The following is a 55876-nucleotide window of genomic DNA, read 5'->3' as shown; positions in this document are numbered from 1 at the left end:
ATGAGATGGTACCCAACACAACTTCACTTCCAGTCTCTCAGTCTTAATAAAACTCAATTTCTTCATAACTGATGCAAGTAAGTAGTGCACCGATCTTCCTGGTCTAAAGTTTCTAAGTGCCTGTAGCGTACTAAAGGAATCAGTAAATACAATAGTCTTCTCAAGCTTTTGACGTATTATTATATTAAGAATTTCACCAATGGCCAGTATTTTAGCTGCAAAAATGGACATGCGAGCTGGTAGTCCTATCGATAATTGTGTATCATGGATGGGAGTGTAAACACCACATCCGAACGCTCTGGGTTCGTGTACAAGGGAACCGTCTGTAAAGAAAAATGCGAAGGCCTTCCATCTGTCTCTCACATATTCCATAAAAATGTTATCAGCTCGGAATATCAAAGATCAATCAAAATGCCTCGAAAGATATTTCATATGAGACTGTAAAACTGCTATGTCTTACGTCTTGCTTAAGATTGAATTTGTCTTTCTTAAGTTCTCTGAGAATTTGAAAGGGGGAATTTGTCGAGTTTCCATTTATAAATTTAGTCTCTTAAGCAGCATTATTATTGGACTATTTGTCTGTTGTAAGTTTTTGATAATAAATTTTTTTGTCCTTAATTTTGCTGTTAACTTCAGTGGACGTTCATTAGCCTCCATTTCCAACATATTTGTAGGAGTCGTAATTGGCAAGCCCAAAATGCAACGAAGACCCCGGTATGCCGTTCTTTCCAAGAGGGCAAACGATGTCTGAGGAACTGGCATCATGCTGTGTAACATAAATTCTAACCTAGATCTAACTAGTGCGCAGTACAGTATTTTCAGAATTACAGGTCTCCACCCCATTTTGTCGATGAAATTGCCTATAAGATATCCATTGCCTTCGTGGCAGCGCCAATCGATACTCGAATTTGTTCTTTCCAACTCAGTTTTGTGGTAAACCGTACCCCGAGATACCTTATAGAATTTGTGTAATTTATCACATCACCTCCTATGTATATATTTGGCTAGTTTAATTTTCTCTTAGTGCTAAAGATTATGGCCTTCGTCTTTGGAATTGATACGTCCAAAACCCTCCTTTCCAAAAATGTAAAAACAATCTCCATAGCCTCATTGAGCGCATTCGCGCATCTCTCTATGCTGCAGTCCGACGTAAATATAACGATGTCATCTGCATACGACACTGCAGTGCATCCAGTTCCCATTATTTCTTTATTTAACCCATTAATATACAAGTTGAACAGGTCTGCCTTGTGGAAGTCCACGGTAGCTTATCCTAGATCCTACTCCATCAGGGTCATCTTTGAGTTTCATCTTCTTCCATTAAAATAATGGAAATATAACACTCCTTGTTGCGACAAAATTTCTACTAGTATCAGAATCGAGACGTTGTCATATGCTGAATTTAGATCGAGAAGTACAGGGTGTCCAAATTTCGATGGGTTTGCAGGGTATCTCAGTTATTATGAAAGATAGAAAGCTGCGGCTTTCGCGAACCTGAGCTACTTTTTTGTGAAACTTACAATGGCGCAAACCAAATTTTCATAGCCCTCTTCGTTTTTGATATACAGGGAGTGTTTGAAATTTACGATTTTCAGACACCTCCTGTATCTCGGCTATCCGCAAACTTAGTAAAAAAGTAAGAACGGGTTCTTATAGATTTTTTCACGTAGAATCCAATGGTGCACGTAGAATTTTTCTAGTCATCACGGTTTAAACACAACTCAAATACTGAATACTCAACTTCTAAAATACTTAACTCTTTATAACTGAAAAACCGTGATGACTAGAAAAATTCTACGTGCACCATTGGATTCTACGTGAAAAAATCTATTAGAACCCGTTTTTACGTTTCCCGATAGTCGAGATACAGGAGGTGTTTGAAATTCGTAAATTTTGAAACACACCCTGTATATCAAAAACAAAGAGGGCTATGAAAATTTGGTTTGCGCCATTGTAAATTTTACAAAAAAGTAGCTCAGGTTCGCGAAAGCCGCAACTTTCTATCTTTCATAATAACTGAGATACCCTGCAAACCCATCGAAATTTGGACACCCTGTACAGTTATTAATGGTATTCTTTTGGTCATTGCCATCTGCATCGAGGACGTCAAATATGATATACAGTGAGCAATTCCCTTTCTTAAGCCAAACAGAAAATGATCAAACAGCATACCATTTTTTCTTTCGTGTGTTTGACGAAATTATTCTTTTTAATTTTCAAAATACATATTTATTATTTTTTTTTATTGAGATTTGTAAAAAGAGTCATCTGTTGAAATAAACATTAGTTTCGTAATTCTAAGTTTGACCCACAGATGGGTGTACTAATTTATTAGACTAAAAAACATAAATAAGTTTAAAATCAAAATTAATAATATGCCTTAACAATTAAACGAATAATTACTATAAATTGAAGAAGAAACATTGAGACTGCTTTTAGAAAGATATCCTTTTCAATTTAAAATAATCAACAACATTAACATAACCTAACCTAACCTAACCTAAAGAAAGGTTAATTTATAAGAAATAATGTCAGAATTTAGTCAAATTAATACAGTTTTAGCAAATTGCCTAAATTGGGCGATGTGTCATTACATCAACGATAATTACGGAAGGGCTTTTGCTCATTTGATGACATTATTCGAAATAGAACCAAGTTTTTGTAGCACTTACAGAGCGGAGTTTGTGTATTCATTGAAACAATGGGGTTTAAAATTAGAACGAGATAAACGTCTCGACGATGTTCGAATGTGTTACATGGATGCTTTAAAGTATTACCCAACCGATACAGAAATCATAAAAAATTATGTTGTTCATTTAATGAGAATGGATAATTTGGATAATGGTATTCGGGTGACTAGATATATATCAGAAATTTCTTCAAAAGGATTAATTTACAAAAGAATTGTTGATTTAGTGAAACTTGAGATGGTTTCAAGGTGGCATTTCCGTATGGTTAATGATTATGAAAGAAATATGGGTTATTACAAAGCTTTATTATCCCATAGTAATGAAAAAACTAATAAATTAAAAGTAATTGATCTTGGGGCTGGATCAGGACTTTTATCATTATTTGCATCAAATAGTCCAGATGTGGGTGAGATTTATGCTATCGAAGCTGAAGATGCATTAGCTGAAATTGCTAAAAGTAATATTAGAGGGAATTATTTAAATAATGTATCTGTGATAAATAAATTATCAAGTGATTTAAACGAAAATGATATAAATGGAAGAGCTGATTTGGTTGTTACTGAAATTTTTGATGGGGCCCTTTTTGGGGAAAGATGCTTAACAACTTTAACACACGCTTGGAAAGAACTTTTAAAAGAAAATGCTAAAATAATTCCAAATTCCTCGAATCTTTTTATTATGGGGGTTAAAAGCCATGACTTAAATAAAAGAATTCGAGTTTTAAAAAATATACCTTTGTTAAAAAACTCTATCATAATAGGAAAAAATAATGATCCTTACGAAGTTGATAATTTAAAAATGATTCAACACAAACAAATAACTGAAATAAAACAGTTTTTAAGTGTTAATTTTTGTTGCCCAACTCAATTAGAGAGTTTATTACACGGCGAAATTTGCGAATTTAATTTAAAATGCATTGGTGAGGGCGAAATAAACGCTTTTGTGATTTGGTTTGATCTTAATTTGGATGATCACATTAAAATTACGACGAATCCGTACGTTGAAAATGTTAAGTGTTGGGAACAAGGTTTGTTTTATATTGATTTTCCAAAGGTTTATCAAAAAGATGATGAAATAAATTTGAAATTTTCTTGTTTTGATAATCGATCAACTTTAAATATTACCGACCAACAATTAATTCCTGAACATTTCCAAGTTAACTTAGAAATGATTACGTTTTTAAATGATCCAATCATGACTGAGACAATCACAAATTTAGCTAAAATGTTTTATGGCTCGTTTCATTCCGTTTTGGATTATTTTAATTTTCCATTGTTTGGGTTATTACTTGCCAAAAATGGTTGTAATAGTCACATTTTATCACCAAATGAAAACGAACAAATTTTAATCGATCATTTAATTAAAATCAATAATATTTCTAACATTCAATATTTAAGTGATGATAAAAAAAATGATTTTGACGATTTCGACACGATTTTATTCGACGTAATAAACGTAAATGGTACTTTAGATAGCGATATTTATAATTTATTATGGAAAAATCATTCAAATCAAAAACAAATTTTTCCAAATCGTATTAAATTAATTTTTCAATTAATCGAATCTGATTATTTAAATTATTGTAGTCGTGCTAACGACGATAATTCGTTCGCTTTTAAAATAGCCAATCAATTAAATACATTTGCTGTGAGTATTCTTTAATAAACCTGATTCAAACTAAAAATTTATTCTTAATTTTTTTTGTTAGATCGATGAACATTGGATGTTTGATATGAAAACATCCCACGAGAAATTAACGAAAAAGTTTGAATTGGATATATTGCGAGACGATGAAGAGCCATTAATTAGTGAACATTTGATTCAAGTTATTCAAAAAGGAAGAACTCACGGCGTTTTGTATTGGTTTGAATTATATTTTGGGGATGATTTGAAAATTAATACTCTTCAAAGTGAATATTATAATAAAGCATGTTTTTTATTAGACAAAAATGACATTGTGTATGAGAATAATTACGTTAAAGTATCGGTAAGACAACATAGAGGCAATTTGAAGATTTCTTTAAATACTTTTGGTGATTTTGAAAATAATATTAAAACCGATTATTTAGTTCTTTTATAAATTTATATAAATAAACTTAAATTTTGTATATGTAGGTTTTTTTATATATTTTTTTTGACCACTTACATTTGATCTACTACCGTCTTTTACCGAAAATAAGACATCCTCCGAAAATAAGCCCTATCGTGATTTTCGGAACTTTTTGTAAAATAAGACATCCTCTGAAAATAAGCACTAGTTAAAATAATGTGACAAAAAGAATTCGTTAAAAAATGCTGTTGATTTATTAAGTATAAGTAATGTGATGAACGTGTATTTTACATCAAAACACAATTTTTAAATATATAACAGTTTTTTTTGGGAGCAGGTTCAAACAGAAATTCGTTAATTCAAAAAGCCGACTTAACACTTTTTCTGTTTATTTACTGCTATCTTTTTTTTTGTTTCCATGACTTTTTATTTTTTTGATATTAACGCCACCTCTTAACGCTATCATAAGTGATATTACAATTGAATTGTTTGGTTTCAAATACCCTTAAGTCCAAATTTTTCGATTTTGAGAAAACGGCAAAAAAGTATTTTGGGATGATTTTGGCGTTAATAATTCAAACATAATTTATTTGTTATTAGAAGACTTACTGAAGTTTCAAAAATTCTATAACCACGTCTTTTGAAATAGATATAAAAATCACAAAGTGGATTTAAAAATGGTGTTTGGTTGCGTTTGCTACCAAACTGTGGATTAAGGCTCATTTGAATCTGAACAAAATGGATTAGGCATGAATTGAAAGTGAATCAAATCTCTTTGTAGCTAATAACAGGAAACTTTATTTTTTGAAAGATATGTTATTTAAAAACTGTACTTAAAAAACTGTTAAACTGTAACATCAGGTATATTTTCGGTTGATTCACATAAACTAGGCTCTTCGTCCCCACTGTCTTCTCGAGAATCGCCAGGAATATTATTGTTCTGAAATTTTCCCAACACATCTCTATAATAAGCCAAATTTTCTACCGCTCTCCAGTTCTTTCCATAATGTTTGCTTAACAAGTTATTTACATCTCTCATTTTCAGATCTTTTGGTTTCACTCCGGTAGGAATTTCTTTTGGCTGGATATTCATGGCGGTTTGGTTTTTTCTAAAAACTCCTTTGAATGTTCCGATGTCTGAACGGTAAGATAACTCACCTCGAATGGTGATGGCGTTTTTTTTGCCACGTCGTATAATATATCTCTTACATTGGTTAAATTTAAAATGCCACTGAGACACTGGCTTAAGGATTTTTTGACCAACACCTTTCCAATCACTATCGGGAACATCTTTTCCAAGTTTAAAAACAGTAGCATGTTCTTGAAAAATATTTATGTACTCTTCTGGCATTACAATTTCTTCTTTCTTTCTTATTTCTTTTTCGATAGTAGCAAAAACCCTGTCAGGTGGAATGTAGGAGTGCCCAACCACTGGGAATACCAGCTCGATTGTTCTAATAGAACTGCTTATACTGCTTAGCCATTTGAACAACATACATATCATAATGGTATTTTTATTTTGGCCGCCGCATCCATCGGCGACCAATCGAAGTGTATCTATTCCCTCTAAGTTACTATTGTTTAAAGTGTAAAAGACGCAGCTTGCGATTTCGTTGGCGCCCTTGGCATGTTCATCTTCAGTCCACGTGAAAATTTTAACATTATCTTTTGTTAACGGAGCATGTGAGTGCCCCACTACAGTAGTGAAGTTGTAAATGTACAGTTGTCTACTATAATAGGTACTTTGATCTGGTATTTTGGGCAATACCAAGTTTTTCTGACAATCAAAAGAAATTGTCAGAAGGCCGTCCCGTTTCTCTTTTAGCTGTTCAAAAAATGCTTTGGCCCTGAGCTTATGTATTCGGTATTCTGTAGTTAGCACTGTTTTAATAGATGCAACCTTTTCATTTTTAATTTTTTCCCGGAGTTCAAGACACTTAGAGCAAACATCGGTGCTAGGAGATCCAAAGCCGATGTTGAAGGAAGTATTAAAAATAAATCGAAAGTAGCTCTCTTTAATATCTAAAGGCTGTCTATTTGATTTGAATTTTTAAGGGATTCGCGCGTTTTTTAATACAAATCATTGAGTATTTTATAGAAAACAACTTTTTCTAACAAATGGCGTATATATCTCATTTTTGCCCAAAAATGGATTTAGGGGATATTGAAACCAGACAACTCAATTTCCCCATAATCAAAATTGGAAAATTTACAAACTTAGATGACGGAAATTTTACAATTCAACGTATCTTAAATTATTAATTTAAAATTAACGTTTTACAACAATTACGGTTTAAATTATCTTATAATTAATATCACTTCAAAATTCATGTTTCTATATCAAAATTAAGTTTCATATTTACATAACAGAGATACATGATATGTTCCTATTTCAACTTTTGAATTTTTATCAAATAAATCATAAGTGTCGTTATTTTTATTTATTATTCGGTATGGTCCATTATATGTTTTCATTAATTTTGCTACTATCTTATTTCTTTTATCAGTGACTCTTCTTGTTTTAATTAGTACTAAGTCATTTATGTTGAAATTGATCTTTCTGTTCTTTTTTTCCTGTTGTCTCTTTCGATACTGTGGTTTTTTAATAAGTCTTTCTTTTACTTTTTCTAATCTTATTTCTAAATTTTCTATTTCATCATTTTTCAAAATTCGGGGAGGAAATATTTCAGTCATTAAGAATGATGGAGTCTCTTGATGGGTAGTGTTTGGGGTATTATTTAACAATTTTTCTATTATTAAGACCTTTTTTATCCAAATGTGATGATTTTCACTTAACAATATTCTTAAATACTTGATCACCTCTTTTATAATTCTTTCACATGGGTTTCCCTGTGGATGTCGAATACTGCTGTAATATGTTTTAACTCCCATTCCATTCAAAGTTTGTCGATATCTTTCATTATTGAAATAGGTCGCGTTATCAGATAATATAGCTTTTGGTTTACCATATTTACTGAAAAATGATCACTGGATCACTGAATAGATAATGGCAAGCATCTCCTTTGAAGTAATAGAATATTTAGTTTCGCATGGTTTAAGTACTCTAGCAACAAATTGTATCGGAACTTCTATGTTATTTTGAATTTCACTCAACTCTCCCGCGATTGCATAATTAGAAGCGGCACACTTCAATTTAAATGGCAAGTTAAAATTTGGTCTATATAACAATATTTCTTTAATAAATGATTCTTTTAGGTCTTGGAAAGCCTCTTCTTGTTCTATGCACCATTTCCAAATCGTATCTTTTTTTATTAATTTTATCAATGGTACTGTTTTAACGGCATAGTCTTTTACAAATCTATGATAATAGTTTAATAACCCAAAAAATGCTCTTATATCTCTTATATTCTTTGGTTTAGGAAGATTCTGAATCTGTTCTACCCTCTTTGGATCTATTTTAATCCCTGATCGATTAATAATGTGTCCCAAATAAGTTACTTCTGATTGAAAAAATTTTCTTTTGTTTATATTAATTTTCATTCCGTTATGGGCTAATGTCGAAAACATAGTTTGTAAATGTTCTAGATGTTCTCCTTCAGTGTTAGAGAAAATCAAGATATCATCGAAGTAATGTACACAAAAATCTTCAAGTCTATTTAATATCCGATGTAAAAATCTAATGAAAGCTGAAGGACTACATTTTACTCCAAAAGGTGCTACTTTAAATTGATAAACATTTCCATTTATACTAAAAGCGCAATATTTTTTTGATTCTTCGGAAAGTTTTATTAACCAGAAAGTTGCTTTTAAATCAATTTTAGTAAAATACTTACTTGTTCCACATCTTGACATTAAAATATAGACAGTTTGTGATGTTTCGAAACCTGGTTTCACTCTTTTATTTATCTCTCTTGCATCTAGACAAATTCTTAAACTACCATCAGACTTTTTAACAATTACAATCGGACTTATAAAATAGGAATTTGATCTTTCGATAATTTGTTGATCTATCAATTTATTTATCTCTTCGTTAACTTGTTCTCGGAAATGAAAAGGTATAGGATAATTTTTACAATTTAAAGGTGAATGATCTTCTACTTGAATTTTATGGGTATAATTTTTAGCAACGTTATTTTATCATTAAATGTTATCGAATTATCCAACAAAATTTCCTTCAATCTCTCTTTACTTTCTTCCTTTATCTGAATATTCTTTACCAATTCTTCTATATACCATTCCTTATTTCCCTCATCAATAATTATATTTTCTTTTTTATTTTCATTTATTTTATTATTTTCAATTTCATTATTTATATTTATTTCTACCCCATTCATCATATTTATTTTCTTCATAAATATTTGTATAATAATTTTCCCCTTTATTTATATTATTGATTCTTTTTACATTTTCTTCATTCGTTTTCCTTTCAAAATGTTCATTCTTTTCTTTCTTAACACTTTCTTTATCTTCTATTTTATTTTCAATCATTAAATGACAATATTCATTTGTTTCGAATTTTATACAATTTTTAGCAATTCTTAATTCTTCTTTTTCAAAATCTAAGATCATTTCATGTTTTCGGATGTTGTCAATTCCTATCAAACACTCATAAGTTATGTTCTCAAAAAGATAAAATTCCATTAACTAAGTTTCATTATTAATTTCGGTTACTGAATATAATTTTTTACTCACTTGTCCTATTTTCTTCCGATTGGTTGCAAAAATTTCTAATTTTTTTATGTTTTCAAGATAATTTGCTAAGTTATCGATTGTTTTTGTTATGTTGGTATTAATTATTGATATTTCAGCAGCTGTATCTATTATTGCTTTAATTTCGATATTTTGAACTTTAATTTTAATAATTGGAATATAATTATATTGTATTAAATTAGTTTCTTCATTAAAGTTGAAGAAATTATGAGGGTTATCGTAAAATTTGGTATGAATTTTGAAGTGATTTATTTTACCATTCTTCTTCTGTTGGTACAGTCAGCGTTTTTTTTTTTTACATCATCCACATTTTGGTTATACTGTCGATTCTCATTCCTTCTTGAATTTCCCGTCTCATTGTTAGTTCTATCTTCGGAATAATCCTTATAAGTCACGTGATTCATATATACATTTTCTCGTTCTGGGGGATTTCCTCGATTCTGTGATAAAAAATTAAATCTACGTGGTGGTCCTCTGTTTTGATAGTCATTATTTTGGAATCTTGATTGAGAATTTCTATATCCATAATTATCGTGTCCATTTCCATTTCTATTTCGAGAGTAATTCTTATCATATCTATTATTACTACCGTAGGTATTATCATTATTATCACAGTTCGTATAGTTATTGTTATTGTAATTGTAGTTTCTTTGATTTTGCTCTGTTTTTTTTGTCGTAATTGTAGTTATAGTTTAGTTTTGTATGTCCGTAGTTTATATTTTGATAATTTAAATTCCTTTCTTTTCTTTGGTTTTCCGTAAAATCATATAATCTTCTTAAAATCTCCATTAATTCATTCGTGCTCGAAATATTTTGATAAACGACAGTTCACCACAAAGCTTCTTCGTCAATTTACGTTCCTTCTACCGGTTACGATAGTGCACGTGTTACCTGTATTTTGGCGATTCGTCTAAATGGCAAGAAAGTATCGCCATGTTTAATCACTAAAGGTAAAAAAGACCAGATTCAACGTGTTTCAGGAATTTATGTCATTGAAAGTGAAAAAGCCTGGTGCGCCCAAGCAGTTATAAGAAAGCGGGTTGATTTTATGCTGCTACCACTGTTGAGGGGTCAGAATAGAGGTTTACTAGTTTGGGATTTAGCCAGTACTCAGTCTTTAGCGCGGTTAAAGACATGAAAAACATTCTTGCTGAGAGGAAGATTGATCAAATAATGATTCCAGCATGAATGACTGGTTACCTCCAGTCACTTGACATTGCAATAAACAAGCCAGCCATTCAAGGATCATTTGCGGATGGAAATCAATGAATATATTGAAAACAGAATGGTGAGAAATCATCGAGGTAATTTTGTAAAACCAGGCTTACAAGAAGTTGTGGATTGGGTAAAAAATTCATGGGACAAAATAACTGATAATGATGTTTCCAATGCACTACGAACAGGCTACTTACAATAATTAGACAAGAAGTATTCATTTAACGATAGCTATATCGCAAGACATGAGAGATTCGGACTAATGATTCAACAGGAAATGGATTTGAAAGAAAATCAGAATATAATTCAAAGTTTTATTTATGACGATGTTCCAGAAGAAGAAGACATGACTGTAATTGAATAAATTTAAATTTCTGTATTCTGTGTAAAATAAATATTAAATAAAAATATATAAATATACTTTTATTTTTGTCCTCCCCCGAAAGTAAGCCCTAGCGCGTATTTTAGACCAAAAAAGAAAGTAAGAGAGTGTCTTATTTTCGGAAAAAGACGGTATCCGTGCAAAAAGTCAAGGCCCCTCACTTTAGAGATCGATATCTTCGCAACCGCTCGATAAAAAAAATTGCGACAAAGTTTGTTGTAATCACTACACATTTCTACGTAACATATGTTAATTTGAAAATTTTCGGTCCATGGTTTTCTTTTTATCGCGAGTTAAATGAAAAAAGTACCCGATTTTTTATGGTACCGGTAACTTTGTCAACTTTGCGATTCTTTTTCTCCAAAACTGTCGTACGAAAGAATTTGATTTTTGAACAGGTGGTAGCCTGATATGTTCTTAATGAGTGGCGTATTTTATTTTTTCGATTCCATACAGTTTCGCGGAAAATCGCGATTTAGTAAGACGCTGTTATGTCGAAAAGGGCTGGGTGGATTTCCTCGCGGATTTAACCAAAATATGTTAAATAATATCGGTTGTCAGATTCCGTTATCAGTTTTTCAAAATTATAGCTCCCTATTTTTTTAAGAGCGATTTACTGGAATTACGAATTAAAGGGAAACAGAAATAAGCTCTGCGGGGTGATGGGGGTTATGGGCAATCGGAACAGATGGTGCGTCCCAGACACGACGTCGCGCCTTATTTTTTTATGTAGGTAAGATAAAGGCGCGACGTACTGTCTAGGACACACCATCTGTTCCGTTCATCTGTTCTGTTTCTCTTTAATTTGTAATTCCACTAAATCGCTCGTAAAAAATTAGGGAACCCTAATTTTGAAAAACTGATAACGGAATCCGACAACCGACATTATTTAATATATTTTGGTAAAAACCGCGTTGAAATCCGCCAAGTCGTTTTCGAAATAACCGCATCCTACTAAACCGCGATTTTCCGCGAAACTATATGTAATATCGAAAAAATAAAATATGCCCCACATTAAGAACACATCGGTTTACCACCAGTTTAAATTTGGAATTTCTTCGTCAAATAGTTTTGGAGAAAAAAAAGTCGCAAAGTAGACAAAGTTGCTGGCACTCTCAAAAATCGGGTACTTTTTTCACTTAATTCGCGATAAAAGAAAAACCGTGGACCTGAAAATTTCCAAATTAACATGTCATACGCAGAAATGTTCACTGATTACAATAATTTACCGCAATTTTTTCCATCGAGCGGTTAGGAAGATATCGATCTCTAAAGTGAGAGGCCTCGAGTTTTTGCACGGATAATAGTATCAAAAGCGTTGTCGCAAGCGGCCTTTACTTTATTAGGGTAGAGAAACCAGTTATGGCCACATTTAGTACTTTTCAACTTTTAAAATTCGGTATCTTAGTTAAAAATTGGAATACATGCGAGAAAAAAATCAAAATAGTGTTTCTTAGCTCTTGTTGCATATAGGCACCTTCCATTTTATTTGCTTATCAAGTATTTTAAAACACAAAAAATAATTTTCAAAAGCAAATCAGCTTCTCCATTTATGACCACCAAAACCGCTGTTATGGCCATAAAAGTTTCTACTTATGGCCACCATAATTTGTTTGCGTATAAATCAACCGCAATAAAGTATATTTTAAGGAAATAACAAAGTTAAGGAGATGAATACATTTATCGTTTTTCAAATACGTCTGCGAAAAATAATCGTCATCTTTCGACCAACATTTTTCAGTTCGGGTTCTGGAAGCGTTCCTAGGATTTCTTCGTTTGTAATGTCACATTTGCCATTGTCTAACACTTTGAAATGTGTCTTACAATTTGTCTGGTCTAAGCTTTTTAGTCATTGTACTTCAAACTCATCGTCATTCAACACGCACAAAATTTTTGCAATACACTCCTGCAGGGCTGTAACTCCATACATATTAATTGTTTCTTGATTTTCTGTCTCAATATCGTCTACTTATCTAAGCTGCTCCCGCTTTCATTCCACTCTTCTTCCTCCTCTTCTTCTTCTAAACAGTTTTCCTTTGTCTTCTTCGTCTTCTTTGCCTTTTGCGCTTTCTCTACTTTATTTTTCTGTATTACCCTCTTCTTCTTTCTCTCCATTTTCAGCACTTGTTGAATTTTCTTCTCTCGTTTATGGTGTGGTCAAGGAATGACATCACTGAGGCAAGAGACCGTTTAGGCGTGGCAAGTATATTCGACGTTGATGGATCAACACTTTCAGCTTTGCTGTTGAAGTACAAATCCTGTAATTGTTGAGCAACAGCTTCATTCTCCTTTTCGGAGGATACGCCTTCTAGTAGACGAGGCAAGCATTCTTGGGAGTTTGAAATTTGGGGTGTTTGCACCTCAGTGACTCTTTCATTAGAAGCTTCGAATTCTTGCATCCTGCAATGAATGCAAACTGCCTGCATGCATTGACCGAAAATAAAGTTGTCACATTCCACATTCTCTTTATCCAAATTTGTAGATTCATTGTAAACGTTTTGTCCTCTTGGCCTGATAATGAGTCCTCCTTTTGGAGTCAAACAGAAGCAAGTCTCATCCATATTAAAGACGCGCTCTGGATCTCTTATTGCTATAATTTCTTCTTCTGTGAGTAAAATTTCAACTTCCTTAAACCAGTTGCGTATTTTTTCCTCAGTAACAGTGCCCCTTGCCTTGTTGACATATTTAACATGCTACTCAGTGTCTATTTAGGAAAGAAGTAATCCACTTTTTGCCGGGTTTATTGTTGGAAAATGGAGTTTTCAAAATCCATTAAAGCATCAAATTTAACAGAATGGCCATAACTGGGTTTACGCTAATTCACTACTGGCCATAACTGGTAAACTTCACAAAATTCGCTCTACTTATGGCCACGTTAACAAAAATTCGCTTAACCTCAATTTATAGTTATAATATTATTAAATAATTTGACACTAACGTGCTTGTGATCATTAGAGTCCAGAATTTATGCAAATTGTATATTATTTACCGCTGATAGTACGATTAAATGCGTTCGGATCTAGACGAATTACATGAATAGGAATTGAATGACGCCTATTAATTTTTACATATTTTGCATATTTCTAAGTTTTTCGCATATTTTTGCATATATTGCATATTTTCATATATTTTAGAGTATTATAAGTTTTGAAAGTACAACGTCGATTCCATATTTATTACTTGAGGTTTAATTCATATTATGCTCAACTCTTTTTTCTTATATTCGTTAGAAGCAGGGACTAAAAACGAAAAGTATTTTGTTCGTTTCCGATCAGAACGAAAACGAAAAATATCGTTTTCGTTCTTTTCGTTCATACCCAAAAAATATCGTTTTCGTGAACCGAAATGAAATAACGGTTAAAACCGGTTTTTTACTATTTTTCTAATAAAAGTATGCCAATATGCTTTTTTTATTTTTTTTTATATTTGACAAATAAGTCACTTGTCATAATTTTAATCATAGCTGGCAAAAATTACTATAGTAGAAACCACGAGAGCTGGCAGTGACAGATCGCCTAAAAATGGTATGAATCAAGATATGGACGTACGACTTAGATTATTTCACTACATACATTTAAATGTAGGTTATGTTAGTAATGGAGGTTATATGTCAAACATTGTCAAAGACATTATTTAATGATTTTCCTTTCAAAGAAAACATTTTCGGCTTGTGAAAACACTAATAGATTCATGACCATGACAACGCTCACAAGACGTTTCGATTTGAGGTTATAATTATAGAGTGACATCCCTTAGAAGAACAGACGTACTTTTTCGACGTGGCCATTTGAATTGTACAGCAGACATATTGAATTAAAGCTATCTCTTTCCAACACATTACTCTCTAGCGGTTTGTGAACTACGTATGGCATTTATAAGAGCGGAAAATGATGATTTACTGCCAGCTCTCGTGGTGTCTACTATAACATAAAATTTATGCTTTTAAAAACTTAAATGTTAAAAATTTCAATCAACTTCATTTTAAGTGGTGATGGCATTTTTGCTTTTTATAAATATTAAAAATAAAATTTAGAATGAATTGTTTGGGACCGTTTCTGTATTGGAGAGGCACGAATCTGTTTTAGTTTCTTTCATTTATTCCCATTAAATTTAGTTACTTGAAAACCACGCACAAACTGCTATGCAGTTTAGTGGTATGCCAGTGACAGATTCTTTTTGTTTTTTTTGCTTCATATTTTAAATAATAATATTTGTTTCTTTTCTCTCTGATCTTGCTTTATTTCAATTAACTTTTACTTATTTAAAAATTTTGTGTCATGGTTAATTTTTGGTTATTTGTAAATAAAGTTATTATTATTATTAAAAATAAGAGAAAAAAATTGTTAACATATTTATTTTATAGTAAAAATATATATAAATAATTCAGCATTCCAAAATAAATAAAAATTTTAGTTAATTAAACTAAAGATATATTCTAAAGTAAATCACAGGATAATAATTATTAATTTTAGTATACAGGGTGTACCCCGTTCAATTTATGCATAGATTTTTTTATGAAGATGATAAATACATTGGAAAAATTTCAGTTAGATAGATAAAACTACTGTCTCTCTGATGTTCTTCTAAAAATTAATAATCTATCTATGTAAAATTTTTCTAATGTATTTATCATCTGCATAAAAAAAATTTTAGCAAAAATGCAAAGGGGGTGGTTACGTTTAGTAGTTTAGAAAGGTAGGTTGAAAGTACAAATAGGGTCAAAACGTGCCCTAGTATGAGTTAAACATATTCCCCAAATTTCATTTTCCTAGCGTTTATGGTTTTTGAGAAAAAAAAATAAACCAGAATTTTCCGCCATTTTTGGTGGGGTGTAGCTCCTTAGGGGAGCCGAAGTCACCCATGGTTCATATATCAAAGTACCCTTAAAATTCATTAAATAATCACCCCTTGACGTTTGTTGCAGTCATTCAGATACACCTGTATATGAATATATTTATATAAAAATTAATTGTAACTATTTAATCTAAGAAGCAAGACATCTTCCAATAAATTTTCTTTTTTTTTTATTTTCTTTTTAAATTTTCGTTTTCCTTTGACAATTTAAAATATATTTCAGTGCTGAAAATGCTCGTTCAACACTCACTTGTGTCAAAAGTAAACCAATAATTTGTTTTGCAACGTTATACAATTCATTTGATGACGTTTCTTTTGCTGCCCAATATTTTAAGACGCACGATATCTCGCTTTTCGCGCGGTTCTTCATAATAACGATCTAACAACCATCGAATATCTGCTGTGTTATGAGATTTTGAGAAATATTTTCTTTTTGTTTTAAAAATTGCTCTATTTCATTTTCTTCTGTTGAAGTTGACTCTAGATGACTCTTCAACGAAGTTGTTACCTTCAACTTGCATGCCCGATATGTCTACTAGGAGTAGGTTACAAAAATATTGTGTCATTAAACCGGTTAAAACCGGTAACCGAAATTATTTATTTCGTTTTCAATCATGAACGAAAAATAAAAATTTCGTTTTAGTTTCCGTTTTCGTTCTTATAAATTATTCGGTTAATTTCGTTCTTGTTTTCGTTCCGTTCTTAGTCCCTGGTTAGAAGTAGCCAGGCCAACCGTCGCGACGCACTATCGGGCGTCGCACGTTCGTCGAGGGCCCGGCGTCTTTGGCGACTTAGGCCCAAAGCGGGTCTTTATGTAGCTGGCGTCTAAAATAAAAAATGATGTCCACGAAGTTAAATTTATTTGAAAACACATCATTCTACGAGTCGATCTTAAGCTGTTCGGATCTCTTTTTAGTTTTTGCTTTGTATGTACAGGTGTCCAAATTTCGATGGGTTTGCAGGATATCTCAGTTATTATGAAAGATAGAAGGTTGCGGTTTTCGCGAACCTGAGCTACTTTTTTGTGAAACTTATAATGCCGCAAACCAAATTTTCATAGACCTCTTCGTTTTTGATATACAGGGGGTATTTCAAAATTTACGATTTTCAGACACCCCCCGTATCTCGGCTATCCGGAAACTTAGTAAAAAAGTAAAAACGGGTTCTAATAGATTTTTTCACGGAGAATCCAATGGTGCACGTAGAATTTTTCTAGTCATCACGGTTTTTGAGTTATAAACACAACTTAGGTTTTTTTAAATGGAACCACCTATATTTTATTTTTTTATTGAACTGGATTTTTTTCAAGCTTTTCAATGATATATAATACTCTATACTTACCTTTATAATTAACCTCGAAATTGAAAAAAAATACATTATTTTATAAGTAGGCAATGATAAATAGACTGACGTCACAGAGATGGGCGGAGCTTATATCGACTCCAAACAATTTCGTTGCTAACCACAGTTGCTAATGACCGTAATAAAAATGTCATTTAAAATGTCATAAAAAGTCACTTAGTTTATTTTATTTTAACACTAATTGAAAAATTGCATATGGTGATTTACCGTTAGCAACACACTTAGCTATGAAAATGTTTGGAGTCGATATAAGCTCCGCCCATCTCTGTTACGTCAAGGCTTAGGTTGTCTATTAAGTGATCGCGTTGCTAGGATACCGGAATAAACAAAGTAAATATAGTTAATTACAGTCAAACTTAATTTTGAATTTTGTACTAACAATAAGTCGTGTGTTACTTACCTAATTACCTTTAATTAACTTAACTTAATTATCTTTTTCTTGAAATGGAGCGCTATGCAAATTATGAAAAATATAACATGCTAGCATGTTACATTCATGCAAATGAAAATGTTAATCAAGCTGCTGAATTATACATAAATAGGTAGAATGCAACATTTATCAGCAATAACATTTTATTAGCAGATTGTTTCACTTCAGATATCCAGAAAGAGCGCAACCAAATTCAAAAATTTTTTTGCGAATAAAGCGTAATTTGATCAATTATGGAAGTTTTTTGATGCCCAGGCCAAAAAAATATGATAAAGAAAATCGGAATAACAATGAAATTACCGTGTTAGGATGTGTGGAAGCCGCGCCTAAAACATCATGTAGGGAAATTAAATGTCAAGTTGGAATTAAAAAATCGACAGCCTGTGCGATTCTAAAAAAGTATAAATATAAACCCTACGAAGAACAAATAGTTCACCACTTACACCCGGGAGATGCCGAACGACGTTTGGAATTCTGTAACTGGTATTTGAACCATGCACAAAATAATATTGAATTTAGTTCCTCTATTATATGGTCTGATGAGGCATATTTTACCAGCACAGGAATCTATAATCGTCATAATAACAGGCATTGGCATCAAGAAAACCAACATATTGTAATTGAGCGGGAGCGTCAAGGAAAATTTGGTTTTAGCGTGGCATGTTTTATTATTGGGCCACGAATTGTTTACAAAATATTTGAAGGAAACCTTTGCGCTAATCGCTATTTGGCCATCTTGCAAGAGGCTTTGCCAGAGATTTTGGATGATATTCCTCTTATTCGGCTAAATAATATTTATTTTCAGCAGGACGGAGCTCCCGCTCATAATGCGCAGTTAGTGAGTCGCTACCTAACTGCAGAATTTCCTGGTAGGTGGATAGGCACACATGGTCCAACGCGATGGCCAGCAAGATCACCTGATTTATCTATTTTGGACTTCTTTTTATGGGGATATATCAAGAATCGGGTATATAGTACCCAGAATCGAACAAAATTGGAATTGAAAATTGCTGTAACTGATGTTTTTTCACATTTACAGCAACATCCCATAACTATTCTAAATGCAATTAAACGCATTACTAAACTTTGTGAACAATGTGTGCATCAAAATGGTAACAACTTTGAACAATTCTTGTAACTTGAAGCCATATTTGCATAATGTTTAGTTTTTAATAAATTTTCGTTTTTAGCAAACAAAATTTAATAGATACATTTTTTTAATAAGTCAATAATTAATATTATAGTATTTTCAAAATTCTTTGTTTATTCTGGTATCCTAGCAACGCGATCACCTAATTTATCATAGCCTACTTATAAAATAATGTGGTTTTTTTAATTTCGAGGTTAATTATAAAGGTAAGTATCGAGTATTATATATCATTGAAAAGCTTGAAAAAATTCTAGTTCAATAAAAAAATAAAATATAAGTGGTTCCATTTAAAAAAACCTAATTTGTGTTTATAACTCAAAAACCGTGATGTCTAGAAAAAATCTACGTGCATCATTGGATTCTACGTGAAAAAATCTATTAGAACCCGTTTTTACTTTTTTACTAACTTTCCGGATAGCCGAGATACAGGGGTGTCTGAAAATCGTAAATTTTGAAATACTCCCTGTATATCAAAAACGAAGAGGTCTATGAAAATTTGGTTTACGGCATTGTAAGTTTCACAAAAAAGTAGCTCAGGTTCGCGAAAACCGCAACTTTCTATCTTTCATAATAACTGAGATACCCTGCAAACCCATCGAAATTTGGACACCCTGTACAAACTTTTAAGTATTTCAAAAATGCCGAAGGTGAAAAATTATTTGGTGATGTCTTAGATAAAAGCAATTCCTGAACTTATTCTACAAGAAGAAAATGTGTTTTGTAAAGCATGTGGTAAAACGGTAAGTTTATATTTGTCATATTTTTCAATGTAAATTTAAATAAAACTAATAATTACACTTTATAAAGTCTAGATTAAAATTATAATCCATTCTACCAGTGAATTGTAGTTACGGGTGTAAATAATGGAAACGTACTCCTATAACCACTGACCAATTAAAGAACTGAGAACGTTTCCATTATTTACACCTGTAACTTAAATCACGTTTTTATTTAAGTCATCCTTAAGATTGTTGTTGTAATTTTGAATACTTTTCTTAATCTATTTTATTCCATGGGTTTTATATTAAATTAACTTTGTATGGCTACAGTCGATTCCAAAATGTTTGTTTCTTACTCTTAAGCTTTTGTTGCAGGTTGCTTGTGACCGCAAATCTCAGATCACACAACATGTTGCTACCGATTTACATAAGAAAAAAACTCACCAACTTAATCAAACTAAAATGGCTCAACAATCTCTGAAGCAAGCTATTCAATCAGAAACAACCAAAAATGAGCAGCAAATATTTAATGCAGGATTATGCAAAGCCTTCTTGGCAGCCAACATTCCATTTCAAAAATTGCAAAATCCTGAATTAAAAAAATTTTTAGAACAGTATTCTGGGCGTACTGTACCGGATGAAAGCACTTTGCGCAAGGGGTACGTAAATAAGGAGTATGTTAAAATAATTAGGACTATCAAAGAAGTAGTCAAAAACCACTACGTATATTTAATAGTTGACGAAACTACCGATTGTTGTGGAAGATATATTGCGAACTTGCTGATAGGTGTTTTAAGTAGTTCATTTCATCAATAATTCAGCAATCATATTTAATTGCTTGCAAACAATTAGACAAAACTAACCATCTTACAATTTTACGTTTCGTAAATGAAGCGTTAATGAATTTTTTTCTTCCGGAAATTGTACCAACTGAAAAAATATTGCTTTTGCTTTCGGATGCTGCCACATATGTGGTTAAAGCAGGTCAACAACGTAAAATGTTGTACCCCAATTTAATTCATGTGACGTGCTTAGCTCATGATTTGAATAGAGTAGCAGAGGAAATTAGGAATCAATTTTCAGAAATAAATGCGTTAATTAGCAATGTAAAAAAAATATTTTTGAAGTCTCCCCTTAGGATCCAACTATATAAGGAAAAATTGCCTAATGTTAATCTACCACCAGAGCCTGTCATTACACGGTGGGGTACCTGGTTAAATGCTGCAACATTTTATGCCCTACATTTTACGTCTATAAAGGAATTAATCATGGATTTTGAGGAGGAAAATAATCAAGCAATTAAAAAATGCAAAGCACTATTGAAAAAAGCGACATTAGGTTTAAAATTAGTGTTTATTCAAAGTAATTATGAGTTTGTCAGTAGGATTATTTTAAATTTAGAAACGCAAGCAATGTCACTAAATGAGTCTGTTGGATTAATAGAGGAATTTGAGACTGGTGTTAAAAAAGTAAAAGGTAAAGTAGGCCAAATTATTAATAAAAAGGTTTATGAAGTATTAGAAAAAAATCACGGTTATATATTGTTATCAAAGGCGGCTAAAATAGTTAGTGGATATTGAAGCGATCACATTAATATTGAGCCAAATTTAATTAGTAACTTTAAATATGCACCCATAACATCTGTAGATGAAGAGAGGAGTTTTGTCGAGCTACAAACAGATACTGTCTGATAGACGACGTAACTTCTTAGTTGAGAACATTGAAAAATATATAATTGTAAATTATAACATTACTGCAGGCATGTAAATATTTATATATACATCGATTTTTATGTATGCTGAAGTTTGTAGTCGCCTGTTTATAAATATATTTTATTTAGTTGTATTTTTTTTTATTTTAATAAAATAGAGTTTTTAAATCTTTAGATGTTATTTTGATTATTATTGAACCTATTAAAAAAATACCGACTTTATATATAATTTAATATACTATTTTAACAGTAGTACAAAATGCATGCATATTTTAACATAAACTTTGCATATTTTTATATGAAATTTGCATATTTTCTTATATTTACTGCATATATATGCGCATATTTTGCATAAATTTTGTGCATAAAATTCCGGACTCTAGTGATCATAAATGGTAAAAGGTATATAAATAAATTTTGTGTCTTTTAAAAAACACTTTATTTTAATACATCTAAATATATAATCTTATTCAAAATTATATAATTCTTCATGTTGTTTCAAATGTGTCTTCAACACGTAACTTTGTCGGGCTGAATAAGAACAATATTTACATTTATATTTTTTAATCCCTAAATGTATGTCAAGGTGGGACTTTAATGTAGATTTTTGGGCGAAACTTTTCAAACAAATCGAACATTTAAAGGGTTTAACATCAAAATGTAACTTTTCGTGTTCGGTTAGATGACTTTTTTGAATGAAACGGATCTTACAAGTGCCACACTGAAACGGTTTTTCCCCAGTATGAGTTCTTAAATGAGTTTTCAAGTCTGCCAACCGACAAAAAGTCTTGGAACATAATCTACAGCTTTGATCCTTGTCTCCGTGCAGTTTTAGATGGGTCCTCAATGTGCTAGATTGATTAAAAGTCTAAAAATGAAACAAAATTTAATGTCAGTTCTAGTTTTAGCTCAATATAAAATCTTCTTAACAGATAACGTGTATCGGTTAAAATTCAAAATTAAAATACGGATTTAAAGCTTTTATAGGCAATATCAAATTGTGTAAACTTGAGAATGGTGTAATACTTGACGAAAACAAGAGAAGAGGAAAAAAATGGAAATAAAACCAAGACCGGAAACAGAAAGAATGTTCTGATGAATGCGACACGTCTGATGGGAAGGATGAGGATCTATTTCTTCATTGTGATGGCAAAATAGCTCACATGTTTTGTGATCTTAATGAGTATGCAGGAGTATGCTTCAGTGTCTGATGTTTGTAGAAATTACAGTAGACACTAAAACGAAATTGGGGAAAATTCCACATAATCTAAGTGATCTCACACCATAGCGGTATGCCCGATAAAGTTCTCTCGCAATCCTAACATAAAATGAAAATTGACTCGCTTATTATCACCGAACAGTATGGTAAAGAACCAGGGTGATTCACGATTGGTGCTGTTACCATCCGGCTTCTAACTTTCCTGCTTACTCAAATTTAAGAATTTGCTATGATCGAACTCCTAGGCTGATAAAATATTATAATCAGCTCAAACTTCAGTTGGAGCAGCGTACTACTAACGGTGAACCTGACCTCTGAATACGCTATACCAATGGCACCCCGAAAATCGTAAAAAATATTTTAAACTGAATATACCACCCAGTTATAATGTCTTGTTATTACCAAAATGTCAGAGGTGTTCGTACGAAGACACCTACTCTTCTGAATTCAGTGTGTGAGTTTTGTTTTGATGTTGTGGCCTTGTGGGAGACATGGCTATCCAATGATATTTTTGATGCTGAATTTTGTCCCGGTGATTGGATTACGTTTCGGAGGGATCGTAACTTTTCTGCGCTTGGCCTGTCTAGGGGGGGGTGTTTTGACTTGTCTTAAGAACACCCTTAAAGCAAGTCAGCTTGATCTCTCTGATTTATCCAGAGTGGTACCAGTAATTGATGTGGTAGGAGCCAAGATTCAGGGTGTACGTGGGAAAATAATATATGTATTTGCTTTATATATACCACCTTCTGTCAGTTTTGATGCATTTGAACTATTTTTTGACACGTTTAATTTATTTGAATATCTGGCTAATGAATGCGTTGTTCTTCTTGGTGATTTTAATGTCCCCTCCTATGCTTCCATTGGTACCAATGATAGATTTAAAACGACCTTTAACAAATTTCCGACATTTCCATGATTTTCGTCAGTACAATACAATTGTGAACATCAACAATCGTTTACTTGATTTGATCTTTGCCAATATGAGCTGCGCAGTCACTCGCGATCTCGATCCTTTGCTTGCTGAGGATTCCCATCATCCCGTTTTAGCGATTGTTTTGGTTTATGCTCCCCAGGTTTCTATGTTTAAGCAACGGGGCGTACCCACCTACAACTTTAGACGTGCAGACTATCCTTTGTTGTATCGGATGTTGGGAGAGGTGAACTGGTCGGACCTAGATGGTATTGGAATGGTAGAAGATGCATGCCGGCTTCTTTATAACAAGCTACACGATGTTTTTGATTTAGCAGTGCCTAAAACTGTGAGAGATTCTACGAATCGTCGTTGGCCTGCTTGGTTCACGAGGGAAGTAAAGGATTGTATTCGCATGAAGGAGAATATGCGCGCAAAGCATAAGCGTACTGGTTCACTGTATTGTAAATCTCTATCGAAACACCTCATTACCGAAGCATATAATGCGTACATGAACGATGTAGAGCGATCTTTGATTTCTGATCCCAGTACCTTCTGGGCCTACGTTCGGACACGGAAGGGCGGTACTCGCATTCCAGGCCTTATGACAAATGGAAACCTGGAGTTCAGTTCAGGTCGAAGTATTGTGGACGCTTTTTCTGATTATTTTGAGTCCGTTTATATTCAATCTGATCCTGTTTTTGTGGGGTCTGATTTCCCCGATCATAGTCTTTGTTTGTCAGTGGAGAGCTTCAGCTTGGAGGAGGTTGAGGATGCGTTGAAGCGTGCAAAGAATACTCTTACTGCGAGAGTTGATGGGATAGCGAGCTTTTTACTGGGGGACTGTGCTTTCATTCTAGCCGCCCCATTGCTCTCGATTTTCAATCTGGTTCTGTCTACATCCACCTTTCCGTCGTTATGGAAAGAGTCGATACGTCTGTCCAATTTTGAAGAAGGGCAACCCTGCTGAGATTGTGAATTATAGGCCTATATCGCTGCTGTGTGGTTTCTCGAAGACTTTTGAAACCGTTCTTTTCAAGCACATCTCATATCATTTAAATAAGTACATAAGCCCAGTCCAACACGGATTTGTTTATGGTCGATCCGCTGTAACCAATCTGATATGCTTCGCCCAATTTGTTGCTGATGTAATCGACGCTAGAGGGCAGGCAGATGCCGTGTCTCTCGACTTTCGGAAGGCGTTTGATCAGCTGGATGACTTTATCTTATTAAAAAAGCTGAGTAACTTTGGATTAAGTGCCCCTCTGTTGTCGTTAATGAAATCTTATTTGCTAGGTCGGCAGCAGTTTGTTAATTATGGCGACTTCACTTCCAGAGGATTTTCCAACTTCAGGGATTCCCTAGGGATCAACCTCAGTCCATTGCTGTTCCTGGCTTTTATTAGTGACATAACCGAGATCTTGGATTGTGAGAAGCTGCTATTTGCTGATGATTTGAAGTTATTCTCAGCTGTTGGGGATCTCAGCGATTGTGAACGCTTACAAGAAAACCTGTTTCGTGTTGAGGATTGGTGCCTTAGCAACCGTTTATCACTTAATATTTCTAAATATTTTACCATGACATTTTCTAAAAAATTAAACGCAATCGGCTGTGCATATCACTTGGCCAGTCAACCGTTGATGTCCGAACGTAAGTGCTATGACCGGGTGCTGTTCGACAGTGGATTGATTTTTAACGAACACATTCTTAACTTAACACTATGCCGTCCGGCGACACCACAGTGGTGTCGGGCGAAAAATATTGCTCAACGGCCGGCGTCACCATATTGGTGTCGCCCGCTTACGTATGGATCTACTGAGTAATCTGAATTTTCTGCCGGCGCCAAGCGAATAAATTTTTGCGAAACGTGCGGACGGCAAAGTGTTAATTGCTAAATGCTATAAAATTTACGGTTTGTTCGAAACTGTAAGGGTCGTGCATCAGATGTTTATGTACGTTGTTTTTTGCGTTGATTAGATCGCGGTTGGAGTATGCGATAATTGTTTGGTATCTATTCTATGAGTTTTACGCGAATGCGCTTGAATCTATACAGAAGACATTTTTAAAGTATTTATGCTTTCGACTAGATCGTGTTTACCCGCTTAGGGGTGCAGATTACGCGTCTCTTTTCGCGGTTTAGTTTTCTTTCACTACAACAGCGCAAAGTTGGTTACATAGTTAAAATTATTCATAAACTGTTGCATTATGATATCGATTGCGGCTGGTTGTTGGAAAGGTTAACCTTTCTTGTACCGCGTCTCAACGTAGGCTGTCCCCTCATGTTCTATAATTGCCGTAGTAATAGTAACACTTTACGAAAATCTCCTGTCTCGTTAATCTCCGATTACGGCAATCAGGTTTCGCCGCATTGCGATATGTTTTTTGATTCCTTGAACACGGTGGTTAGGGTAACTTTTGATCATTTCGGCATGCAGTAGATTGATAGTAGTTATGATTACGATTAGTTTATGTGGTTGTATTAGTTTGTATTTTTGCTTATAGCTATATCTTTTTCATTTAGTTCATTTAAATTTAAATATTGTGATGTTATAATTTTTTTTCCTGTAACTGGGTGGTACTTGCGGGAAATAAAGTCTTATTATTATTATTAACCTCCTGTTTTAGCTATGAAGAAACTTCATTTAACTATTAAACGCGCAGAAGGTATTTTCGACAGTAATGAAGAGACTTTGTCAAGTGACAGCGAGTTTTGGAAAAAGAGAATCAAGCAACAAACTGAAAACAGTATTACGACATTGATGACTCCAACAAGAGCATACATTAGAGAAATCCGAAGACCGCTTGACTCCGAGCAATTTTGCATCGGCAGAAGGTAACCAATAAAATGCCGTAATACCTATAGCGTGTTTCACCAAAAATAAAAGCGATAATCACTCGGCGAGCTCGTGGCATTGAAATTTAACAAGATGTGGTTATATAAATTACACTCAAAAACAGCAGTTTCCACAATTTGTATGTAATTCTGTGCTCATGTATTTCCAAAAAAGTCTTCAACAATGTGACCTTTGCGAACGTTTCGGTATTTCTGATTTTTCATTTTTTGTATTGTTTTAACTGCATAACTACCATGATAGTCGACGGTACATTTATCTGTACAATGCACGTATTTTAGTTCTTGTTCTAGTGGTTTTTGGCAATTTTTCGTAAGATGTTTATCAGTTCATTTGACACACCTTCGCTCCTTCTCGCAGTATTTCCAGACATGATCATAGGCTTGGCATCTTTTGTGTTGCGGTACCAGCCTAGAACTCCTAACCGGTAGAATTATTACCCTCATGCACGTTAGGATGAACATATCTACAGCTTTTTCAGTTTCCCTTTTTATTTTCTTAGCATCTTGAAGAAATCACCTTAAACCAAGGAGCGAATCAAGAAAGAAATCAAAATGTCTAAAAAGCAGCAACTAAAAATAATGCTGTGAAATTCCAATGATCTTCGACAGCACCAAACTACACTACCAAAAATACTGAAAGAAAACAATATTGATATATGTCTTATCTCCGAAACTCACTTTACACGAGTATTGTATATAAACATCAACCATTATAATATTTATCACACAATTCGCCCTAGTAATGCGGCTCGAGGTGGAAGTGCAATTATCATTAAAAGTAATATTGAACAATACTACAGTGATGAAAGTTCAAACTGCTAATGGCTTAATATCTGTAGCAGCAACGTACATACCGCTGAGACATAATCTCAAAAGAGAAGATTATCAGGAAATTCTACTACATCATGAAAACAAATTTATACTTGGAGGAGACCTTAATGCAAAACATATGTTGAGGTTCTCGCTTGATAAATACAAAAGGAAGAGAACTGAAACATGCAATAGAGGCCCTAAATTGTGAGGTGCTGTCTACTGGCAAGCCAACTTACTGGCCAACAGATAGAATTAAAATTCCGGACCTGCTTGATTTTTTTATTACAAAAAATATATCGCTTAACTTCCGTAAACAGAAGAAGAATTAGGGCTGGACTCAGATCACTCACCAGTAATTATTACTTTAAATAACAAAGAACCCTTTTTATCACTAACTAATAAACTCACTAATTGGAATCTATTTCAACAAACATTAGATAATAAAATCCATCTTAATGCTTTTATGAAAACAAACGACGATATTGACAATGAAGTAGAAAAGTTCTTAAAAGACATACAAAACGCAGCCTGCGCCTCAACATCTATTTTAACACCAAAACCAAAATCTAATATTTATCCTAAATTCATTAGAGACAAAATTGCAAAAAAACGGAAAGTAAGAAAGAAATGGCAAACGAATTGAATTCCTAGTAATAAAACTAAATTAAATAAAATAACAGCCGAATTAAGAGCATTAACAGATAGCCACAAACAAAATAATATTCAAAATTACTTAAAAGACCTTACTGACGATGCGAAGGCAACACTACAGCTTAAAGTTCCAAAAACACATACACCTCCAATTCGAAATAGTAATGGAAATTGGGCTAAGAGCAATCAAGAAAAAGTTAATTTGTTTGTTGAACATCTGAAAGAAACTTTTACATCAGACAGTCCAACAATTATGTTAAATAGTGTTCCTAGCATAATTCAAAGTGATCAGTAGCGTAATATACCATGTGTAAGAATGAAAGAACTGTATTATGAAATACAAAAACTAAATATTAAGAAATCAGTGGACTATGACCTAACTAACGGAGAAACATTGAAACATTTGCCAAAACGGGCGATTGCAAAACTATTACACATGCTTAATGCTGCTTTTAAACAGAAACGTTTCCCAAGTATATGGAAAGTTGCTAAAATAATAATGATACCAAAACCTGGTAAACCCCCCACATATGTTATAGTCTCCGATTTTTCTGGTGCTTTTTATGACCCTGAGAAACAGTAACGGCAATAATTATCATCTCGAAAAAGTACCTCCTGATCGTGATTTATGATAGGCCCTAATAGCGAACTAAGTCCAGGGACGCACTTCTTTTTTTTATTTTATTTCAATATAAATTATTTAACATTTCTAACCGGCGATTGTCGTTAATTCAAGATTCTTCACCAGTGTCAATACAGTTGTCACTTTCCGCGCATTCTAAGCTGTCGTCATCAGAAGAATCATCAACACTAATAATAAAACGCTGTACATGTGGGGACACATACGCATCTTCGACATCTTTCACGTGTTTTATGCACTGCGACCACAATTCGGTTGAAATATTATTCAACCGAATTGTACAACATTCCTCCCGAATTATAATAATAATAATAATAATAACTCACGCCGGAGTTTGGGGTTCGTCAACTACCTGTTTACATCCCCGTCTTTGTTCGTTACATGACTGCAATTAAGTCATAAAAACCACCAGAAAAATCGGAGACTATACATCATATAGGCCAATCTCATTGTTACCCTTACTATCAAAACTACTTGAAAAATTACTATTAAAAAGACTAAAACCTGTCATAGAAGAAAAAGCCCTAATACCAACACATCAATTTGGGTTTCGGAATAAGTATGCAACAATAGACCAAGCAAAGAAATTGTATATATAGAAGCCGCATCGCCTATGTTCGCCCGTATACCGGTTTGAAGCCAACGCAAGAGCATTTGTTTGGAAACAAAATTGACCTTGGTCCTAGCGACAGTGGCGTGTACGATTTAGATGAAATTGGTCAGACTTTATCCAGCGGCGTATCCAAAGAGCATCCTAATTTCTTATATAAAATTACAATTAAAAATTAATTGTTCAACTAACTACTAATTGAAAAATTATTGTCGTAACACTTTTATAAATTGTAGAATACATTTTTTTCTATATCTTTGTCAAGATTTAATAAGACTTGAAAGTATTAAATACAATAAATATAATGTAATTTTATAAATTAATCAGAGGACGTAGAAACAATATACTTGGTAAATGATACAAGAATGTATGTAGTATTTTGATTGATAAGTTTTATATCTAACTAAAAGTACTAGTATACTCTACATACAATATTTACAAAGAAAATATAAATAAATAAAAATGAAGAAAAACGAATCATTTATTGATTCGCAAGTAGGTTTATTTATTTTAGTGTATGCCTTATTCTACGGGCAATAATATTCGGGAATGTTCGGCGATAATCGGCCGCTGGTCCGATCTGTGCACGTTCATTGTTTCAACCGGTTTCGACAAGCGTTGTTAGTAAACAAACCGCGTGTTGCGTTGGCTTCAAGTTTTAGTGTTTACAACTGCTTCTATATATACAATTTCTTTGAGACCAAGTGCATAGATTCTATCGAAATAGCAATGGAAGAAAATAAAGTCTGATCCGCCGTATTTTTGGATGTTGCACAAGTTTTCGACAAAGTCTAGAGATGGTTTAAATTACAAACTAGACCAAATACTACCATCAACGTATAGTCAACTATTAAAATGGTATCTTTCTGATCGATATTTTAAAGCAGCGTTTCTTAAACTTTTTGATGAGTGAAACCCTCATCATTCAATAATTAGAGTTATTTTAAATAATATTTATTTGCTTCAAAAAGTACTTCCAAAATTAATGCAAAAGTTATTAAAATAACGTTTAATGGGAAGAGTGACGCTGCTTTTTATTACCGCAGATATACTTAATATTAGGCTTTATGGATGAAATTTGAATTCTCATGTCAGGTTCGGCGTCAAGTTTGTTGCGATATTTATTTTTTGTCGATACATAAGCTGAGAATCGCATTTCACACATATATGTAATAGGTAAAAGTGCCAACACGCCCTTTTGCGACAATTGAGGATATTCATCTTTAAAACTGCACCAAAATTACACTAACGGCATTGATTTAAATTTTTCTTGCAACTACGAATGAGATGTCATTTCAATCAAAGTTTCATATTCTTTTGACGACATGGTTGAAAGTCGTGTATTGATAATGAATGGGTTTTTAATCCACAGTTCTTGTTGATATTTAATCTGCCTGGCATTCGGAAAATATTCATTAAAAGCTTCACTTAAATCTTTCAGGTGTTGAAGAACTTCTTCAATAAATGTTTGTCCTATTTCAATCTTTTCCTCTTCCAAAGTCTTTTATAGTTGGGCAACTATCATATTAATTGGAGCGCCCACAAATTATCCAAAATTCTATCTTTTTCTTGAAAGCAAGAACTTTTTTGGTAGCAGTAAATACATTTACCTGTTTGCTCTGAAGTGCTTTTTCATTAATCGTTTTTGTAGTTTGAACCATAAATGTTTTTAACTTTACAAGTTCGTTAGACTTTCGCTTGAAAAATTCAACATATTTTTCGTTAAGGTCCCCATGAACAAATTCCAAATGTCGACGCATCTTACCTGGAGCCATAGAGCTATTTGGAAGAACATTGCTGCATATAATGCACTGCGGATCAGCATTACTGTTCATAAATCCTAAGGATATATAACTTTCATCATATCTCCTATGTTTTTTAGTACACTTAGTGCACTTGCAGAAGCATTTATAACTGGCTTATTTTCTTTTGGGGCGATTTGATTTGTATAGGTTTCATTGTTTTCATTAATATGTTTTTGAAAATAGCTAGACGTTGAAGCTGATGTTATGTAAAAAGTATCACGTACGATTCACGGAACTCTTGAGTGTTCTACACGGTACCCTAGGGTTCCGCGGAACAGAGTTTAAGAAACGCTGTTTTAGAGTAAAATACGAAAACGCTTATTCACTACATGAAATACAAGCCGGAGTTCCTCAGATACCAGAAACTTTAACAGCTACATTCGCAGATGACACAGCGATCTTGGCTGTTGCAGAAACTGAAGTAGTTGCAGCAAATAAGTTACAATTGGCCTTAAATTCAATAGAAAACTAGACCAAACGATGGCTAGTAAAATTAAATACAAATAAATCGACATACACCAACTTTACTTATAAGAAAGTAAACTACGTCCCAGTACACATAAATGGTAATGCAGTCCTTTACGCAGACACCGCAAAATATCTTGGTATGAGGCTGGATGCCAAATTCAAATGGAAAATTCACGTCAAAAAAAAACGTGAGGAACTTGATATCAAATTTAGACACCTATATTAGCTTATTGGCAGAAAATCAACGTTATCACTAAGTAACAAGTTGCTAAAATGGACGTACGGAATCTAACTGTGGGGTTGTACCTGCAAGATAAATGCAAGTCTGATTCAAAGATTCCAAAACAAAGTACTAAGGTGCATAGTGAATGCACCTTGGTATATAAGAAACACCGACCTGCATCGCGACTTGGAAGTAGCATCGGTGTCATCAGAAATTGCATCATTCGCATCTAGACATGAGAAGAGAATGCATGATCATCCTAACATTGAGGCCATCCAGCTTCTCGATAACGAGGATATCCTGCGTCGCCCTCAGAGTATGAAGCCGTTCGATTTAGTGACCTAGTCGATTCTAACGTGAGCAATAGTGCGGAATTATAACAAAAACAATAATACCCTAAACGTGTGTTCCGCGTATCGCAGTGCGCGCGTTTTGTGTTTTGATTAAAACGGTAAAAATATGACAATATTTATCTATATGTGTAAAGCAGACTGGACCACTGGGAAAAGCTGCAAAACATTATCTTTTCAATTTTCTGTCAAAAATAAGTAACTAATTAGTATGTATTTACTAGGTGTTATACAATTGTGCTATGCATAATATAAAAAAAAATTTAACATTTTTGCAAATTATTCCCAAACCGTGCAATAAAAGATTTATTTGACTTGCCAAGTAGGGTGGCTAAATACATATTGAATTTGGAGTTTCTATCTTGAAGTTTAGACGTCAAAGAAGCCTATACCACAACTAATGGGACATCCTGTATAAACCATCATTGTTAAAATACTATCATAATTTAAAGAAGTATACTGTAATAGGTTAGAATAGTAAAATAAAATAAATAGCTCATGAAAATCATTAGATTAAGTCATATATTGGTAGACTATGTACCAATAAATTGGTAGGGTTTGCAACAATGCTTGATAGCTTGTTTAACTTCTTCTACTGTTGAAGGTTTTATCTCTTCCACTCAAGACGTCATTCTTAGAACTTGACTATCTTCCTTCTCCTCTAGTGTCCCAAGCAAAGTTTAGATTAGTAACTTTGAAAGGCAGATTAGAAGTATAACTAGGGTTGAAACATGTCCTAACATGAGCTAAACTCACCACTTGAATTTCATTTTTCAAATTAATGTAGTATTATTAACCTTTACATACTAATTCATGTAAGATGTGTTAATATATAAAGTACCAAATAAATTTAGTTTACTTACCTTTCCACAAATATTACAAACATATCTTCTACATTCTCTGTGTATATTCTCATGCTGTTTTAAATTAGATCTCGTTTTTAATCTTTTATTACAAAATGTACAAATAAAAGGTTTCTCATTTGAATGAGATTTCAGATGAATCTTTAGCTTTGAATGGGTTTCAAATACTTTTCCACAAAAATTACATAATTGACTTTCAGATTGGACCTTTTCTCGTGGCACTTCAGATTCCATATCGATACTAATATCTTTCTGATCATTATTCTTATTATTGCTACATAAATGATGCAATAAGTGTTTAATTAGGTGTTCATTTAAAATAAAATTCTTTTTACAAAATTTACAACATAAATCGCCTTTAGAATGATTTTCTTTTTTGTGATGATCTAAATTTGGTGTTAATTTATTGCAAATTGAGCACCACTTGGTTTTTAATTCTTTATGTACAATTGAAACATGAGAAATTAATCCTTTTCTATTTATACCAAGGAAATTACATGATATACAATTAAGGTTGGAATAAAAGATTGTTTTTGCTTCTTTTATAGAGGCCATCACTTCATCATAAGTTATATCTGATAATAACTGAACTTGCGACTCATTTTGTACATTATTTTTTAATGGAGAAAAGTTTGAAATATCGTATTGTACACTTTCTAAATATAATTGTGTTCTTTTTGCAATTTGTATCAATGATGTAAAGCCTTCAAGTTTCTTTGTACAATCTTCACATAATGTTGTTAATGAAGTAAATGTTTCTGTTAACTAAAAGATAAATAATGTTTATTTGTATTTATTATTGTTTCTTATTACCTTAAAATTTAAAGGAAAATCCAACGAATCTAATCCTAATTTATCCATTTCAGTTATTTGATACATTAATTTACTTTTATTTAAACAAATTCGACACAATTCACTTATATTTTCATTATTTTGAGACATTATTATTAAACAATATTGGCTGCATAAATGTTTGTTGATGTTCGTCCTGTCAAAACAATCAAAGTGACAACCTAAGAAAATTAAACGATTATAAACTTAAATAAGGAAGTTAAATTAAAAAAATTATACAACAAATTAAGCGATAAATTAAGCAATTGTAAAAATAGTAAGTTTAATTTAATTTATAAATCATAAAATTTAATTTAAAATCGTGATGACATATATTAAAACTTAGATTGGTAGCTCTGAAATATAAGACAACGATATACAGAGTGTAACAAAAGTCTGTTATATGGCCTGTAAAAAGTTTAGCACTTATAAAATGTTATTTAAAGATAGTTAATTGAGTTATTGGGCATGAACACTTGTTCCCGGTAATTAACATACTGTAACAGGATACTTAAGGAATGTACTATCGTTGTAATTTTAGTAACGATTTCGGAATCTATTATAATAAGAAAACCTTTAATAGGTTTTGAAAGAGTGGGTAAATTCCTAAAATTAAACCGGTAAGAGTTTAAAGAAAGATAATAAGGTTAAAAACTACCAGAAACGGGTTAATATGAGGAACAAGAATTTATACACGAAGTAAAGTTACGCCAAAAAATCGAAAAGATAGGCAACACAATAGAGCTGAACGTATAGAGAGAAGCGTATACACTTACAAAGATAATGAAGAAGATTCTTTTTTGATGCTGCCAGGTTGAGGAGAGTAGCCCCTCTCGTAACTACGACCTACATGATGTTTTCTAACTTACGCCCTCCAAAGGTTTAGAGCAGATCCAGGTCCTTGATGAACCCTAGTATTGTTATAGTCTTGTTTCTTTATGACAGTAGGTGTTAGGCAAACTTTGACGACGCAGTCCTAGTGATGTAAAGGGTAATATTACCGAGGAAATGTTACCGGTAATTTTGGTAATATTACGTAATATTACCGTAAGATCGGTAACATTGGAAATATTGTTTTTTCCCGCTCTATACTCTCATTTATTTGCCCAGCTGTACATGGCGTCACTGGCGCCGCGCGGTCGCACATATCGATCGGGGGAATACCCGAAATCTAACTTGTGACAATTCCATGGTTCCCCGTGGCCCGTGGCAAGCGGCAAGCGATATTTTGTAAACAATCTTCATCATAATTAGTGACATTATTGTTATAAGAGGTGTTGTTTATAACTATCAGTGCGATTCCTATTAAATAACTGTAATTGTTTTGCCTTGTTACGTGATATTTGAACTGGTAAGTCTAGATATTTTTAAGTTGAGCTCTTCCCGAAATGCATGATGTTTATTTTGTAGTTGCGATAATATGGTTAAGCCGAAGACTGATGTTTGGAGGTACTACGATCTTAAAGATAAAGACAACTATTTCTGTAAATATTGTACAACCTCCTTTAAAAGAAATGCTACCAGACAATTCCAACATTGGCTAAAATGTGTTAAAATACTTGAAAATGTAGTACAAATTCTTAAAAAAGGGGAATGCCTATAATAAATGTTTCCAGTAGTAATAATAACACCACGCCAAGTTAAACCGATGTATTAGAAGATAGTGATGCTGATGCTACTGATACTACCTCTCAGCAGGGGCAGGAAGAATCTTTAGACTCAGAAATTGCTTCACTAGTCAGGCCTGTGCCTTCATCAGCTAGTTCTTCATTTTCAAGTACTACTAAAGCATCAAAGGGTACAATTTCTTCGTATTTTGATAACATGTCCTCTCAAGAAAACAATAAGATTGATGAAATACTCGCATGGGCTATTTATGTCTCAGGAGCCCCCATAGATATGACAACGAAAAAAGTATGGTTAGATGTATTCAAAGCAATGAGATGCGCATATAAACCACCCTCTCGTTACCAGTTGTCAAATCCACTTCTCGAATCCGAGTACACTAGAGTAAAAGCTGCAGTTTCTTCAAAAATTAGTGAAGCACCTATCTTAAGCCTACAAATGGATGGATGGATGGTCAAATTGCAGAAATGACTTTATATCTAATTGTGTTATTAATACACCTCTTCCGGTATTTTACAAATCAATACACACCGAAAATAACAGACATTTAGCAACATTTTTGGCCTCAGAAATTGAAAAAGTGTTGAAAGAATTAGGAGCTTCAAATTTTCTAGCTATTGTCACTGACAACGGAGCTAACATAAAAAAGGCTCGTGAAATAGTTAGCAAGTACGATTACATTACTAATTATGGTTGTATTTGCCACTGTCTAAACCTTCTGGTTGAAGACTTCTTGAAATTAGACCATTTTTCCAATTTTAAAAAGAACATAATTTCAATTGTATCTGAGCTGAAAAATTCGCAGATTTTACATGCAACGTTTGAAAAAATCCAGTTGGACAAAAGGGGGCGATACATCTCTTTAAAATTGCCGGTGAAAACAAGATGATTCCTTTGTTTGTTGTCTAAAAAGCTTTTTGGACACTAAACATTCATTAAAAAGTTTAGCAGTTGATGATAGCCCAGATATTTCTGATGTTCTTTCATCAAATACAGTAAGACTTCTTCTTCAAAACGAATTTTGGTTACAAATAGAAGCAACTTATGACTTGTTCCAACCAATCGCTAAGTGGATAACGATTTTTGAAGCTAACGGGCCAACAATCTCAAAAGTGTTTATCTGCTTTTTTGAAATAAGATCTATATTATGTGACAAAGTATCAACTTTATCTATTACTATGTTGGAATACCAGAAAAGTGTTCAATTCTTGAAAAACGACAAAATAAATGTTTAAAACCCGTTCATCTTGCTGCTTACCTATTAGAACCAAATCAACGCGGCGACAATTTAACTGAAGATGAAAATTTAATTGCAACGGAGTTCATCTATAGTCATCCAAAGTATTCTTCACAAGTAGATCTTATTATGGAAGCACTCGCACTGTACAAAATTAGAGGTAATAATTTTGCTAAGGAATTCGTTATTTCCAGCGAAAAATGTATGTCTGGACCTGTTTGGTGGGCAGGAATTTGCTCCAGTTCTAAAATAAGTAGGTTGGCTGTAGACATTTTAAATTTACCGTCGTCAACAGCCGCAACCGAAAGAACCTTTAGTACTTATGGATTTATTCATCTGCAAAGAAGAAACAGACTTACCGTGGAGAGGGCCGGAAAACTAACTTATATTGCCCATAATTATAATTTACTAAATGAAGACGATCATTCAAAAATAGTAGAAGCTACTGAAGAAGAAATAGAAAAAGAAGATATCGGTTTCGAAGTTATAGACTTTACTCAATTAACGAAAGAGAAAGAAGATTCAGATGACGAGGTTGGGGATGATTTACCATTATCCACTCTATTACATAGTGCATTGTGACTCTGACTAGTTTAAAAAACGTTCTTGTTGTTTTTCGTAATGTTTTTACAGTTTTAAAATAAAAAAAACTTGTATTACTTAAAAAGCTGATTTTTACAAATTACCATTGTTACCGTAATATTACGTAACATTACCGGTAATATTACCGATTTTTAAATTACCGGTAATTTTACATCACTACGCAGTTCACAGAATATGTTCAGCAGTCTCTGATTAAAGTAGGTAGAAGATTTGCTAAGAGAAATATATGGTAGACTCGATGATATAGACGAAAAGCTTATTAAATTAGATACTGATATAAATGAGATGAAAAAAGAAAATGAACAATTCAAAGATAAAGCCGAGAAAATTAAAAAGAATAGAGAAAAGACTTGATAACACTAGTCTACAAAAAAAATTCAAAAAATGTAGGTACATTTGACGCCACTGTATTTTTTAGTTTTCGAGACGAGACTTGAGACGATACTTGGACAAGACAAGACGAGACTTTCCTTGGTCTCGTCTCGAATCTCGTGCATGTGGTCTTGCGTCTCGTACGAGAGTCTCGCAGGTAAGTAGTTCTGCACATAATATCTGCAATATTTCTGTAAATATTTTCGTATCTACACGCTGGAATTCCAGTAATGATATGTTGAAAGTACCTCTTGAAGGTAGACATTTTGACACAATCCACCAGCATGCACCAGCATTGTGTCAAAATGTTGATTTGAAACCGTATGCTCTTGAGGACAAAGAATGGATACTAATAGAAGAAGTGCATAAATTACTAATCAACTTTCAAATAGTTTCCAAGAAACTCGGAGGAGAGAAGTACGTCAAATTACCTATGGTGGTTGTATGTATCCATATATAGATAATATTGAGAGCAAAATATTTGCATGGGAACGAAAGGCAGATCGAAACGCTGTCGAAGAGCAGCTTATTGTTAGTTTTCAGGATGCGAGAGGCAATATATTTAAGCATTATCGTAAAACTAATTAGATTTATGCTGCAGTTTTAATTCTCGATTCGCGGCATAAGATAGAAGTTTTTGATATGACAAGATGAAGCCAAGAATTAAAAGAGACTCCGATTCAGAAATTTGAAGATGTAACATATACACCGGCATTCGTGGAAGTGTCGCGTGGTTTCGTTAGTGAATCTAATTCATTAAAATGGCGGCCGATAAACGAGTCTCTCAGATGAGAGAAAGATTTTATTCACAGTTGTGTATTAAAACAAAATCAGCAACTACTAAAAACTGCACGTTTATTGACGATCAACGGTATAAACAATTGTTAGAAGAAATAAAAAATGCAAAAACAGCCAATAAGAAGTTACCCCCATTATTGGTTATTGCAGCATTATGATTTTATAACTGTTGGTCAAAAACATAGGTTAATATTTCCTGTGAATACCCCAAATAACAATATTATATATTATGTTGCTGATAGTGAATTATTCAAAGTACTTCACGAGGTACATCAAAGTATCGGCCATGGCGGTCGAGACCGTATGCTGAACGAGCTTTCTACACGATACAAGAATATAACTCGCCACGATGTTGAACTATATCTGCAACTTTACGAACCGTGCCAGCAAAAACAAAAAGGAGTAAAAAAAGGGACTGTCGTCAAACCCATACTTTCATCTGAATTTAATTCTCGCTGTCAAGTAGATTTGATTGACTATCAATCTCATCCAGATCGAGAATATAAATTTGTAATGGTCTATCAGGATCATCTCACGAAGTTTGTAATATTAAGAGTACTAAAAACAAAACGCGCAGAGGAAGTAGCTTACAATTAACTGGATATTTTTACATTGATTGGCACACCAGCGATCCTACAATCAGACAATGGTAGAGAATTCTCAAACCAAATTGTAAGCAGTCTTAAAACGTACTGGCCAACTTTAAAAATTGTACATGGTAAGCCTAGACATTCCCAAAGTCAGGGGAGTGTTGAACGAGCAAACCAGGACATCGAAAATATGCTAACAACTTGGATGCTAGATAGTGACAGTAATCGTTGGAGTGATGGTCTGCGCTTTGTACAACTCATGAAGAATAAAGCATTCCATTCAGGCATCAAAAGAACACCTAACGAAGCTCTTTTTGGATCTAAAGTAAAAGTTGGTATAGCTTTACCTCTCGATGATACTCACAACCTGGAGAGTGAAGAGGATCTAGAAAATATGATTAAGTCATCACCAAGTATTCTGATTCTTTCAGAATCTTTAATAGTAGATCGGGTTCGGACACAAAATCAACCTCTAGAGGCTCAACATCAACAAAGCCCCGACCACGAAAGTTCTGAGATCCGTAATGAAGTTTCGAATGCTCACACACATGACTATCCAAAGTGCCGAGACTCTTGATGAACTTGTGAATGTTGAAAGTCTTCCTTCTGAGGTACATGGACAATCCTTAGATGTTCTGAATTTTGTATCAGAACGTGAGCAATCATTGGATTCCCCACTCTTGTGCTGTGTTTGTACTGAGGAGACAACGGGTACTCATTCGTGTAGAACATGCAATAGACCCATTCATGCTATTTGTGGTGCTCCGGAGAAAGATATGGCAGAAGGCTATGGTTCTAAAGTTGTTTGCCCATTATGCTTAAAAAACGCTTTAGCTGTACAGAACCGGATCAGTTCCAAAGATAATTTAACATAGCAAGCTCAGAAAATGCTTAACACTTTTAGAAATCTCTATTTCTCTAATCTGAGAGACTCGTTTATCGGCTTAACACTTTGGAAAAAAATTTCCCCCTGTGCCATTGGGTACCACTGTAAGAATCCCTGTTCCGGAAGTCGACAGAGGTCGTGGTGATGCTCGCAATATACTAGCTGTAGTCTTACAAAAAACGGATGACGAACTTTATAAAATAGGAATAAAGCAGGGTGTTGTAAAGAATAGGTATTCAAGATAGCAGTTTACAGTTTGTCATCAAGAACTACTTAAAAAAGAAGATGTCCCTAATGAAGAAACGACGCTCCGTACAGTTGCGAATCTGCAATCTACGGGGACAGGTCAGGGATTTATTAAATGTAGTTGCAAAAAACACTGTGATACTAAAAAGTGTTCATGTCTTAAAAGTAAGATTTTATGCACTTCAAAGTGTCATAATAGTTCCGCATGTAAGAATAAATAAATATATTTTTTTACTTACTCAATTCTACGTCTTGTTTTTACACAATTATTTTGTTTCCTAAGTTTTTAATACTTATTACTTGATTACTTATAAGCAAATAACATTATGTTAGTGATCCCAGAAAAATTTTAAGTTTAATGTCATTTAACTGTGATTTTACTATAGTTACAGAAAGGTACTAGGTACCTTCTTTATACAATAACTTATAGATTATAAAAAAGTTTATTATGTGTAAAAATGGATAAATACAGACCAAAATCTATTTATTTTACACATTGCCAGTCGACCAACAGGTACTCTATGTAATCCCTAGGAATTCTATACATTACCTATAGTCGGGTCGTCGAATTTGTGCAGTGGTAAATCACCGTGACAGGTACTTACAAAAAAAGGGGTAGTCGGTTCCTTCGTTATGTAACCGCCTACTCCCACCAGGGTCTATAAGGCGCAGCTACACTATACGAGAATAAACCTTTCTTTACAGTCAGATAAGAAGTTATGAATACTGTTATTTCACAGTGCGTCGGCGGCTTTTATTATTTTTTTGTCTCCAGTAACGCGCTCAATGCGCTACCCCCAGAAGGGGTGTGGTCACTTACTTTGACGAATCCGGACAGGGCGACCGACGATGTGAGAAATTTACCTACTTGTCACGGTGATTTATCACTGCACAAATTCGACGGCTCGACTATAGGTAAAGTATCTAATGGACAATAATCTTCATAATATTTCATACATTGCCTAGACACCCCAGGTATTTTATATATTACCTAGGCATTGTATAGAATACCTGAATTATACAGATTGACGGTAACGTATACAAAGCCTATTTCCATCAATCAGAAGACCAACGTTCGAAAGTAACGGCATTGGAGGAACAAGAAGATTCTAGAGCGGAAAACTCGGATTTTGTAATTGGTTTTGATGTTTTGTATACAGTAACTCCTACGCCTAAACGATTGGGTGAAAAACAAAATCATTTGCGACCGACAGGCTGAGGGCTGTAATTCTCTCTTCCGACTCTTACATTATAGGAAGTATTTAAGTATTCCTTATTGCACTGAAACAATAAGATTATACATGACGTGATTTCGATACTTTTATGAGACTCTCGTACGAGAAACGAGACGAGACGAGACTTGAAACAAGACTTATTAGTTCATCGCCGAGACGAGACAAGACTTTATGAATATCTCGTCTCGTTGGTCACCACTAGTATTTTTCTTATGTAGTTTGGTCCCCTAAACTCAAAAATCAAATTTAAAATTTTTTCAATGGGTACGTTTTGGAGCTATGATTTTTTTAGGGGTAATTTGACTATTTGCAGCATATCTGAACCGATTGGAATAAGTTAATCCAATTGGTTCGGTAGTTTTAAAACAATGGTATTAATAAAATAGTATGCATAAGTCTTAGAAATAACTTTTACCCTCGCTTTACCTTCTGTTTCTTTGAGAATCCGTCTCTCTTATGTGGAACCAGATATAGTCTCCCATCATTCTTTCATCCCAAATTCCCTGATAACGCCGCTCAATGTTCTTCATTTGTTGGTGGAACCTTCCGCCATGTTCGTCACTTACGTCACCAAGGTTCTCCGGGAAGAAATTTAAGTGTGAGTGTAAAAAATGAATTTTTAGAGACATATACAGGCTGTTTCAAAACAACGTTTAAATATTTATAGGGGTAGTACTACAGTCGAAAACAAGTCGAAAAGTGTTAATCAACATGGGTCCGACAATAAACCGTTTTCGAAATACAGAATGTTCAAATTTCTTGGAACTCTACGTTTTTTCTTTTAAATTATAATCACTACAGATTTGATACTTGGCAAATCGATACAGTATGAAACTGTCTTTTTTTGAAAATAGTATGATGTTTCCATTGCTTCTGGTTGGACCGGAAGTGAAAATAAATACCACTATTTTTCAGAAAAGTCAAAAATTTTATTTAATAATTGGTTAGATAGCTTAATTCTAAACAACACTAATTCGAAAAAAAATTGTACTTAAGGTTTCCGAGAAAAAAAACATTTTTTAAAATAAATTATTAGAAAAATTGTATTGATACAATATAATACTAATACTTTCGGTTTTTATAAGTTTCACAAATCGATGCAGTATGAAACTGTCTCTTTTTGAGAGTAGTATGATGTTTCCATTGCTTCGAGTTGGTATAAGTTATTCCATTATAAAACGTTATGCCTAGTGTACGGCCATTAGTTACTAAAATTTGGCCATTACAAGGAGTCTTTGTCTTAAGTACAATCTGCTAAGATACATAAATTTTCCGTTTCGTTCAAATTACGAAATAAACAAACTCCAATAATTTGATTTTGCGAAACCTGAAGTGAAATCGTTTGCAATGGTCTTGTATTCAAATGCTGAAATGAGCGATATGGTGTTTATGTACGGCCGTGCCAATGGAAATAGTTTGAGAGCACGTCGTTTCTATGCTGAAACATTTCCCAATCGCCGGCTACCTTCACATATTACGTTTCAGTCACTTTTTCACCGTCTAAAAGAAACTGGATCGTTTAAAAAAAGGTTTTATAATACCGGACGGCAGAGATCTGTATGTACACCGGAAATAGAAGAACAAATTTTAAATAGAGTTGCTGAAAATCCCGAAACAATTGTGAGCAGAATTTCGGCTCAAGTGAGTACAAGTGGATATGTTGTTTGGAGAACTCTCCGTGAGCTACTTATTTACCCTTACCATATCCAACGTGTCCCAGCCCTCAATGCTCCGGATTACCAAGCACGGTAGATGTTCTGTCAATGGTTTTTACGAGAAACTGCTGAACATCGAGGATTCTCAGCTAACATACTTTTCACCGATGAAGCTGGTTTTACCAGAAATGGAATATTTAATTTGGATTTCTTTGAAAACACTCTACCTCAACTTTTGGAAGACTTGCCGTTAAATCAAAGACTCCCTTGTTTATGCAGGATGGAGCTCCCCCGCACTTTACGCGTATTGTTAGGCAAGATTTGAATGAAAGGTTTCCTGGGAGATGGATAGGACGAGGAGGCCCCATTGCATGGCCTGCACGTTCGCCGGATTTGAACCCGCTAGACTTTTGTTTATTGATGTTGCAGGTCGACATTTTGAACATCTTTAGTAAAAAGCTTCGGTTTGATTAGTATTAGTATTACGTTGTGTTAATTCAATTTTTCTAATAATTTATTTTAAAAAATGTCTTTTTTTCTCGGAAACCTTAAGGAGTACAAACTTTTTTCGAATTAATGTTGTTTAGAATTAAGCTATCTAACCAATTGTTAAATAAAATTTTGAATTTTCTGAAAAATAGTGGTATTTATTTTCACTTCCGGTCCAACCGGAAGCAATGGAAACATCATACTATTCTCAAAAAGAGACCGTTTCATACTGTATCGATTGGCCAAGTATCAAATCCGTAGTAGTTATAATTTAAAAGAAAAAACGTAGTCTCAAAAAATTTGAACATCCTGTATCTCGAAAATGGTTGATTTTGAGACCCATGTTGATTAACACTTTTCGACTTGTTTTCGACTGTAGCACTACCCCTATAAATATTTAAACGTTGTTTTAAAACATCCTGTATACACCTGTTGGAAAAAATTAAAATAAAATGAAACATATAACTGAAAATAATGTAATAACGTGTATTTGTAAACTGCCTGCATCCCCGTAGCTTTTGAAATGTACATCGAAGTTAAATTCAGAATAAAAACGTGTCATTCCTTTATTGTTTTTTTATTCTGAATCTAAATGTCTCTTAACTCGGAACCTGCTGGGATGCCGGTACTTTACGGATACCCGGAATAATAATAATAATAATAGTGATCCATACCCATTTTTGCATAATTCTGAAGCAAATTTTCAACAAATGTCTCGTAATTTCGGCTTTTATTGTTTCCAAGAAAATCAGAAACAATTAACTGAAACGAATTCCAGACTGCAGCTTCAACGGATGATAAATAGGTTTGAAATTTGTCATCTTTAAAAAGTTTTTTTATTTGTGGACCGTTGAAAACACCTTCCTTGATTTTAACGAATGAAAGATTTTCAAATAAGGTTCTTAAATAAGCAAATGCTTGGCCTTCTATATCCAGCGCTTTCATAAAATACTTGAAGAGTCCAAGTTTAATATGTAATGATGGTAGAAGGATATTTTCTTTTTTAATAAGAGGCAAGTATTTAATGTTGCCCTCGCTCAGGGTGTGGCTTCTTCTTTCAGGCCATTGCTTCCTCTTATAATGGTGTTCCCTTGCGCGGCTGTCCCAAAGACAAAGGAAACAACAATATTTTGTTAGTGTAGCCGCTTTGTAAACCACACAACATGCCTCTGACTTTTAAATCGGCACAAACTTTCCATTCATGGTCTTCGTAATTAAGAGATTTTAATAGTTTAACCATTGTTTCGTACGATTCTTTGGTATTTACAGCATGCGCGATCGGAATTGATGGTTTCTCATTTCCATTATGCAAGAGAACTGTTTTCAAACTATTTTTATTGCTCCTCGAACAAACCGGGAATGTCTTTGCAAAAGCATATGTTATCAGTTGACGTATAATACTTTGTGTAAGGCCTGTCACTGTCTCTGTAATATGTTATTTTAACACTCGTATCCAAAAAGTGATATTGCTTCATACGAGATGTGTCACAAACTAGCTCTCAAGAACTTCTCGTTTCCCGTAGTGGGTTTCCTAGCTAAGTCCACGGAGCGGCTCGCGTACCCAACTGTCCACGCACTACCCTTTTCTTGATAGCTAGCAATGACTAAGTTAGGGTTTGGCACACTGCATTCGTTCACTTGAAAGCGAACTGCAGAAATTTGGAATAAATAGATTGAAAGAAAACGAAATTTCACTGTTAAAGAATAAATTTACTTTATTTTTGAAAAAGAACGAATTATATTATATAAAAAAAGAAAGAAAGATTTTAAAAAGTAAAAATTATACGACGTAATCTATTCAACAATTTAGCTAATACATTTACTCTTATTACGAAATTTGCCGAGGTGGTTAGCAGGTTCAATGAGAAATCAGATGTTATAAGATTTTAATAACGCTCACGCATTTGTTAAAATAAAATATTCAACGAAGAAAAAGAATCCAGTATAACGAATTTTATAACTAAATTGTTATAAGTTCAAATCGCACGTCTCGAATTTAATACACACCAAAAACTTTAATGTCCCGGTTTCGCCCGATGCTTTGCCGTTCCAATCCCGTAACCGACTCCCTGATTTTTTCTTCATTGCTCCATCTACTCTTACTGCCACCTCGGCACATTCCTGCCAGAACCGCCTACGTAGTATTTAGTCTGGACCGTCGGTTCTCACGACGCAACTTCGTAATTAAATTACAAAGTTCTGCCTTTACAATGGTTCTTACTGTTTACTACAATGTATTGCGTTTACTGCTTAATCGGTTTTCTAATCCCTAAAATACTATTCGTTACAATTGCTACAATGTATTACTTTTTATTTTTTAATCGCTTTCGAATCCCAAAATGCAGTTTGTTACAGATGTATGTAATTCTGCTTTCTCCTTTGAAAGCTCCAAGTCTCTCGCCCAATCATTCAGTTCTTCCTGTGTTAGAAGATGCTGTTCATGCTGTCCTTAACATTCAATTAAATCACTTTGGAAATCTGACGTATCAGTACTTGAGGACTGAGATATAATGGAAGTTTGGGACTGATTGTGAGATTAATCAGGGCAGTTGGGGATGGGAAGTGTATCTGAATGCGGAACCGAAAAGTGACAGATGGTACATTTGCATAAACCCATCGCATATTTTTTCCAATTCCGGTTTGTTTACTTAGGCAAAAATAGCAGTCGGTTGTATGACAAAGTGGTTCTCTCCAAATCATTGGTACGCCAAATTTCTTGTACCGCCTAACGTTAAAAAAAAAGTTATAAACTATAAAGTATTTTTAACATTAAATACATACCCTGGCGCGCCGGACGTCCATCCACTACGATTTATATGGCAATTAAGACATAAAAAAACTTGGTGTCCATTGTCCAATTCTCAGCTGCTATTCCAAAATATTGGAGATAATTTTCTTGTACCGAATTAGTAAATTTACGCATGTTTGTCTTGATGACATATTCACCACACACATATCAGAAATTAAGGGGGTCGTTTTCACACTCAAAAATTCGTTGTCTGTTACTCACTTTTTAATCAAGTATACAATTAAACTATATTACACGATACAATTTGTGAATAACTGTTTAACGCTGAATATGGAACTCGAATGAAGAACTTTAGCAATCTTACTTTCCACGAAACCTTCCCTTACGATACCGTGGGGGTTTTTATGATGCTCACTTTTTTCTTAACATTCCGGGAAAAAAACTTTTCATTTGTCCACGAGAAATGTATTTATTTTAATATTGTTCAAGTAGGTAAAAAAAGATGGGACAAACCTGTATGCGAAGATCCTTTGTTCTAAAACCGATAGTTTTCCAAGAATAATAAAATGCACTGGTTCCTCAAATATCCATTTTCAGGTAAACTTAATTCACTGAGTAAAACAATATATGTTAGGAATACCGAAAAATATAGAAACAGTAAAAACCTGGGCATCTTCCTATTGTAAAAGTACAAACCCTATGTAAAAAATAAGACCGAGCTTTTGCGGCTCTCCAAGGCATTTGAGTGAATTTTGTATTGTGATTAAATATCCAATAAAAATTGCAGCATTCCGTTTAAAATAACGAACTTGTAGGCTACTTCCGATACACTGAATGTGGAAGCCATCTTGAAATTCTTTTAAATTGAAAGATTGGATTGAAAGCTCCTACACGTAAAATCTCAGAAACGTACGAAACATGAAACCTAAAAACTTTAACGGTCTAGTTGCGCGGAATTTCATGTACAAGAAAAAGCTGTGTTCTTACATATAGAAGATCATAATTTTTGGTAATTTCTCCACCGATTCTCATCCTGCATACCTTGTTGTCAATAATAAATAATTATTCGTGAGACGATCTTTTTTATAAAAAGAAACAATTTTATTTCATACTAATATTTCGATCGTTTTTTTCGATCTTCATCAGAGTATAACTAAAATACAAAAGCAACTAAAAATAACAATCTTACAATAAAAGTTAATTACTTACAAATTATGTTTCTTAAGGAAATAGCATAAATGAAACCATAAAACGTTTATAACAATAATTGGAGATGTAAAAAGTTTACGAAAAATAAAACGTGAAAAGTGACAACTATATTGAAATAAACAAATCAGTACTCGTCAATCATATTACGTCACAAATAAAATTCATTTATTTTTATTATTTTTATTTTTATCTATTTGAAAAAGATACGAATAAATGTTACTCAAATTTTCTGTATCTAACTTGAAATTTACAATGTTATTTTCAGCGTTAATATAAAACATTTCAAGGAATAATCTATTATGATAATTTGGTTCCTTATCCAAAGTTATTGTGTTTTCAAAATCAAAAATATGGTTATAGTCAATAGCGTGTTTTGAGAGAGCACTTAATGCTTTTTTCAATTTAGTGTCACTTTTGTGTTTATTAACTCTACTTTTTAACCATTGTTTAGTTTGTCCAATGTATTTACCATTACAATCTTTACAAGTAATGCAATATACAGGGTGATTCACATAAGAACCGACACAAAGCAGAGACATGTAGAGGACAATAAATTAAGATGATTTAACGTAACTTACCTCTATACTAAGTTGTACACCTCAGGAGTTATAGGCCTTCAAAGTTGGCTCTTAAATTTTTAAAAAGTTCAATATCTTGGTAATACATTAAGCTAGAAAAACCAAATTTGGTATACGTTATGAGTGTACCAAGGGTATTAATTGGTAGCAAATTGAACTCAATTGAGGCATTTCATAGGGTTGATTAAGGGTGATGGTACCCTAAATTTTGGCAGATTTTTTTAACCTTTTGGCGGATTTAATACATTACTACTTCATTTCATGTGGAATTTAATTCTAAAACTTTTCTTACCCGTATTATTTTTTAAAAAACTTTGTCGTTTTCATAAAAAACTTAAATAACTAAAGACACGTATTTCGTAATGTTACTTAAAATAAGAGCAAATTTGGTAGTCGGCTATGAAATTGTACGTCAAACTTGACGACAAAGTTATAAAGTTATTTGACGACAAGGTTTTCTCCATCTTTTCTCCATCACCTTTCATTCTTGAGTTATGATCGATTTTAACACCAAAAGTAAAAGTGAAAATCATTACATCTAAACTAAATTTGTTTATGGATGATGTCTTCTTAGTTGACAATAAACAACTTATTCCTAAAAAACTTTTCTCCATCACCTTTCATCCTTGAGTTATGATCAATTTTAATACCAAAAGTACTCAATTTTGATATTTCGGTGATTTTCTCTTTATCATTAGAAAATCATTATAACTAAACCAAATCTGTTTATGAGTAATGTCCTTTTAGTTCATAATAAACAATTTATTTGAAGTATACTTTTCTCCATCACCTATAATTTTTGAGTTATGATCTATTTTAATACCAAAAGTACTCAATTTTAACATTTTGGTGATTTTTTCTTTATCACTAGAAAATCATTATACTTAAACTAAATTTGCTTATGGATGATGTTTTTTTAGTTCATAATAAACCATTTATTCCTAAAAAACTTTTCTCTATCACCTTTCATCTTTGAGTTATGATCAATTTTAATACCAAAAGTACTCAATTTTGATATTTCGATGATTTTCTCTTTTTATCATTAGAAAATCATTATAACTATACCAAATCTGTTTATGAGTAATGTCCTTTTAGTTCATAATAAACAATTTATTTCAAATAAACTTTTCTCCATCACCTTTAATTTTTGAGTTATGTTCTATTTTAATACCAAAAGTACTAAATTTTGACATTTTGGTGATTTTTTCTTTATCACTAGAAAATCATTATAACTAAACCAAATCTGTTTATGGATGATGTCTTTTTAGTTCATAATAAACAATGTATTTCAAAAAAACTTATCTCCATCACAATTAATTTTTGAGTAATGATCGATTTTGATAACAAAAGTACTCAATTTTGATATTATGGGGATTTTCTCTTTATCACTAGAAAATCATTACATCTAAACAAAATCTGTTTATCAATAATATCTTTTTAGTTCATAATAAACAATTTATTCCTAAACTTAATTTTGACATTTTGGGGATTTTCTCTTTATCACTAGAAAATTATTATGCCTAAACTAAATTGGTTTATGGATGATGTCTTTTTAGCTCATAATAAACAGTTTATTTCTCAAATTACGTACAATTTCACAGCCGACTACTGAATTTTCGATGATTTTAAGTAGTATTAACAAGATACGTGTCTTTAGTTTTTTGAGTTTTTTATGAAAACGACAATGTTTTTTAAAAAATAGTAAGAGTAAAAAAAGTTTTAGAATTAAATTCCACGTGAAATGAGGTAATAATGTATTAAATCCACAAAAAGGTTAAAAAAATCTGCCAAAATTTAGGGAACCATCACCCTTAATCAACCCTTTGAAATGCCTCAATTGGTCTCAATTGCTACCAATTAATACCTTCGGTACACTCATAACGTATACCAAATTTGGTTTTTCTACCTTAATGTATTACGAAGATATTCAATGTTTTAAAAATGTAAGACCCAACTTTGAAGGCCTATAACTCCTCAGGGATACAACTTAGTATTGAGATAAGTTGCGTTAAATCATCTTAATTTATTGTCCTCTACATGTCCCTGCTCTGTGTCGGTTCTTATATGAATCATCCTGTATAAGTTTCGATTCTAAGAATTTTTCTGTTTTATCTTTTAAAGTTGAGAAATATTTATTTAATTTTTTTTGGTATATATTAATGAATGTTAAATTATCTCGTTTTGAATGTATTCGAAGTAATTTTGTCAATCCAGTAATATATGGAATTTTTTTTATATTGTTTTACTTGTGTCGATGTATTAAATGGGATTCATCTTTGTGAATGGAATAAAGAAACTTTCCTAGCAGATTTGAGAAACTCTTTGACGCTTCCATGTTTACTTTTAAAAATAAAACATATCATCAAATTTCAGGAGTACCAATGGGATCACCTATTAGCCCGATTCGGTCTTTAATAGTGATGGATTATTGTGTGGATGAAATTTTACATAATAATGATTTACAATTAACATTCATAAGGAAATATGTAGACGATTTGATTTTGGCTTGTAAAGAAGATTATATTGATAATATTTTATATGTGTTTAACAAATTTCATCCTAACATTCGTTTTACGATCGAAAGAGAAAATAACAAAAGTATTCCATTTTTAGATACTATGATTACTAGAGATGAAAAAAATCAAATTATTTTTGATTGGTATAGAAAACCAACATATCCTGGTAGATATGTAAATTTTCATTCGAACCACACTTTCAAACATAAAATTGCTACGGTGCTTACTTTAAAACATAGAATATGTAGTATAGTCGAACCACAGTTTAAAGATAAGAATCTGAAAATTTTACGTAATATGTTTGAAAATAATGGTTATCCAAGAAAACTCCTTAATAAATTACTATTTTCCACTAATTTACAACATAACATTAGTAAAAATTTTAATATATCGACACAATTAAAACGATATAAAAAAATTCCATATATTCCTGGATTGACAGAATTACTTCGAATACATTTAAAACGAGATAATTTAACATTCATTAATATATACCCAAAAAAATTAAATAAATATTTCTCAACTTTAAAAGATAAAACAGAAAAATTCTTAGAATCGGAACTTATATATTGCATTACTTGTAAAGATTGTAATGGTAAATACATTGGACAAAGTAAACAATGGTTAAAAAGTAGAGTTAATAAACACAAAAGTGACACTAAATTAAAAAAACATCATGTGCTCTCTCAAAACACGCTGTTGACTATAACCATATTTTTAATTTTGAAAACACAATAATTTTGGATAAGGAATCAAATTATCATAATAGATTATTCCTTGAAATGTTTCATATTAATGCTGAAAATAATATTGTAAATTTCAAGTTAGATACAGAAAATTTGAGTAACATTTATTCATATCTTTTTCAAATAGATAAAAATAAAAATTGAATTTTATATGTGACGTAATATGATTGACGAGTACTGATTTATTTATTTCAATATAGTTGTTACTTTTCACGTTTTATTTTTCATAAACTTTTTACATCTCCAATTATTGTTATAATCGTTTTATGGTTTCATTTATGTTATTTCCTTAAGAGACATAATTTGTAAGTAATTAACTTTTATTGTAAGATTGTTATTTTTAGTTGCTTTTGTATTTTAGTTATACTCTGATGAAGATCGAAAAAAACGATCGAAATATTAGTATGAAATAAAATTGTTTTTTTTTTATAAAAAAGATCGTCTCACGAATAATTATTTAATATTATTATCAATTACGATCGATTAATTTCTTTTATTTACCTTGTTGTCTTCTAAAAAAAGCAAACTATGTAGAATATGGTTTATTTTGGATTTTTTTATAAAACTAGTTTTTATACATATATGAACAGATGTTTGTGTTGTTATATGATATTTTTAAGTTCAGTCGGAATAAAGAATTTTGTACAGAAATGTTGTACTTTATTACAAATTTTACATTGGCAACGAGAAAAATTGTTTTAAAAAGTTAGAGTGATCAAAGTGATTAAAAGAAGTACCGTATTAGTAAAAATGGCTACAGACGGGAAAGAAAAGCAAGAAACGACGACACATGGTCGATTACGTGAGTTCGATCCACACGTGGATGAATGAGCGATATTTAAGGCAACATTAGCCAATTATTTCACTGCAAATGATATTCAAGCTGAAGAAAAGAAGAAGGCGATATTATTAAATTGTTGCAGTGAAGAAGTAGAAGGTAAAAAAGAATTTTTCTGCGACTCTCCACGGATATTGAATGAATTTTTGGTTCACATTTTGTCTAAAAAAAAATCCCTTTTTCACATATTATGGGCCGATTGGAATAAGTATTAATACCATTTATTGGCTATACAATACTCTTTAATTTGATGAATAGCACGACTAGATCGGTCATATCTAACTCGAGATATGTTGTAAATAATTAAATTACTCCTAAAAAAATCATAGCTCCAAAACGTATCCATAAAAAAAATTTTAAATGTGATTTTTGGGTTTAGGAGACCAAACTACATAAGAAAAATATAGTGTCATACAGGGGTCAAATGTACATTTTATGATTTTTTTTTTGTAGACTGGTGTAATAGGAGTGACAGACGAAGATGGTCTTGGCGAGAGAGAAACATGTGTTAGACGGAGAAACGCGCCTGGATGACTATATGAGAATAGGTAAATAGAGCACGACAGGAACAAAGCCAACATTGATAGTATTGAAGAAATATAATAAAAAAATGAAGATTCTTAAAATGGCCAAGAACTTAAAAGACACAATTATATAGATCTACAACGTGAAGGAGGCGAGATCAAACGGTAAAAAAATTGAGAGGGTGAAAATATTAATGATAGTAAAAACGAAGAAAAAGGAAGGGACAACAGATATCTTTTGATGTGAGCGAAGTGAGACCTTAAAGAAACAGTAAGAAAGTGGAGATTACTGTCGGAAAAACCTGACAAGCATGAAAACATACTTTCAACATGAAGGTGGAAAGGGAACCAATAAAGAAAAGTTCTGGAAAGATTTAAATGAAGTAGTAAAAACAACCTTTTTTGACCATAAATCTCAACATAAGTATACATGGAACGACAATAGAAGCTTACTTGACTTATGTCAAATATTGGACGTAAAAACGCTGACTTCTGCAAATAGTGGAACAGATCATGGAATGGTACTTTGTAAGATAAATATGGATATAGCCCAAAAACCCAAGCTAAGATACAATACAACAGAAAAAATTAATACGGATATCTTGGAAGATCCTACCACACAGGATTTATATCAGTCTACATTACAAGAGAAACTGCCAAATACACCACATACAAAAAATCAAACTGTAGATGAGATATGGAATTCAATTAAATTAAATATAGAAAGCGAAGCTGTGGATGCATGTGGTACCAGAAAATCGAAAAGAATGACGAGATCGATACGTAAGAAGAATATGTAATAAATAAATAATAAGAAGAAGAACTACAAAGATATACTACAAATAAGAAATAAAATGAATTAAGAAATACGGAAACAAAAAGAATTCGGAAAAGGTTATGGACGCAAAGAATATGGAGTATGATCTATATAGTGTACAAAAACGGATATGGAAAATTCTACAGAAACAAAAGAAAAGTATCGATTAGTATAATCGGCCCAACTTTATCAGCAAAAAAGAGTGGATGGAATATTTTAAACAACAGTATGAGCAGACACATCTCAAATAAGACCGAAAAATGGAAGCAGAAATAACATCGACTTCAAAATATCCTGGGAACAATTTGGTGATAGTAAGAAACTGAAAACCAGAAAAAGCCCAGGTCAAGATCGACTGATTCACACTTTTTAATAAAATCATAAAAACAGGCAGGGTGCCCCAACAGTGGAAAAATAGCGTGACGGTAATTATTTACATAAAACGTAACCGCAAAAACCATGCCTGAAAACTACAGGGGAGTTACTCTCCTTGATACCACAATGAAAATACTTACATCAATAATACATGAATATCTGCAAAGAACACTCGAAACAGCAGAAGAGCAGCAGGGATTCCGGAAAAATAGAGGCACAACGGATGCAATCTTTATTATTAAGAAGATTATAGAAAAATCAATAGAATTTAATAATCCCGAGTTTTTCTGTTTCGTCGACTTGAATAAAGCCTTTGATCGAGTTAAGAAACAGGATCAATATACTAGAAAATGAAAATGTACTAGCACAAATAATAGACATAGTAAACGTATACACCAACAATACTACTAAAATAAGGACTACCTAATGCATAGGCGAAGAAATACTAGTGTTCGAAGAAGTTAGACAGGGGGATTCACTAAGTCCGTTCTTGTTCAACCTACTAATGAGCCGTATAATAGAAACCATCAGACCCAAACTAGGATACAAGATAGTGACCCAAAATGTTAACATAGTTTGCTATGCCGACGACGCGGTTTTGATTGCAAGTAACGAAGATGATCTGCAAAGATTAGTGTATCACTTCAACATAGCAGTTAAGCAATACAATATGAAAATATCAACGGATAAAAAATAATAAAAAATAAAATGTATGGTAATATCCAAAGAACCAAGACACTGCAGACTACAAGTTGAAGACTCTATAATAGAACAAGTTATGCATGTTAAACATCTTGGTGTAGAAATTACAAGCTATCGAGATCTATGTAAGGAAGCACAAGCATAAGTTACCGTCGTCTCGGTAAGCAGAAACAACGAAGACTAAACAGAAGATGCGGGTGATGAAGATAAAAGTCTGGAGATGAGAAAGATGTAACATGCAGGATGTAATAAAATAGACATAAGTATGAATGAAAAGGTGGAAAGAATGGATGAGGAGCCGAAAGGGAAAAGACTACAAGGATGACCACCTAAGAGATGGAAACAGAGCTGATTCACTTCGTCTGCGGAGTAAAGTCCAAAGATGAGGCTTGACAAACAGGGATGCATTTCTAGCTGAAAGTAGAAGTAAAAACAACCCGCAAGAGGCTATCTCAAGCCAAGTTGAAAAGGGTACGAGGTTGAGGAGTAATACCTTGCTTTAAACAGACTTCTGTTAAGATATGGCGAATGTGCTCTCTTTGTTATTAGATGTTAGCTCATCATTTGATCAAAGAAAAGAAACCTTGATCAAAAATTACCTAGTCTTCCAGGTTGGGGGTTGAAGCACTGAAGCAGGTTCATTATTTGCCCCATTATGATAATATGTAAATTAAAGGATAGTGACTACAAATCTTAATCAGATATTTCTAGCCACAGGTCTAGAAAAGAGCAGTTTTATTAACAACTTGAAGATTTACTAATAAAAGTCGATGATGAACGAGAATACATTCTTATGAGTAACTTTAATGCCTATACAGGAGGAAGGATAAATGATAAGGCACTGAAAAGTGTGGAGAACATAACCTGAATAATGATGTACAAAGGCTGATACTAATAAACATATACATAAGCACACATGACGTCAACACTAGAGGCTTATAAACTATAATCGCCTGTATAATTGCAAATCAACTTACTATTCCGTTCAGAGCCAATATATGGAAGTTTGTAATGACATGGTTGGTAAGGCAATTAAATTAATGAGGAAAATAGATAAGCTGTAGGACCGGAAGGCATCCCCACAAAGTTGCTAAAAATGGCACTATAAAAGTAATGAAAACGTTTCCACAACTTTTAAGATATTTATAAAGGGATAAACGATGCCAGAAATTTGAAAACATCGTAAAAAAGGAATCAGTGCCAATATCTGGCCAAAAATCTAATTACCACTACATGAAGTTGAAAATGTTTAATACCATTATAATACCATTTATGCTTCTAAAAGATCTACGCAGAAACCTTTATCACGTTTGTGAATAAGTTTTATATTTTCATAATCTATTTTGTGTCCGGTTTGTCCCGAATGTTTATATACATTAGAGTTGCATTTATTTTTATGTTTTATTATTCTGTTTTCTAGCTTTCGTCCTGTTTGTCCCACATATATGCTGTTACAATTATAACAATTGATAGAGTAAACTCCACATTCTTTAAGTATGTTGTATTTGTTAAAGTGAAAATTAGATAATAGATTCAGAATGGTGCTATTATTGGAGAAAGTTAAATTTATATTATATTCTGAAAAGACTTTTTTAAGCGATAAAGTGAAGTGAT

At 32.9% G+C, this 55876-nt stretch overlaps 2 protein-coding genes across 3 annotated transcripts; one reads left to right on the top strand and one right to left on the bottom strand.

The window, feature by feature from the left end:
* Positions 1–2311: 2311 nt before the first annotated feature.
* LOC111413425 (protein arginine N-methyltransferase 9-like) lies at positions 2312–4800 on the top strand. Of its 2 annotated transcripts, XM_071199951.1 has the most exons (3): positions 2312–2510; positions 2557–4337; positions 4399–4800. In XM_071199951.1, the coding sequence occupies exons 2-3, from the start codon at positions 2583–2585 to the stop codon at positions 4768–4770; spliced, it is 2127 nt and encodes a 708-aa protein (XP_071056052.1). In that variant the 5' UTR covers positions 2312–2510; positions 2557–2582; the 3' UTR covers positions 4771–4800. The 2 variants fall into 2 exon arrangements, with proteins under 2 accessions (XP_071056052.1, XP_022900155.2); XM_023044387.2 differs by having other exon boundaries at positions 2312–4337.
* A 16846-nt stretch (positions 4801–21646) lies between these two features.
* LOC111413427 (zinc finger protein 558-like) lies at positions 21647–33644 on the bottom strand. Its single transcript, XM_023044389.2, has 3 exons — positions 33454–33644; positions 32641–33405; positions 21647–22102 (listed from the first exon to the last, which is right to left on the bottom strand). The coding sequence occupies exons 1-3, from the start codon at positions 33580–33582 to the stop codon at positions 21701–21703; spliced, it is 1296 nt and encodes a 431-aa protein (XP_022900157.2). The 5' UTR covers positions 33583–33644; the 3' UTR covers positions 21647–21700.
* Between the last annotated feature and the right edge of the window lie 22232 nt (positions 33645–55876).

This window comes from Onthophagus taurus, chromosome 11 (genome assembly GCF_036711975.1).
Source record: "Onthophagus taurus isolate NC chromosome 11, IU_Otau_3.0, whole genome shotgun sequence".
Taxonomy (NCBI): domain Eukaryota; kingdom Metazoa; phylum Arthropoda; class Insecta; order Coleoptera; family Scarabaeidae; genus Onthophagus; species Onthophagus taurus.
The sequence above is the reverse complement of the archived record's forward strand: the minus strand, read 5'-3'. Positions and strand labels throughout refer to the sequence as shown.

Coding starts and splice junctions, on each gene's coding strand:
- LOC111413425 (XM_023044387.2), top strand. CDS start 2,529: ATGTCAGAATTTAGTCAAATTAATACAGTTTTAGCAAATTGCCTAAAT. Junction 4,338..4,398: donor ATCAATTAAATACATTTGCT/GTGAGTATTCTT, acceptor TTTTTTTGTTAG/ATCGATGAACATTGGATGTT.
- LOC111413427 (XM_023044389.2), bottom strand. CDS start 33,582: ATGTCTCAAAATAATGAAAATATAAGTGAATTGTGTCGAATTTGTTTA. Junction 33,406..33,453: donor ATTTTCCTTTAAATTTTAAG/GTAATAAGAAAC, acceptor TTTATCTTTTAG/TTAACAGAAACATTTACTTC. Junction 22,103..32,640: donor TTTGTAATATTTGTGGAAAG/GTAAGTAAACTA, acceptor TTTCATTTTTAG/ACTTTTAATCAATCTAGCAC.